General features: G+C 43.3%; 2 protein-coding genes across 2 annotated transcripts in view; both read right to left on the reverse strand.

The window, feature by feature from the left end:
* Positions 1 to 266: 266 nt before the first annotated feature.
* Positions 267 to 55977, reverse strand: LOC311104535 (carnitine O-palmitoyltransferase 1, liver isoform-like). Its single transcript, XM_084146398.1, has 19 exons — positions 55812 to 55977; positions 49353 to 49495; positions 42115 to 42254; positions 40406 to 40580; positions 39746 to 39847; positions 38259 to 38396; positions 38018 to 38095; positions 36993 to 37100; positions 35181 to 35268; positions 34797 to 34992; positions 33505 to 33693; positions 28083 to 28188; positions 27495 to 27611; positions 16641 to 16805; positions 7411 to 7539; positions 3347 to 3502; positions 993 to 1106; positions 769 to 861; positions 267 to 403 (listed from the first exon to the last, which is right to left on the reverse strand). Exons 2-19 carry the CDS (start codon positions 49491 to 49493, stop codon positions 293 to 295), a joined length of 2346 nt encoding a protein of 781 aa, XP_084002524.1. The 5' UTR covers positions 49494 to 49495; positions 55812 to 55977; the 3' UTR covers positions 267 to 292.
* A 4561-nt stretch (positions 55978 to 60538) lies between these two features.
* LOC311103952 (serine/threonine-protein kinase BRSK1-like) overlaps positions 60539 to 72089 on the reverse strand; it is a gene marked incomplete at both ends in the record, with an annotated part of 17706 nt that continues 6155 nt past the window's right edge. Inside the window, 9 exons of the mRNA XM_084145591.1 lie at positions 60539 to 60747; positions 60902 to 60991; positions 61393 to 61603; positions 61899 to 62022; positions 62298 to 62346; positions 64677 to 64959; positions 66044 to 66104; positions 71290 to 71440; positions 71909 to 72006. Coding sequence (XP_084001717.1) covers positions 60539 to 60747; positions 60902 to 60991; positions 61393 to 61603; positions 61899 to 62022; positions 62298 to 62346; positions 64677 to 64959; positions 66044 to 66104; positions 71290 to 71440; positions 71909 to 72006 — 1276 coding nt within the window. The remainder of the gene's footprint in view (positions 60748 to 60901; positions 60992 to 61392; positions 61604 to 61898; positions 62023 to 62297; positions 62347 to 64676; positions 64960 to 66043; positions 66105 to 71289; positions 71441 to 71908; positions 72007 to 72089) is intronic.

Here is a 72089-nt window from a genome sequence, read left to right on the forward strand (position 1 = left end):
AAATTAATTACTTAAAAATCATACAATGTGATTTTCTGGATTTTTGTTTTAGATTCCGTCTCTCACAGTTGAAGTGTACCTATGATAAAAATTACAGACCTCTACATGCTTTGTAAGTAGGAAAACCTGCAAAATCGGCAGTGTATCAAATACTTGTTCTCCCCACTGTATATATGTGTGTGTGTGTGTGTATGTATGTGTATATATATATATATATATATATATATATATATATATGTACAGTTGGGAGAACAAGTATTTGATACACTGCCGATTTTGCAGGTTTTCCTATTCACTGCTGTTTCTTGTCCGGGGCCTGTGGGTTCTCAGTCTTAGCTGGGGTAAGCACAGAGAGGAGGTCCAGTAGAGCCCGACTGATCTGGGCCCCGAACCGGTGTGAGTCCTGAGAGAGAGAAACAGGAGATACAATGATTTGACTTGTTTTTTTAAAATGGATAGTTAAAAAGATGGAGAGAGAGGAAGAGGAAGAGAGAGAGATTTTGATTGGACTTGATTTATATGGGAGGGGGGGGGGGGTTAAAGACTTGTACAGATAGAAGGGAGGAAAGGAGGGAGATAGATGGAGAAAGGGAGATGAGGGGGTGTGGGGGGGGTCTTTATAAGGGCACATTCATAATGTTCAGCTGGCCATGCATGATTTGTGTCCGTGTAAAGAGAGACAAAATGTACCGCTTGTCAACGTTTCCATTTGCTGTATGCACGATAACATCTGTCACCAATACATGCGAGTGTATAATACACACTAACCGTCTCAGAGAAGGAGTGCTTGCAGGATACATGGTAGTTGATCATGTCCTCTCCTACGATAATGTACGACACTCCATAGCCATCGTCTGCCACCTGGAACAGAGGTAAGAAGTGGGAAAAGTAGCAAAAGGATGTGTGTACTCACAGGCCCAAAGCCTCCCCCAGGTAGTTGAAGTCTGGGTAGAGGTGTGTGTGTGCCTGAGTTGAGTTATGTGTTTACTCACAGGGCCGAAGCCTCCCCCCAGGGATATAAAGTCTGGGTGGTTCTTCATGTCAAACAGCTCCAACTGCTGAACCGGAGTCTGACTGGTGGAGAGACGCCAGGGCTCCGACAACACCTAGATGGACAGACACATGGAAGGATCAGTTAGACAACTCAACACTACACCTCTGTATTACTGATATATATAAATATATATAAACTATACACTATCCGTCAAAGGTTTGGACACACCTATTCATTCAAGGGTTTTTCTTTATTTTTACTATTTTCTACCATGAAGAATAAAAGTCATCAAAACTATGATATAACACATATGGAATCATGTAGTAACCCAAAAAGTAAAAAAAACATATCAAAATACATGTTATATTTGAGATTCTTCAAATAGCCACCCTTTGCCTTGATGACAGCTTTGCACACTCTTGGCATTCTCTCAACCAGCTTCACCTGGAATGCTTTTCCAACAGTCTTGAAGGAGTTTCTACATATGCTGAGCACTTGTTGGCTGCTTTTCCTTCACTCTGCGGTCCGACTCATCCCAAACCATCTTAATTTGGTTGAGGTCGGGGGATTGTGGAGGCCAGGTCATCTGATGCAGCACTCCATCACTCTCCTTCTTGGTAAAATAGCCCTTACACAGCCTGGAGGTGTGTTGGGTCATTGTCCTTTTGAAACACAAATGATAGTCCCACTAAGCCCAAACCAGATAGGATGGCGTATCGCTGCAGAATGCTGTGGTAGCCATGCTGGTTAAGTTTCTAAATAAATCACTGACAGTGTCACCAACAAAGCACCCCCATACCATAACACCTCCTCCTCCATGCTTTACGGTGGGAACTACACATGCGGAGATCATCCGTTCACCCACACCGCGTCTCACAAAGACACGGCGGTTGGAACCAGAAATCTCAAATTTGGACTCCAGATCAAAAGACACATTTCCACCGGTCTAATGTCCATTGCTCGTGTTTCTTGGCCCAAGCAAGTCTCTTCTTCTTATTGGTGTCCTTTAGTAGTGGTTTCTTTACAGCAATTCGACCATGAAGGCCTGATTCACAGTCTCCTCTGAACAGTTGATGTTGAGATGTGTCTGTTACTTGAACTCTGTGAAGCATTTATTTGGGCTGCAATTTCTGAGGCTAGTAACTCTAATGAAGTTATCCTCTGCAGCAGAGGTAACTCTGGGTCTTCCATTCCTGTGGCGGTTTTCATGAGAGCCAGTTTCATCATAGCGCTTGATGGATTTTGCGACAGAACTTGAAGAAACTTTCAAAGTTCTTGAAATGTTCCGTATTGACTGACCTTCATGTCTTAAAGTAATGATGGACTGTAGTTCCTCTTTCCTTATTTGAGCTGTTCTTGCCATAAACATTATGCTAATAATGTCTTCTGTCATGTAAATGATGTAGAATTGTATGAAATGATTTTATCATAGGCCAATTTTTTGGGGGCCCTGTGTCGTGGAAATTCTAATCAATAATGAGGAGAGACGAGGTCAATTAGGATATTACTTTATTCACAATGTACTAATAAGGGAGCAGGTCACACCACACACACAAGTGAATAGAGTGAGTGCTCTGCAATAATGAGGCTGGTCGACCCAACACTCTTGAGTGTTGGGCCGAGAGCTCCGACATACAAAGAATACAAAGATCTTTCATAGCAAAGATACACCCTCTTAGTCTACATGACAAACAGCAGATGTGTGGATTGGGTCAAAAGGTGAGGCTTGGTATATGATAAAAATTATATCCCCCAGCCAGATAGCATTTGCTGTGAAGATTGTTCTCCTTGTATGGAAACCAGGGTTTGGCCCCCAAGACGAGGTTCCTCTCATCATTATCCATACCCGAGCCATCTCCTCCCTGGTACCCCATAGTACACAAACACCAACTCATTCTATGGAATGCAGGCTCAGTCAGACCGGAGACATCTCCCTCACATGCACCACTAATCATAGAATGGAATGTGGCTGTTGGTTGTATCACCTTTATCACCAAGCCATCATAAATCAATTGCAAGCCCAAGCTCAACTGAGTTCACACAGACGAGAGAGTTCTAAGAACCCTATTCCATTGCATAAAACAACCATTCAATGCATAAATAGTATTAAACATAATCTTGTAATTTTTCTACCATACCTGCTATAAACATTTCCCCATGTGTGGAAATTCAAAAAATGCCAATTATGGCTTTATAAATAAGGGTATTTTTCTTCAACAGTAAATGTACCCATGCACCGCAACTGAAGTTAACGAATTGCATCTTTGTGAACAGATTTGTTTACAGAAAATGGGGGTGTGCTGGGAAGGGGGATACTGTTCTTGCTAGCATGTTAGCCATGTTAGCACCTACCTCTGTTAGGAATGGTGACTCCACCCCCAGGTATTTAGACACCACGTACAGGCAGAAGAGGTGCCTGTCAATGCCGGACCCTGTCATGGCCAATCGGTAGAGGTTCTGGTGCTTCTCTGCAGCCAATCGGAACAGCCGCCTGCAGTGCTCTGGCCCCTGTAATAAGATAACCTGTCTGTCAGAAGCGAGATAGGATTAATTATGAATACAGTTGATGATAGTAGTGGGGCGAAAGAGGTTACTCAAATAAATAAAATAAAAACGTAATATGAGAGTGAAACCCCCTTAAGAGGTTAATGTAAGTATTTATGGAGTGAAACTCGTTCTGCTAGGCTGGGAGATTATTATAGAGTTGATCCTCATTATTTAAATGTGTTTATGTTAATTTATGTTGGAGACTATTTTCTCTCTTTAGTTGAGAATATTCCGATTAAGGATTTATAGTAGTTTAACTCTGTGAGGTGTAGATAATGGAGTTAAGTGCAGTTATCCATCAGGTATGAACAAATCTGCCATAAACCTGGAGCTATATATTGCAATTCAGATTATGACTAGTGATTTTCAAACACTTGGGTGAAAACTTGATAGCTCCATGCGAAAAGTGTCAAGGTAGAGAACAACACTTCTAAAATGAGCTAATAGGACTTAATAAACTCAGCAAAAAAAGGAACTCATTGCGTTTATTTCCAGTAAACTTAACATGTGTAAATATTTGTATGAACATAAAAAAATTCAACAACTGAGACAAACTGAATAGGTTCCACAGACATGTGACAAACAGAAATGGAATAATGTGTCCCTGAACAAAGGGGGGGGGGGGGGGGGGGGGGGTCAAAGTAACAGTCAGTATCTGGTGTGGCCACCAGCTGCATTAAGTACTGCATATCTCCTCCTCATGGACTGCACCAGATTTGCCAGTTCTTGCTGTGAGATGGTACCCCACTCTTCCACCAAGGCACCTGCAAGTTCCCAGACATTTCGGGGGGAATGGCCCTAGCCCTCACCCTCCGGTCCAACAGGTCCCAGACATGCTCAATGGGATTGAGATCCGGGCTCTTCGCTGGCCATGGCAGAACACTGACATTCCTCTCTTGCAGGAAATCACGCACAGAATGAGCAGTATGGCTGGTGGCATTGTCATGCTGGAGGGTCAGTCAGGATGAGCCTGCAGGATGGGTACCACATGAGGGAGGAGGATGTTTTCCCTGTAACGCACAGCGTTGAGATTGCCTGCAATGACAACAAGCTCAGTCCGATGATGCTGTGACACACCGACCCAGACCATGACGGACACTCCACCTCCAAATCGATCCCGCTCCAGAGTACAGGCCTCGGTGTAACGCTCATTCCTTCGACGATAAACGCGAATCCGACCATCACCCCTGGTGAGACAAAACTGCGACTCGTCAGTGAAGAGCACAACAGGCCTACAACCCCTTAGTCCAGCCTCTCTCAGCCTATTGCAGACAGTCTGAGCACTGATGGAGGGATTGTGCGTTCCTGGTGTAACTCGGGTAGTTGTTGTTGCCATCCTATACCTGTCCCGCAGGTGTGATGTTCGGATGTACCAATCATGTGCAGGCGTTGTTACACGTGGTCTGCCGCTGCGAGGACGATCAGCTGTCCGTCCGGTCTCCCTGTAGCGCTTTCTTAAGCGTCTCACAGTACGGACATTGCAATTTATTGCCCTGGCCACATCTGCAGTCCTCATGCCTCCTTGCAGCATGCCTAAGGCACGTTCACACAGATGAGCAGAGACCCTGGGCATCTTTCTTTTGGTGTTTTTCAGAGTCAGTAGAAAGGCCTCTTTAGTGTCCTACGTTTTCATAACTGTGACCTTAATTGCCTACCGTCTGTAAGCTGTTAGTGTCTTAAAGACCGTTCCACAGGTGCATGTTCTTTAATTGTTTATGGTTCATTGAACAAGCATGGGAAACAGTGTTTAAACCCTTTACAATGAAGATCTGTGAAGTTATTTGGATTTTTACGAATTATCTTTGAAAGACAGGGTCCTGAAAAAGGGACGTTTCTTTTTTTGCTGAGTTTACATGCTGTGCTAACTGGACATTATCTTTAGCCAGATCCCAAATATAAACTTTAGACTAATTAGCATCCTATTGATGAAATGTATGTCCCAAAAAACTTGTGGAAACACAGTGAATATAATGTAGGCCTATCTGTTAGGGTAACCAAAAGAAAGAGGAAAAATGACTTCTCTTGTTAGACTGAAGCAAGTTATTGGTAGAAGTGTTGTATTTAGAGACATGATAGCAGGGATGTTTTCATACATTATTTGTTTTTTTTTCAGAGAACATGCGTATATACTTCATGGATATTTTTTTGTATTAATGCTTGAATATATGCATTTCCAAGATAGAGGTTGAAGAGTGTGTGCGTGTGTGTCCATTTCCCCCGCGAGGCTTTGGCTGGCTTTCCTCATGACTTTACCTGAATATTTTGGGGTAATCTTAGACAAGCTTTTATTTTGAAGGGGTGACTTTTAAGTCATGCATTACTCAGATGTTAAACTTACAATACATTTTAGTACCTTTGTACTAAATCTATGAACTGTGTTTTTAAAAGTCTAGTGACTCCTTAAGCTTAATATGTTTCTGCTTGTCATGCAGTGAAAGTTGATGCCTCCGGTTTCCTTTTTGGTTTCCTTTTATTTTCCTATTGATAGCTTGGCTCTTATTTTTCTGGTGGACCAGTGGTTGGTGTGCTTTATCCCTGGTCCAGATGTTACTACCTGTGTCTTTAGGGCAGCCATGGCCCAAATGTGTTTCTAGGCTGGTCCTTGTAGGTCGTACAGGCTATACTGTTAGTAACCTTAGGACCACTATGCGAATATATTGTATTTTTTTTTTGTGTGTGTGTGAGAGTGATTGGGTTGAGTGTGAATGTGAACAATAGTTACTTAAACACTTGAAGTACACCCCTGCCACGAACTTGACATTCTCCAGGAACTTGACCACAAGTTCAAAGCGGCTCAGTTTGGCCTGAAGTAGTTTTTATTTCTGAGAACATAGTTGTTTATATCTAGGTAAGATAGTGGACTGTGGACATATCTTGCACTTGGAGTATTTGATAAATGTTGTATTCGTAGTCCTAGCTTTTAGAGTTTGGAAAGAACATGTTCCTATCAGCACCAGAACTTGTGTTAGTTTTTTCCCCTCTTGTGATCATATTTGCTGTTATTTTTGTATTATTTTGTTATTACTACAGCAGCACTACTGCATTTTTTGTCTGAAAGAAGTGGGCCGTTCAATGTGGAGCAATCGAGTGCTACAGAATGTATGACTGCTAATCGTGCTTATAGTCATCTGTCTTGCATTTCCAGGCAAGGTTTTATTGCCACGTGTAGCTCAGTTGGTAGAGCATGGCGTTTGCAACGCCAGGGTTGTGGGTTCGATTCCCACGGGGGGCCAGTATGAAAAATGTATGCACTCACTAACTGTAAGTCGCTCTGGATAAGAGTGTCTGCTAAATTACTAAAATGTAAAATGTAACATGGGGTAACCTGCCAAATGGGAATTGGCTGCAATGATTGTGCAGTGCCACAGTTAAATGACTGCAGAGGAAACACTGGCATGAAGCACACCCCTCATGCAAATTCTTTGTGTGACTGTGTGAGAGAAAAGTCTTGCATCGCACTCATGTCAATATCTGCATTGCTGCTCGTGGCAACGTCATATCGCTGAGCACACATTAACATAGTGTCAAAGAAAGGCTAATATTGCAACCTCTTGACATATGGATATTGCACATGGCAATATCACAATTTCAATTTGAATTCAATTAATCTTGCAGCCGAAAGTGTCATTCCTGGTCTGAAGAAAGAATGCAAATCACTTCGAGTGAAACCCGTTTCTTCCTAAATTACCTTATTCATACTGGAGTGAAATCCGTTTCACTATCAAGTGTGAACACATTCATTCCGAAGTGAACGCGACTCAGCATCGATAACACAGTAAAACCTGTGAAACCTATTTTCACTGAGCCACTAGGAAGGTTCTAGAAGAACTTACGAGCACTGTTAAAACAACCCCAGTCATTAAACCTACCTCTCCGCTCTCCACAGCTTTGACAAAGGCACAGCCCTCATTGGAGCAGGATCGTACAGTCTCAGTCCTCCCCTCTCGGAACAGCCGTGTCATGGAGGCCTCGTAAGTGAGGCAGAACGTCTTACGATCCTGGGAGACAAAGGAGAAGGGAACATTATCAGTATAATTAGCTGAAATTATCAGTATTCTTCTCACTGTTCATGGACGGTAATTACAAACTTTGTACAGCTCAGCATACTGCACTATATGACCGTTTTTTTATACAGCAATAGCCAATTTATGTGGTAGCTTACTCCAATTCCATTCCTAGTTGCAAGATAACTAAAAGTGTTCTTGTATTATAACACATTTTATTCAGTCTAGTAATGTTAGCAACCTCTTAAACAAACACCAGTAAGAGTAGGAGAGGAATTATCGTTTCCTTGTCAGAAGGAATTAAAGAGACTTTTACTAGAGGCCACTGACACCAGTGGCATGACTTCAACTAGTCCCTGGTCTTTCCAAAAATTCCTAACAGTTTGACATCATATTTGAATAGTGAGAGGGGATAGGAGTCCCCGAGTGGCGCAGTGGTCTAAGGCACTGCAGCGCAGTGCTAGCTGTGCCACTAGAGATCCTGGTTCGAATCCAGGCTCTGTCGTAACCGGCCGCGACCGGGAGACCCATGGGGCGGCGCACAATTGGCCCAGTGTCGTCCAGGGTAGGGGAGGGAATGGCCGGCAGGGGTGTAGCTCAGTTGGTAGAGCATGGCGTTTGCAACGCCAGGGTTGTGGGTTTGATTCCCACGGGGGGCCAGTATAAAAAAATAATGTATGCACTCACTAACTGTAAGTCGCTCTGGATAAGAGCGTCTGCTAAATGACTAAAATGTAAAATGTAAAATGAGAACTGGGGAAGATATCATGTCAAGTGGTATTAGTAGGAAGCTGGCAGAGAAGGATTCAGAAGGCAAATGTAGCTACTTACCCAAGACAAAGCATGCATGGAATTCAGAGATTAAATTAAAATAGATAAATAAGAATGTAAAGCGGCCAAATAAATCAGCTACAGGTATTTTTGAATGTGCTTGAGAAACAGTATGTGTGATGGAGGAAATCTTTATTCTTGGGTAATATCCACATCTGCATTCTGAATGTGTCTTTCAAAGAGTTGAACATTTGCCAGGGGAATCCAAAACTGTATTAGATTAGATAATATTCATAGGGACCAGCGACTTCACTTTGAGTTCCATTTTGTTAAATTTTGTTGAGTCCGCCATCTTTAGGACCGCACATTCTGGCGCAACTAGTGTGGTCACAAAGACGGCAAGTAACGCCAAGATCTCCCATCTAACTGCACCTGGAAAACCAAGATATCTTGACAAGATTGAAATACTCGGTTGTGCTCCATATCTCGCTCCTAGCGAGCTTTTCACAGCACTTAAATTAGCAAGAAAATCCCTCCCACATACTGTAGATGTAGCTAGCTAACATGAATGTGACATTACTGACATAGCTACTAGCTACTACTAAGCAAGCTAATTCTACCTCTTCTGACAAACTGCCTGCTTAGCTTGTTTCATTTACCCTAAAGTTGTAGACATGCTGCCCCTAAATTAAATGATCAGAAATCAGTCTGTAGATCAGCATGTTTCTCCGCGATTGCTACTTTTGATCAGCTGTGCACAGCAGCAGCTCATGGGAGGCTACTGCATTGACTCATTTGAGTCGCGGCAACAGGCAGCTGCTTCGTGAAAACTCATAATAATGTCAGCTAGATACTAACTTAGCAACAGAAGCTAGCTAGCTTTTGTTTGAAGAATTCAACATTGTGTGTGATGCACTGGGTTAGCTGGTTAGCAGCATCCATTTAGTTTCACATGAAGTATGACTGGCTGGCTCAGCTAGCTAACTTAGCTTAGCTAACGCTAGTTAGCTAATGTTGGACAAATATGCTAGCTTTCGTGACATTGTCAAACTTCTTAAATACTGCTCATTGGTGCACAAAAACTGGTACGACTAAGACTTGCTCATCAAAAAATGTAAACTATTTTAAAAGTCAAAAATACAGTCAAAATACAAAATAAATCAAATCAAATCAAATTTTATTGGTCACATGCGCCGAATACAACAGGTGCAGACATTACAGTGAAATGCTTACTTACAGCCCTTAACCAACAGTGCATTTATTTTAAACAAAAAAGTAAGAATAAAACAACAACAAAAAAGTGTTGAGAAAAAAAGAGCAGAAGTAAAAAATAAAGTGACAGTAGGGAGGCTATATATACAATAGAATAAAGTGACAGTAGGGAGGCTATATATACAGGGGGGTACCGTTGCATAGTCAATGTGCGGGGGCACCGGCTAGTTGAGGTAATATGTACATGTGGGTAGAGTTAAAGTGACTATGCATAAATACTTAACAGAGTAGCAGCGGCGTAAAAGGGATGTAAAAAAATACAGCGGCGTAAAAAAATACAGAAAGTAAGTTTGAATGACACTGAGGGGCAACGTTGTTACATCTAATGCATGTTTGCCTGAGGCTGATGCCGCGCAGGTGTTTGTACGCATGTACACATGCATATATCTTGGGGTTGGAGAATGGAATTATTTCATTTTATTATGAAAAAACTTGGATGATTGAGGGGCAGCTCTCGGGGAACTGTGTGGGGGGGGGGGGGGGATCTTGGAGTGCTGGTGGCCTGGCGGTTGCGAGCTTGGGCCGGTGGCTGATAGGTCGCTGTTTTTCAACTTGTGGGAGATCTGTCGACGTGCCCTTGAGCAGGGCGTTGACCCAGGTTGCATCTGTGGGTCGCTTTGGATGTGAGTCTGTTAGATTACTGAATGTAATGTAAATGTTGAGCGGCTTCACTGCAAGTAGATTGTATGTTTTAATATAAAATAATTATTTAAAAAAGCTACATTATTTTCAGATGTATTGTTTTAGCGTTGATTAATTCAGTGTGTTTTAGACAATGGACCCCAATGGATGACAGAGTCCTAAAGATGGCGCTGCAACGCTGTGTTACGTCACTTGGAATCTATGAATAGGGCAAGCCATAGGATAGAGGGTATTCTCAATGTTGTATATAAACTCAGCAAAAAAAGAAACATCCTCTCACTGTCAACTGCATTTATTTTCAGCAAACCTAACATGTGTAAATATTTGTATGAACATAACAAGATTCAACAACTGAGACATAAACTGAACATGTTCCACAGACATGTGACTAACAGAAATTGAATAATGTGTCCCTGAACAAAGGCGGGGGTCAAAATCAAAAGTAACAGTCAGTATCTGGTGTGGCCTCCAGCTGCATTAAGTACTGCATAGCATCTCCTCCTCATGGACTGCACCAGATTTGCCAGTTCTTGCTGTGAGATGTTACCCCACTCTTCCACCAAGGCACCTTTAAGTTCCCGGACATTTCTGCGGGGAATGGCCATAGCCCTCACCCTCCAATCCAACAGGTCCCAGACGTGCTTCAATGGGATTGAGATCCGGGCTCTTCGCTGGCCATGGCAGAACACTGACATTCCTCTCTTGCAGGAAATCACGCACATAACGAGCAGTATGGCTGGTGGCATTGTCATGCTGGAGGATCATGTCAGGATGAGCCTGCAGGAAGGGTACCACATGAGGGAGGAGGATGTCTTCCCTGTAATGCACAGCGTTGAGATTGCCTGCAATGACAACAAGCTCAGTTCTATGATGCTGTGACACACCGACCCAGACCATGACGGACCCTCCACCTCCAAATCGATCCCGCTCCAGAGTACAGGACTTGGTGTAACGCTCATTCCTTCGACGATAAACGCGAATCCGACCATCACCCCTGGTAAGACAAAACTGCGACTTGTCAATAAAGAGCACTTTTTCCAGTCCTGTCTGGTCCAGCGACGGTGGGTTTGTGCCCCTAGGCAACGTTGTTGCCGGTGATGTCTGGTGAGGACCTGCCTTACAACAGGCCTACAAGCCCTCAGTCCAGCCTCTCTCAGCCTATTGCGGACAGTCTGAGCACTGATGGAGGGATTGTGCGTTCCTGGTGTAACTTGGGCAGTTGTGGACATCCTGTACCTGTCCCGCAGGTGTGATGTTCGGATGTACAGATCCTGTGCAGGTCTTGTTACACGTGGTCTGCCACTGCGAAGACGATCAGCTGTCCGTCCTGTCTCCCTGTAGCGCCGTCTTAGGCGTCTCACAGTACGGACATTGCAATTTATTGCCCTGGCCACATCTTCAGTCCTCATGCCTCCTTGCAGCATGCCTAAGGCACGTTCACACAGATGAGCAGGGACCCTGGGCATCTTTCTCTTTAGTGTCCTCAGTTTTCATAACTGTGACCTTAATTGCCTACCGTCTGTAAGCTGTTAGTGTCTTAACGACTGTTCCACAGGTGCATGTTCATTAATTGTTTATGGTTCATTGAACAAGCATGGGAAACAGTGTTTAAACCCTTTACAATGAAGATCTGTGAAGTTATTTGGATTTTTACTAATTATCTTTCAAAGACAAGGTCCTGAAAAAGGGACGTTTCATTTTTTGCTGAGTTTATGTTCTAGGAATGTTTATTTATTTATTTTTATTTCACATTTATTTAACCAGGTAAGCCAGTTGAGAACAAGTTCTCATTTACAACTGCGACCTGGCCAAGATAAAGCAAAGCAGTGCGATAAAAACAACAACAGAGTTACATATGGGGTAAAACAAAACATAAAGTCAAAAATACAACAGAAAATATATATACAGTGTGTGCAAATGTAGCAAGTTATGGAGGTAAGGCAATAAATAGGCTATAGTGCAAAATAATCACAATTAGTATTAACACTGGAATGATAGATATGCAAGAGATGATGTGCAAATAGAGATGCTGGGGTGCAAATGAGCAAAATAAATAACAATATGGGGATGAGGTAGTTGGGTGGGCTAATTTCAGATGGGCTGTGTACAGGTGCAGTGATCGGTAAGGTGCTCTGACAACTGATGCTTAAAGTTATTGAGGGAGATAAGAGTCTCCAGCTTCAGAGATTTTTGCAGTTCGTTCCAGTCATTGGCAGCAGAGAACTGGAAGGAATGGCGGCCAAAGGAGGTGTTGGCTTTGGGGATGACCAGTGAGATATACATGCTGGAGTGCATACTACTATGGTGACCAATGAGCTAAGATAAGGCAGGGATTTTCCTAGCAGTGATTTATAGATGACCTGGAGCCAGTGGGGTTTGGCGACGAATATGTAGTGAGGACCAGCCAACAAGAGCGTACAGGTCACAGTGGTGGGTAGTATATGGGGCTTTGGTGACAAAACGGATGGCACTGTGATATACTACATCCAATTTGCTGAGTAGAGTGTTGGAGTCTATTTTGTAAATGACATCGCCGAAGTCAAGGATTGGTAGGATAGTCAGTTTAACGAGGGCATGTTTGGCAGCATGAGTGAAGGAGGCTTTGTTGCGAAATAGGAAGCCGGTTCTAGATTTAACTTTCGATTGGAGATGATTAATGTGAGTCTGGAAGGATAGTTTACAGTCTAACCAGACACCTAGGTATTTTTAGTTGTCCACATACTCAAGGTCAGACCCGCCGAGAGTAGTGATTCTAGTCGGGTGGGTTCCAGCAGCGTTCGATTGAAGAGCATGCATTTAGTTTTACTAGTGTTTAAGAGCAGTTGGAGGCTACAGAAGAAGTATTGTATGGCATTGAAGCTCATTTGGAGGTTTGTTAACACATTGTCCAATGAAGGGCCAGATGTATACAAAATGGTGTCGTCTGCGTAGAGGTGGATCTGAGAGTCACCAGCAGCAAGAGCGACATCATTGATATACACAGAGAAAAGAGTTGGCCCGAGAATTGAACCCTGTGGCACCCCCATAGAGAATGCCATAGGTCCAGACAACAGGCCCTCCGATTTGACACATTGAACTCTATCTGAGAAGTAGTTGGTGAACCAGGCGAGGCAGTCATTTGAGAAACCAAGGCTATTTAGTCTGCCAATAAGAATGCGGTGGTTGACAGAGTCGAAAGCCTTGGCCAGGTCGATGAAGACAGCTGCACAATACTGTCTATTATCGCTTGCGGTTATAATATCGTTTAGGACCTTGAGCGTGGCTGAGGTGCACCCATGACCAGCTCGGAAACCGGCTAGTAATAGGGGTTGCGACAATTTTTTGAAAGAAAGGGTCCAGATTGTCTAGCTCAGATGATTTGTAGGGGTCCAGATTTTGCAGCTCTTTCAGAACATCAGCTTTCTGAATTTGTGTGAAGGAGAAGCGGGGGGGGGGCATGGGCAAGTTGCAGCGGAGGGTGCAGAGCTGGTAGCCGGGGTAGTGGTAGCCAGGTGGAAAGCATGGCCAGCCGTAGCAAAATGCTTGTTGAAATTCTCGATTATTGTAGTTTTTCAGTGGTGATAGTGTTTCCTAGCCTCAGTGCAGTTGGCTGCTGGGAGGAGGTGCATGCTTATTTAAGATTGAGAGGAAAGCACTTTTAAAGAACATATAAAGAACAACCAGGCATCCTCTCCTGATGGAATGAGATCGATATCCATCCAGGATACCTGGGCCAGGTCAATTATGAAGGTCTGCTCGCTAAAGTGTTTTAGGGAGCGTTTGACAGTGATGAGGGGTGGTCGTTTGACCGCAGACCCATTACTGACGCAGGCAATAAGGCAGTGATCGCTGAGATCCTGGTTGAAGACAGCGGAGGTGTATTTAGAGGGTAAATTTGTCAGGATGATATCTATGAGGTTGCCCATGTTTACAGATTTAGGGTTGTACCTAGTAGGTTCCTTGATAATTTGTGTGAGATTGAGGGCATCTAGTTTGGATTGTAGGATGGCCGGGGTGTTAAGCATATCCCAGTTTAGGTCACCAAGCAGTACAAACTCTGAGGATAGATGGGGGGCAATCAATTCACATATGGTGTCCAGGGCTCAGCTGGGGGCTGAGGGGGGTCTGTAGCAAGCGGCAACAGTGAGAGACTTATTTCTGGAAAGGTGGATTTTTAGAAGTAGGAGCTCAAACTGTTTGGGCACAGACCTGGATAGTATGATAGAGCTCTGCAGGCTCTCTCTACAGTAGATTGCATCTCCACCCCGTTTGGCAGTTCTACCTAGACGGAAAATGTTGTAGTTGGGGATGGACATTTCTGAATTTTTGGTGGCCTTCCTAAGCCAGGATTCAAACACTGCTCATGGTTAGCGGAGTATGCTAATGCAGTGAATAACTCAAACTTAGGAAGGAGGCTTCTGATGTTAACATGCAAAAAGCCAAGGCTTTTACGGTTACAGAAGTCAACAAATTATAGCGCCTGGGGAGTAGGAATGATACTGGGGGCTGCAGGGCCTGGGTTAACCTCTACATCACCAGAGGAACAGAGGAGGACTAGAATAAGGATACGGCTAAAGGTTTTAAGAACTGGTCTTCTAGTGCGTTGGGTACAGAGAATAAAGGGGGCAGATTTCCAGGCGTTGTAGAATAGATTCAGGGCATTATGTACAGACAAGGATATGAGTACAGTGGAGGTAAACCTAAGCGTTAGGTAACAATGAAAGAGATAGCATCACTGGAGGCACCGATTGAGCCGGTCTCCGCGTGTATGGGGGGTGGAACAAAGGAGCTATTTGAGGCAGTTTGAGAGGGACTTGGGGCTCTACAGTGAAATTGTATAATAAGAACTAACTGGAACAGCAATAGGCAAGGCAAATTGACATGGGAGAGAGGCATAAAGCGATCACAGGTGTTATTCGAGAGAGCTAAGACAACAACTGGTAATGGCAATGAAAGTTTGGGCTGAGGCTAAACAGAATAAACAGGGTACCGTGTAAAGGATCAGTCCAGCAGGCATCAGCTGTGCAGCTGAGTGATCATAAGGTCCAGTGAACAGCAATGAGAGTCCGAGAGCAGTTCGAATTGGTGCTACAGCACAGGTGATCAGGAAGCACGGCTGTTGAATTGCGTGTGCTAGCGGGCCGGGGCTAGCAGATGGATCTTCGTGGTCGTCGCAACGGGAAGCCTGTTGAACCACAGACGATTACGTCGGCAGACCAGTCGTGATGGATCGGCGGAGCTCTGTGTCGACACTAGGAGGTCCCGTCCGGTTGACAGAGAGGTAGCTAGCCGGGAGATGGGCCTGACTCAAGGCTAGCTCAAGCTGATTAGCCAACCACAACATCCATTCGGTTGCAGTTAGCTAGTTGTGATGATCCGGTGTTAAAAGGTCCAGTGATTCAGTGATTCCGGCAGAGAATCCGATATGTTCTGAGTCGATAACACGCTGTGCAGACTGGCCGATAATAATCCAGGCTAAAGCTGGTTGGTAGGTAGTGCAGGCCAAGGACAATGGTGAAAAAACCCTGCTAACGGTGGCTAATAGCAAGTAGCTAGTTAGCTGGCTACTCCCGTCCGGTAGACAGAGAGGTAGATAGCCGGGATATGGGCCTGGCTCGAGGCTAACTCAAGGCTAACTGGTGCTTGCTTCGGGGTGCAGTGGTGATTAGCCAACAGCAACATCCATTCGGTTGCGGCTAGCTGGTTGCGATCCGGTGTTAAGGTCCAGTGATTCAGTTATTCTGGCAGAAAATCTGATGTTCTGGGTGAAAACCGCTAATGGTGGCTAATAGCAAGCATCTAGTTAGCTGGCTAGCTAGTTTCAACTGGATATTCTAGATAAAAGGTAAGTAAATAACAGAATCCGTTCCACATTGAGTGAGGCGGGTTGCAGGAAGTATATTTAGTAGAAGGATGAAAAGTGTGATAGGGGAATATATACAACAAAAGACAAAAAAAAGAAAAAACAGGCTATTTACAGGACACACAACAGAGTACACGACCGCACTGCTACGCCATCTTGGATCTTGAATGTCCTGCTTACCCTGTCGTAAACTAGCTGCAGAGCCAGCTGAATGAAGGACATCCCCTTTAACTCACCCTGTAGTAAGCTATTCAGGCACGTGCACAGATAGAGCTCAATCAGTGTCTGGGCACCTGCCCTTTTGCCCTCCGATGAAAAAGTGCCCTCGTAGCCTGGTGGATTTGACAATTTAATGAAATACTTTGTAATGTTATTTTAAGTCTCATAAAATGTTTTGTTTTAATTTTAAATGTAACGAATTGCACATCAAACTAGCTAATTTCATATGCTCTTGAATCTCAGAAACTACCCCCTCCCCCAAGAGCACCAGCGTCCCCACCAGCGTCTGTGCACGGCACTGAAGCTAGCTTCAGAGCCAACTGAGTGAAGGACATTCCCTTTAACTCACCCTGTAGTAAGCTAGCTGCAGAGCCAACTGAATGAAGGCGTCTGGGCTGATCTTCAGCTTCTTGATGCGTCCCTTCCCAAAGTCCCTGAAGGGGAAGACATGACAGTCCACATCGTCAGCTAGGGCCTGTGCCACAGACAGAGAGATGGACACCTGCTCCTGAACCTGAGGAGAGAGAGATGGAGAGAGGAAAGACATGGAGAGAGAGAGAGAGAGAGAGAGAGAGAGAGAGAGAGAGAGAGAGAGAGAGAGAGAGAGAGAGAGAGAGAGAGAGAGAGAGAGAGAATGAGAGAGAGAATGAGAGCGAGAATGAGAGCGAGAATGAGAGCGAGAATGAGAGCGAGAATGAGAGCGAGCGAGAGAGAGAAAATGAGAGAGAAACACTTTCAAGATTGTTCATTTTTAGTTATTTTTCATCTTGGTCACTGGCCAGACAATCCTTTCAGATCTTGTGCCTAGTTAATCTCTCCCTGTCGAACCGTCTGGTTTCCAAGCGCCTCAGAACTGGACTTGACTGGAAGCCTATGGCAGGAGCGGACGAAACAACGGCTGGTTTTAATTGGCTGATCTCTGTCCATCCCCATCTAGCATAACCCTTAGAACCTCCCCGTAAGTGTGCTGTATCCGGGGGCCAGTATTGTTTTTGTTTTTGTTAAACCCCTACAACTTATCCAGAACGCTGCAGCCCGTCTGGTGTTCAACCTTCCCAAGTTCTCTCATGTCACCCCGCTCCTCCGCACACTCCACTGGCTTCCAGTTGAAGCTCGCATCTACTAGAAAACCATGGTGCTGGCATACGGAGCTGTGAGGGGAACGGCACCTCCTTACCTTCAGGCTCAGATCAGACCCTACACCCAAACGAGGGCACTACGTTCATCCACCTCTGGCCTGCTAGCCCCCCTACCTCTACGGAAGCACGGTTCCCGCTCAGCCCAGTCAAAGCTATTCGCTGCTCTGGCACCCCAATGGTGGAACAAGCTCCCCCACGACGCCAGGACAGCGGAGTCACTGACCACCTTCCGGAGACACTTGAAACCCTACCTCTTTAAGGAATAACTGGAATAGTATTACAGTAATCCTTCTTACCCCCTCCCCCAACCCCCCATAAAAAAGAAGGGGAAAAAAGGGTGGTTGTCCCACTGGCTATCCTAAATTCAATGCACCAATTTGTAAGTCGCTCTGGATAAGAGCGTCTGCTAAATGACTTAAAAGTAAATGTAAATGTGTTCGTGTGAAACAAAGAGAACTGGGTTAGCTTGTGCAACACAGATATTTTCTTTCTCAAAATAAACAGCCTATTCTTGCCAATTCACAGCTGCTTTTGTAGTATCTTCTAAGAAGAGTTCGACACTTTTCTCAAACTGCCAGTGGCAAGCCATCTCCCACAGAGATGGGTCCAACAATCTCCTCCAGTGCTTTACAATAGTCGTAGCGTTCTGCATCATTGCCATTGGTACAGAAAATACTGTGCTTGTACTTTTTAATGGGATAGCGTTCTGTACAACCACGCCTTTGATGGCGTGTCCTTACTTTTTCTATTTAAAGACAGTGCACATCATATTTACATTTTAGTCATTTAGCAGACGCTCTTATCCAGAGCGACTTAAAGTTAGTGCATACATTATTTTATCGAACCCACAACCCTGGCGTTGCAAACGCCATGCTCTACCATATGTTACAGGACAGCTAGCAGAGTTATGCTGGCTAGCTATTAGAATGAAAGTCGATATGTTCCTACTACCTCGGGTTATGGGGAATTATTTCCATGGTGCACCATAGCAAACACTTTTCCACCTCGATTTGGACCCATGCCTCAGTCGTGTGATTCGCTCAGAATGTCACTCAGTAAATCAACCCCCCCCCCCCCCCCCCCCAAAGTCCCAAACAGTCCCACACTGTTACCAGGCTCTACGCGCCAGCAATTCGAGCCAGGCCACAAGGTTAGTGCCTAATAATTCAGAGGGGTTGGGTTAAATGCGGAAGACACATTTCGGTTGAATGCATTCAGTTGTGCAACTGACTAGGTATCACCTTTCACTAGTAGGCTGTAAGGGTTGCTCATGGACGGGGGTGACACAACAGATGTGAAAGTGCCACTAAAAGTTTGCTTCCCAGTCTCTCCCCGTCTGACAACATCTGGTTGAGATCATGGGAAGTCATGGGAGCGAGAGAGATTTTCATATTGATGTAAGAGTACTTCTCCCTTTATCTAATCTTCTACCTCCATCTCAGCTCTTCAATAATAAGGCCACAGAGGACCGAGAGAGAGAGGAAGAGAGAGAAAGAAAGACAGCAAGAGATAAAGAAAGATAGAAAGAGGATGGAGAAGATGCAGAAAAGCTAATCCATGCTTTTGTAAATGTAAATGTAAAGATGCAGAAAAGCTAATCCATGCTAGATTAGATTAGACTACTGCAATGCTCTAAATAAACGTCAGTTAGTGCTAAATACGGCTGCTAGAATCTTGGATTGACCGACCGGTTCGATCTTATGTAGCAAAATTTGAAGAGACTCAGAGCTAGAAAATGGTATATCATACACTACAGTTGAGGAACAATGGGAAAGTAATTCTGCTTTCAAACTTGGTAAACTTGTAACCCCACTTTTGAGAAAATGGCCCTTGAATGTTTTGGTACACCTACTGGAGAGCTCTTCTTTGTCTACACCCATTCAGCATCGTTCACACCCTCTTAAGCCTTAGTCCCACCCATCTCTTTAAGGATTCACGTGAGGCCATGTGCTAAACATAGTGAGTAGGGTAGTGTACTAAACAACCAAAGATTTCAAGACTAAAGACTGGTTTATACTATGCCTATCGACACGTCTGTATACAGTTGTCGTCTGACATCAAACTTGTCGTTGTCGTTATGAAAAAGTATAAACACAAAAACGACAGGTTGCATGAAATCAGCAGCCTGGTGGTCCAAAATAGCATAACTGGTGTATTTTAACACCAATAAACCCATCAGTTTATTGGAGCGACTTACAGTCGTGAGTGCATACATTTCATACTTTTTTCTCCGTACTGGTCCTAATCTTCTGCCCTTGTCTCAGTTCTTCAATAATAAGGCCAAAGAGGCCCGAGATAGAGGAAGAGAGAGAAAGACAGAGAAATAGAGAGAGGTGGATAGAGGTAAAAAGACAGCGAGAGATAAAGAAAGATAGAGAGGATGCAGAAAAGCTAATCCATGCTTTTGTCACTTCTAGATTAGATTAGACTACTGCAATGCCCTACTCTCCGGCTACCCGCAAAAAGTACTAAATAAACTTCAGTTAGTGCTAAATATGGCTGCTAGAATCTTGACTAGAACCCCAAAAAAGTATCATATTACTCCAGTGCCATCCTCTCTACACTGGCTTCCTGTTAAGGGCTGATTTCAAGGTTTTAGTGCTAACCTACAAAGCATTACATGGAATTGCTCCTACCTATCTCTATGATTTGGTCCTGCCATACATACCTACACGTACGCTATGGTCACAAGATGCAGGCCTCCTTATTGTCCCTAGAATTTCTACGCAAACAGCTGGTGGCAGGGCCTTCTCCTATAGAGCTCAATCTTTATGGAATAGTCTGCCTATCCATGTCCTATGATTGAGTGTAGTCTGGCCCAGGGGTGCGAAGATGAACGGCAAGGCACTGGAGTGATGAACCGCCCTTCCTGTCTCTGCCTGGATGGCTCCCCTCTTTCCACTGGGATTCTCTGCCTCTGACACTTTTACAGGTGGCTGAGTCACTGGCTTACTATAGAATGAAACATTTCTTTGAAGGATTTGAATGACCTCTGACCTCTGTTCTGACTTTCCCGTGGGGCCTGATCACCCTCACTAGAAAGCCTACAAACATTGGGTGACATTTAAATGTAATCGGTGAACACTAATGATTAGGAAGAAGTTTATTATTTAGCAATAGTCGTATATGAGATTTGGACCATGACAAGGACAGGGCGAGAGCGCTAGCCCTGAATGAGGGACACCTGTTGCTAGTCAATTTTACTATTCCTTGAATTACATTTTAGTCATTTAGCAGACGCTCTTATCCAGAGCGAATTACAGGAGCAATTAGGGTTAAGTGCCTTGCTCATGGGCACAGACAGATTTTTCACCTAGTCGGCTCGGGGATTAGAACCAGCGACCTTTCGGTTACTGGCACTACGCTCTTAACCACTAAGCTACCTGCCGCCCCATTATGAGATACAATTAAGTTAAGATGTTATCAAGGGGTGTCATTCTAATTTGATTTGTTATTTTGATTTAACAGGCAGTGTTGTTAATTTATTTATTTTTTGACTGCATGAATCATGTTGTGAGCTGTGTCCAAAGGGGGAATTTCCGGTCCCCTAGTGCCTTTTGGCAAATATGCAAATTGTATTAAGAATATGAGCAGTAGTAATTAATGTGTTATGGGTTAGATGGAATATGTTATGTGCAAATGTATTAGTGGCCAGAGACAAAGTACAAAGGGGGCCTGTTTCTGAAACTACTGTGTCTCACTTAACAATGTTCTTAAGACTCTCTTCCCGGGTGAAGGCTTCTATGCGCAACCTAGCAGGAGAATCTGGGCATTGTCTGCGCCCTGGAGACTTTGTGGCGGTAAAAGGTTCCGGATCCTGTGACTCTGAGGTGTAATCGACAGTGTGATAAGGGGAGTATATTAGAACATGGTATTAAGAATAATTGGTGAAAAATAATAATTTGTCATTTAATCAATACTTTTATTTACATTTACATTTTAGTCATTTAGCAGACGCTCTTATCCAGAGCGACTTACAGTTAGTGAGTGCATACATTTTCATACTGGCCCCCCGTGGGAAACGAACCCACAACCCTGGCGTTGCAAGCACCATGCTCTACCAACTGAGCTACAAGGGACTGTATGGATTTCTTGGATCAGATATGAACTCAACTAAACTGTTATGATCTGTCCTCTCTCTCGCTCTCTCTCTAACTAACTACAGATGGTGTCTTGATGCATAGCAGGGATAATTCGGTCAAGAACGGTGTAAACCTCAAAACCCCTCTAAACCGGCTGAAGATAAGCAACAAAGGCGTTGAATACGGTCCTGGCCAGCACCACTTCTACCTGCAACCGGTGTACAGCATCCAATCGAAGCTATCAACTGCTATTTTCTCATGCATGTCTCTCGGGAGTGGGGCAGGAGTCCACGTGGAGTGGGCATGGAGAGATATCCGTTCAAATACAACATTTCTCATGTTGCTGGTTGGCAAATGGACGAGACAGAATGGGGGGTAGAGATGGTAGCTGCTCGGGTGAGACATTGAAATTGGGACATTGTCATGGGCAATCCAAGTTGAACTATGAAGATGTCTGAAGAACATAATGAAGAGACGCCAGAAGATTTGAGTGCCGGGGAAGGACGGGGTTGGTCAGCTGTGTACATAATTAATTTGGAGGTTGATGTAGGAGGTATATACACTACTAAATGTATAGTAATTTGGACTAAGAATGCATTGTGATAATGATCTGCAGTTATTCTCATGATGAGGAAGGTAATACTACATTTACATTTACGTCATTTAGCAGACGCTCTTATCCAGAGCGACTTACAAATTGGTGCATTCACCTTATAGCCAGTGGGATAACCACTTTACTAGAATTCTGGATAGTTATACTGTATGTTAATATACGTGTACATTCTGACAGTGGTAATGTGTGCTAAGTTGAGGGTTTTTCATTTTGTGTGGTAGGACCAATATGAATCACTATGAATTGTCATTCTAACTTTAGTTGGAATAATTAATTTGGTTTTGGTTTATAAGATGACTGAGTAATTTAAGTAAATCATTAGTATATATTAGTAACTAAAGATGTTGAAACTATTTTCAGCATGCCCTGTTAATGCTTATACAATCGCTACCAGGAGACAGGCCAGTACATCAGGAGACGTGGAGGAGGCCGTAGGAGGGCAACAACCCAGCAGCAGGACCGCTACCTCCGCCTTTGTGCAAGGAGGAGCAGGAGGAGCACTGCCAGAGCCCTGCAAAATGACCTCCAGCAGGCCACAAATGTGCAGGTGTCTGCTCAAACGGTCAGAAACAGACTCCATGAGGGTGGTATGAGGGCCCGACATCCACAGGTGGGGGTTGTGCTTACAGCCCAACACCGTGCAGGACGTTTGGCATTTGCCAGAGAACACCAAGATTGGCAAATTTGCCACTGGCGCCCTGTGCTCTTCACAGATGAAAGCAGGTTCACACTGAGCACGTGACAGACGTGACAGAGTCTGGAGACGCCGTGGAGAACGTTCTGCTGCCTGCAACATCCTCCAGCATGACCGGTTGAACTTGGAGTTTATTAAAGTTACCTCACTAACTCCTTAAACCTGATTTGTAGGATACCCCTCTGTTCTTTCCTTGGGTTGCAAACTGGAAGCTACTCTTGCAGAGCAATGGAACTCAATCAAAGTGGAGAGTAGACTTGAGCATGGACAACAACATTCAGTAAAGCCAATGCTTTGGTCTGTAGTATCGTCGACATTACTATCGAGAGTAGTTTGCTTTGCAGTGGCATGACACACAAGTACTTAAGAGTTCGATCCAACCAGCCAGGGCAGAGTAGACCACATGTGCTTTTTATTTTCAGTTCAGAGACAGAGGCCACTTCCAAAAACAAGAGAGAGAGAAGGAGATGGGGAAATGAAGGGGAGAAGAGGAAAGCGTAGGGAGAGGAGGAAGGGGTAAGAGGAAGGAATAAGAGGGTTACTAATAAGGGGAATTTGAGAAACGGAAGCCCTCATGAAGCAGACAGATAGAGAGTTGAGACAACTGGAGATGGCATGAAGGGGAAATGAAAGAACAGACAGAGAGAGAGAGAGAGAGAGAGAGAGAGAGAGAGAGAGAGAGAGAGAGAGAGAGAGAGAGAGAGAGAGAGAGAGAGAGAGAGAGAGAGGAACAGATAAAGAAGACAACGTGTTGGTAGTGGCACACTGTCCAGGTGTGTGAGCAAGTAAGCATTTCACTGTAAGGTCTACACCTGTCGTATTCGGCGCATGTGGCAAATAACATTTGATTTGATTTGAGTGAGTGATTGAGTTAAAGAGAGAATGTCTCGTCTCAGTGGGGGGATGCAATGCGACTCGACTTGACCTTTGATCCTATGTGATGTTCAGATGCACCTGTGTGTGTGTGTTTAACCTATTTAACATACCAGCATAACGTCTGACTGTAACAAGATGCAATGCTACACATCCTTAAGGGTACTGTCACAGAGCGTGAGTAAAGCAGAGTGTGAGTGAGGCAGGTTGATACACCCTGACGAAGGCCTATGCTGAAACGCGTCATCGAACACGCCATAACAATAAAGGCATTTTAATTATATGAAGATTTTCTTCGTCCTCCTTGTTTTGTTATATTTTCTTTGGCAAACACTTTCCATAAAAATAAAGACTTTTTAATTTAAGAGAGACAGAGGCAAAGAGAGAGACAGAGAAAGTGGGAGTACAGGAATGGTTGAGAGGGAGAGTGGGCAGTGGCAGTTAGTTTTGTTTGCGTTTGAGTCAAGCCTCAAGGTAAACACTGGAAAGTAATTAATTCCACACAATACTGTTATCAATGTGATGGCGTCACTATTCTAATAAGCATAGGAATGCTGATAGTATGTTTGAGCATCTAATAATTAACAGGGGGCAAAGTCCCCCAAAACTCCCCGGTCACTAGGCGACCAGGCAGTGTGTGTGTATATTATGTAGGCAAAATTCTGAGCTCTGTAACTGTCAACCAGCCAGTCAGTCATTGCTGCACATTGAGGTAATTTCCAGGAGTGAAACTCCCCAGTGTTCCCACAGACAGGCAGTTAACACAGTAGAGGCCAGGGTAGGAGAGCACTGCACTGCTGGGGTAGAAGTAGGTAGAGAAATTGGAGATATAGGTAGAAGGTGGAGGAGGTAGAGCAGGGGGGGGGGGGTTTCCCTGACTCTCTGAATGTTGGTAGAAGCAGAGGAGGAAACGGAAAACTCCAACCGCAACAAACAGAAAGAGAGAGAGAGCGAGAGAAATGCCACTTCTCTCAGATGAAAGACAAGAAGCAGATGAAAGACAAAAAGAGAAGGCCTTTATTCTAGGGCTGTGGTGGTCATGACATCTTGTCAGCCGGTTATTGTCATGCAATCATCACCTTAGAAAGCATTTTCCATTTTGTTGTGTTAGGCTTTGAAACAATATCCACAACGACCATGTTTCCCACTCAGTTTCAACCTGTTGTTGAACTTCTTTCTTCAAATTGATCAATCACAGTGAGGGGAGTTTTAAAAGCACATACTGTTTTGATGATAAGTGTTTGATGTGATTTTAGATTGCATTTGAATTGATGTCAGTGTAGTTAAAGGGACAAGAGTCCTGAGTACCAGGCCATTAGTGACTTGATGATCATTAGCGAGTTGGGTACTACCAATGCATGTCCAGAGGGCATAAGAGGAGATTACCGGTCACATAGAATTTTACTGTGGTCATGACTGCTGGTTTGGCGGTAATACAGTCACCGCAACAGCCCTACTTTCACCCAATTGTGGCTCACGGAGGTCATGCTAACACTTTGCATCATACTTTGACTAAAAGATTCAACTTAAGCCACTGAATTGGTTCCTCAACATGTATTAATTGTGGTTCAGAACTTTCAATGGACATGAAGTCTTGGAATGAAACAGAGAGAGGAACTGATCCAAGCCCTAAAGGAAGAGGAGAGAGGGAGCTGGACAATGTTGTCAGGGTGTTTCAAGTGACACTAGACAGACATGCTCCCCTCCCAAAGGATGTCGGCGGCAGGGTTTCCGTTAGTTAGATAAAAAAAGTATATCAATAAAGCTGTTGCCGGCAAAAATGGCGTGGAGAAAAGAAATCCCAATGCAAATGTATGCTTTTTATTAATTGATGGAAAAAGCAGTCGATGGAAATACATTTGACCGGTAAAGCTGATTAGTCTATAGGTTAATTTGCCTAATTTAGTGGAATTAAATTGGCCTGTGTGTATTTTCATTAGTCAGCATACAGAGCATATTTTGAGTGAGATTTCTCCTGCACCTCCTCAGCTGGTACACAATTAAAAAGAGCTACTATTTTTATTTCTCAACTAGTAATTGAAGCGCGCCTACCATTCACCATTCAAGTGCAGGCAACAGGCTATCAGCGCGTCACCCACCACTTTACAATGTGAGCTGGAGGCAGTATGCATTTAGAAAACATACTTAATTGTTTGAAACCTGAATGTTTTATTTCATATTATGAGGCATCTCTTACCTTGCTTCAAATTAGCCTATAGGCAAAATCCAACCATGAAAATGTGGATGCAATTGAATAGGCAGCGTGTGAGTTTAAAGTTTGGGCAAGCTTACAATTTATCCTACCACTTTTACCGTTCTGAGTTCCAGTTCTGATTTTCATATGCAGATTTTCATGGAACAGCTTCATTTCATTAATGTTTTCGTTTCTTAAAAACATGACAAAAATCAAAAAAGTCAACTAACGAAAGATCACTAGCTTCTGCCATATGGACACATTGATACACCGTGATCCATTGGCGGCTATAGAAATGAGCACATGGAACTCATAGCCAATACATCAGTAGGCCTATAACTTTCATTTCTCTTTCACACCGAGGATTGGTGATTATCAAGGGGGAGATTGGAAGATATTTCAAATAGCTTACTGTGAGGAGCTATAGTTTTAATATAGTATAATTCGCAATGATGTTAAAAAAGAACTTCCCTACAATTCCATGCAGCAGGCCAGGTACTGCGCACGCCCTCCCTCAACATGATCAGGACAGAGATATACTCATGGAGCATTCCAAACAAAAGACAATGAAAACATTTACAAATCTCAGAAATGATGAAATAAACCAAAACTTGTTTCTCACAAGTCTAGCAGGTTGTGAACTCCGCAAACAATGTTTCCACTCCGAGAATTACAACGGTAAATGACTGTAATTGATACATGCACTAAGAGAAATGTATGTAACCAAATTACAGGGATTAATGGTACATTTACTACTGGTGACATATGTAATGGGGAATTGATTTGGCGGGTGATTTGTCTATATCTTCACCACACACCCCTCCCTTCTTCTTGTCTCAACATTTTTAATGATATTCAAGACACATTATCTTCACACACAATAATCAGCTAGGCCTATTGCCACGCGCGCTGCCCAAATTGCGGGCTTCCCAAATAGTCATAGGCCTACGAGCTATTTTTTTTAAAGAAGCTAATAATCCTCGATTCCTCTGTGGCCAAGTCACGCTTTCTGGTGAACTATTTTGAATGATTTTAATTATTTATATATAGACAGGAGTAATTATATAATTTTGGCTAATGTATTTCCATTGACTTCCCTATTGGACCCACCGCTATGCCATTACTCTCCTGTTCTATTGGTTTTCATATCAATGTTATTTTGTTGTCCAGAAGCCAAAGGCACAATCCTAGTCATATTAGTAGCACATCCTAGTTGTTGCATCTTTAGAGTCCCCCTCTTTCTACATTTCTAACAGAGATTTTCATCTCTGTCCCATATGGAACAGCTATCAGGTGCGCTGTTTAGAATGGTGTTTTCCCAGGTGCGCTGTTTAGAATGGTGTTTTCCCGCTAATTGCATTTTGGCAAATGTTTGAAAATTACGTTTTATTGGCTGCTTCATTAAATGAGTTACATGTTCTGTTAAGGAGCATTACCATAATCTAAATGTGATTTCTGTCATTCTGTGTACACCCTAATGGGTTATGCCTGTACATTTCTCAAATGAACGGTAAATTTGAATCTTCCGGCGCCACATTTTCCTAACGGAAACCCTGGTCTGAGGATGTGTTAGGGAACGATGCACACACACACACACAGCACTCTCACCTCCACAGGGATGTCCCAGGTGAGTCTCTGAGGAGGCAGTAAGGAGAGCTCCACCTCTCCCTTACAGTGGCCGTCCTCTGTGTAACCCAGTTGGAAGGCATCTGTGGCCAGGGTAAACTGAGGACAGACAGAGAGCTGCCGTTACACACACTTAAAAGCCGACTCGCAAAGTTCAGAGTTTAGAACACACAGAAACTTTATCTGCCAAGAACGAATAACAAATATGTTTATCACTTCCCATATGGATAATAACTGGAACATCCTGAACTTGGCTAACCTCTTTTTAACCACAGGCACTTTTAGCCACATATCTGGCCATATGTAGTCTACCTCACACGTACACTAACATCTGCAAGATCAGATTATTCTAAATAAAACCAAGCGCTTTATCTCCATTGAGGACAGGTTATTTGGGCTGTCATGGGGAATTCCCCCATCCTTTTAACCTCTTATCTCCAGCACCATACTAGTGTCTACACAATGTGAAAACGGCACATTTCTATGTTCTGTAGCTAAAAATATCAGAAGAAAAGGTCCTAAAAAAGTGCCATTTGATTATGCCTATGTTTGACAGATAGACACACACACCTCCCACAGGTGTGCCACTGTTGGGGCGTCGGCCCAGGAGTGCTCTGCATTCAGCCCACTCTTCCCATTCTTGTACACCACCACAGAAAAGGACTTATCAAACCACCTGAGAGAGAGAGAGAGAGAGAGAGAGAGAGAGAGAGAGAGAGAGAGAGAGAGAGAGAGAGAGAGAGAGAGAGAGAGAGAGAGAGAGAGAGAGAGAGAGAGAGAGAGAGAGAGAGAGAGAGAGAGAGAGAGAACTAGATAAATTAGCTTAGTGCTTTTAGTTTTGAGAGTTGACCACACACTATCAAAGCAGAAATATATATCCTGTGGCGTACAGCAGGTCAGCCACCAGGGGGAGACTCGATGGAGTATACATCACGAGGCGGTGGCTCCATCTGCTGGACGTGCCAGGTCTCGAACGGGCTCTCCGGACAGGACTAATTGGGGCTGATTGGGAGCTGGTGAGTAATTAAGGGCGGATTGTTCACCAGCTGTGCAAGGCCCATAAAGCTGCCAGAAGGGCAGCACATGGGAGAGGACTGGGGGAAGTAAGGTAACGTCTGTGTAGTTGGAGACGGTATCCTGGAGAGGATCTCATGGGGGAGACCTAACCTTTTCTTTTGATTATTTTATTCATAAACACCCTTGAAACCGAGCTAATCATACTCTGTTCGTGTCTGATCTGTGTAAACGTCTTGACCCAACACCCTGATCTGCCACAAGTGGTGGAGAATGTAGGCATTTTGATAACGTGGTCAGATCAGGGTTGACGTTTACACAGCATCAGCATGGACGTGTTGATAGCTCAGTTCATCCGGGCCCAACAAGCACAACGGGCGGTTCAGGAACGAACGCTGGAGGAACAGTGACTACAAAACGTCCGCCTCGTGAAGGAAGTCAGGAAGCTGCAAGGAGGAGCGTCTCCTGAATCCCATCCCAACCAGTTTTTAATCAAGCTAACGGAAGACGATCACATTTGTACGTTTGAACGTCCGAAGTGGGCAAGTCTGCTGGCCCCGTTCCTCTCTGGAGGCATATTGGGACCTGAACAATGAACAGGCGGCTAACTACGACATACTCAAACGGGAGATACTCAGCCGCTACGGGTACAGCCTGGCCCATCGGGCTCAACGGTTCCAGGGCTGGAGGTTCGTACCCGACGCCTCCCACCGAGCTCAGATGAGTGACCTTCTGCGCGTCACCAGGGCATGGCTCCTAACCGACATATCCACCCTCTCCCTCCTCGACAAAGTGGTCCTGGATCGCTTCGTACGGGCGCTACCCCATGACATGAAGAGGGCAGAGAGCCTATGCGCGCCCCAGACCTTGGAGGGCCTCCTGGAAGCAGTGGAGATGCATCAGAACACTCAGACCCCACTGAGGGGGAGCCGGGACGAGAGTCGGCGACCTGTGCGAGGGAACGGAAGGACAACCCCACAGCGGTTTACCCCGAACCGACAGTCGGCAGGGCCAAGGGACCGCAAACCCATGGAGAGATGGCTGGGGAAGGGCCGACCTGCCACCGACGACCCCAGGTAGATGGAGACCAACGGAGGTGTTTTGAGTGTGGCGCCCAGGGGCACATTGCCTGGAATTGCCCTGCTCGAGAGGAGTCGATGTCATCAGCTAGCACCGGAGGCCAGGTTGGTCATGCCGTGAACTATGTCACCTCCTGTTGGGCGCACCGTGAATCAACGGCACCCATGGTCCCGGTGAAGGTTGATGGACATGACACGGAAGCCCTATTAGACTCCGGAAGCATGGTTACGCTCGTAACCACGAGCCTGCTGAACCAGGAGACCGAACGGGATAGGGAGATGTCCATTTCCTGTGTTCACAGTGACACAAAGCGGTATCCCGCTGTATGGACCAACATCGTGACACCACAAGGGAGCTGCCAGCTGATGGTGGGTGCAGTACCAGAGCTGCCGGTACCTATCCTAGTGGGATGGGATTGTCCGCTGTTCGCAGCCCTATGGGGGCATGAGTTGAAAAAAAGATACGAGCCGGCCGAAGAAGAGAGCGGGGATGACCCCTCGCCTGTGCGGCCAGGACGCAACCGGTTAACCCACCTGACTCTACGGGTCCGGAGTCGGAGGGGGAGCCGGAACCCGAACCCCCTGGGGAACCACTGGAGGAGGAGCCCAGCCTCCCCCTTCTTGATTTCGAGGGGCCAGTCGAGACCCCCGTTGGGGGCCAACTGAGGGGACAATTCGGGACGGCCCACTGGGAGGTTCCGAATTTGAAAGCTACCGCAGCCCAAGTGATAGCGGTGGATGGACAGCTACTTCCGGGGGTGAGTGACTGGCGGGCGATACCCCCATTTCCAAATTAATTTGTATCAGGTGTCGCGCCAACAGGGGGAACTTTGAGAGGTATTGTTGCTGCCACAACGGTACGTAGGAACCGTTCTTCAGCTGGCCCACACCCACCTGTTGGGGGCACACCTGGGAATGGAGAAGACCCGGAAACGGGTCGCCGCCCGGTTCCACTGGCCCGGGATGAGGAGGGCCGTGGAAGACTACTGTCGCAGCTGCCCGGAGTGTCAACTCACTGCCCCAAAAGCACACTTCCGAAAGCCTCTGGTCCCCCTGCCGATCATCGGGGTGCCCTTTGAACGCGTCGCCATGGACATAGTGTGACCCCTGGTAAAGACTGCACGAGGACACAGGTACATCTTGGTAATAGTAGACTAGTAGCCAGGGGAAAAGACACAAATGATCGGGTCACCAGGTGGTTCTTGTCCCTTCAATGCTTCTCTTTTTCTGTTGTGCACAGGTCAGGGGCGAAGCATGGAAACGCGGATGCCCTATCGAGAAGGGAAACAGACTTTGCACTGAGGGCGGATTGCTCACGAGCTGTGCAAGGCCCATAAAGCTGCCAGAAAGGCAGCACAGGAGAGAGGACTGGGGGCAGTAAGGTAACTTCCGTGTAGTTGGAGACTGTATCCTGGAGAGGATCTCATGGTGGAGACCTAACCTTTTCTTTTGATTATTTTATTAATAAACACCCTTGAAACCGAGCTAATCATACTCTGTCCGTGTCTGATCTGTGTAAACGTCTTGACCCAACACCCTGATCTGTCACAATCCCCAGACCACCCACCACTGTCCTGGTCCAGCCAAAACATCAGACTAATACAGTGGGGAAAAAAAGTATTTAGTCAGCCACCAATTGTGCAAGTTCTCCCACTTAAAAAGATGAGAGGCCTGTAATTTTCATCATAGGTACACGTCAACTATGACAGACAAAATGAGAGAAAAAAATCCAGAAAATCACATTGTAGGATTTTTAATGAATTTATTTGCAAATTATGGTGGAAAATAAGTATTTGGTCAATAACAAAAGTTTCTCAATACTTTATTATATACCCTTTGTTGGCAATGACACAGGTCAAACGTTTTCTGTAAGTCTTCACAAGGTTTTCACACACTGTTGCTGGTATTTTGGCCCATTCCTCCATGCAGATCTCCTCTAGAGCAGTGATGTTTTGGGGCTGTCGCTGGGCAACACGGACTTTGTTTGGGATCATTGTCATGCTGAAAGACCCAGCCACGTTTCATCATCAATGCCCTTGCTGATGGAAGGAGGTTTTCACTCAAAATCTCACGATACATGGCCCCATTCTTTCCTTTACACGGATCAGTCGTCCTGGTCCCTTTGCAGAAAAACAGCCCCAAAGCATGATGTTTCCACCCCCATGCTTCACAGTAGGTATGGTGTTCTTTGGATGCAACTCAGCATTCTTTGTCCTCCAAACACGACGAGTTGAGTTTTTACCAAAAAGTTATATTTTGGTTACATCTGACCATATGACATTCTCCCAACCCTCTTCTGGATCATCCAAATGCACTCTAGCAAACTTCAGACGGGCCTGGACATGTACTGGCTTAAGCAGGGGGACACATCTGGCACTGCAGGATTTGAGTCCCTGGCGGCGTAGTGTGTTACTGATGGTAGGCTTTGTTACTTTGGTCCCAGCTCTCTGCAGGTCATTCACTAGGTCCCCCCGTGTGGTTCTGGGATTTTTGCTCACCGTTCTTGTGATCATTTTGACCCCACGGGGTGAGATCTTGCGTGGAGCCCCAGATCGAGGGAGATTATCAGTGGTCTTGTATGTCTTCCATTTCCTAATAATTGCTCCCACAGTTGATTTCTTCCAACCAAGCTGCTTACCTATTGCAGATTCAGTCTTCCCAGCCTGGTGCAGGTCTACAATTTTGTTTCTGGGACAAACCCCATCCAAATCACATGGTCTTGGCCATAGTGGAGTTTGGAGTGTGACTGTTTGAGGTTGTGGACAGGTGTCTTTTATACTGATAAGTTCAAACAGGTGCCATTAATACAGGTAAAGAGTGGAGGACAGAGGAGCCTCTTAAAGAAGAAGTTAAAGGTCTGTGAGAGCCAGAAATCTTGCTTGTTTGTAGGTGACCAAATACTTATTTTCCACCATAATTTGCAAATAAATTCATTAAAAATCCTACAATGTGATTTTCTGGAAAAAAAATTCTCAATTTGTCTGTCATAGTTGACGTGTACCTATGATGAAAATTACAGGCCTCTCATCTTTTTAAGTGGGAGAACTTGCACAATTGGTGGCTGACTAAATACCTTTTTCCCCCACTGTATTTACTCATTATTCATCAATCTAATTGAGAGTTCAATACTGTATTGTATTGTTTGAGAGTGCCATACAGACAGGAAACCACTGGAACTTAGACACAGATGTGAAGCACTTGATTTGGAGGGGGAGAAGAGGGTGTACAAGAGGAACTTGGGCCTGATGTTGATGATTCTAAACAACCAGAACCATGTCCCTGGATAGGATATATCCGTCAATTACTTCACTTAAGCAACTGGTGCTATTGGACATTTGCTGCTAATTCAATCAGGTTGTCATACCATGTTTGTGTGTGTGTGCAGGCCTACAGTACAGCACGTGTGAAAGGAAGAGAGGATTAAATGGACCAGATGAAGACTCCATCTGTTCACAATTCAACTCAATCTAGATACCGGTAGACTACGATAGAGCTGAAGAGCAGATGTCCTTCACTAACAGCTAAGCCGCATCCCAAATGGCACCCTATTCCCTATATGGTGCACTACTTTTGACCAGAGCCCTATGGGCCCAGGCCCTGGTCAAAAGTAGCGCACTACAGTATATAAGGAATAGGGTGCCATTTGGTACGCAGCCCTAGTACCAGACCCCCCTGTAGAAGTGAGATGGATTGAATGTTCTCTTGTTGCGTGGAAACTGGGAAAGGCAGAGTTGGACACTCTATTAACTGGTTCTAATTCACTCCCTAGCCCTTCCCGTTGGCCCTATCCTGTCAATGTTCACAGATCTGTAAGGTGTTAGGTAGAAGCTCGACCACGATTATACATTTCTACAAAATAAAAGCTTATTTTAATGCGCCTGCACCACACAGTCACACACCTGTCGTAACATTTTCCGTGGAGGAGGGACTTGGCGTAGCGGTCCAGGTTTCCCACTGGGTCTTCTCCCATCATGCCTTGCTCCTCATCGTCCAGGGTGACAAAGAAGGCGGCCCTCTCGATGCAGTCCAGCGAGTGCTTGTTCACCCCTGAGCTGAAGTACTGCTTTCTTACGGTCCACCACGGCACCCTGGGACAAACCCCATCCAAATCACACCAAACTTTATTTAAAAAGGTAGACTCAACAAAGTCTACTGTACTTTTTACTTACAGAAATACATTAATATCAACAGCAACCAAATCTGGCAAGAATCTGCCATTGTTACTAAACATATGGGAATATGTTCCCCTTCTCTAACCCACTCACTGCAGAACAGTATGTATAGTGATAATGTAACTGTAGAATACTTGACAGTAGTGTGAAAGTGATCCCATGGGACATGCCAGGACAAAACACTCCATGACCAGACTAATTCAACCTTGTGGTTGCAAATGTTTCTTGCTCAACAGCTGAACCCTATTAGCTGTCATCATGACGAGCTGAGGATTGACTAGAGACACAATGGTGAGGACAAGGGTGTGCTGCTAACACAACCACGTCCCCAGGAAAGAATGTGTTTATTTACTGTGTGTAAAGTTCTACAAAAACAGACAGGAGTACCAGGGTGTACCAATAATTGTGATATGAACAGAGTCGTTTTATGTGTCTGCGAGTGTGAGAGAGAGAGAGTGTCCTACTCATGATTATTATTCCTACTTACCACAACCAAAGCCCGGAAAAGCACTGTTGGTATACATAGACCATAACTGATCGATGGAAGCTCTACTTGTCTGTGGTATCCTGCAGACCTGGGTTCAAATACTATTAGAAATAATTTCAAATACTTTAGTTGTGCTTGATTGAGCGTGCTTGGCTCAATGGACCAATACAATAGTCCCGAAAACGAAAACGCTGTCCACCTGGCACTCCAGGCTGGCTAGAGTGAACGGTCAAAGTATTTGAAAGATTTCAAATCATATTTGAACCCATGTCTGTTATCCTGCAGTGCTATCCTTGTCTGATCTCTCAAGCCAAAGTCTGCAAATCTACAGCTGTCTCAGGCATAATGAACATCAGCTCCGTAGGGCCATCTATTAGCCATACATCAGATCATGCAAAACTCTACACTTTCATATTTAGGGGGAAGTCCGGGTTGTAAAAATGCAGAGAACTGTATTTGCAGTGGGTACATACACCTATGTGTACAGGCGCTCACGCACACACACACCCCTCTTCCCCCCACCACTAGACACCTGTCTCCAGCAGTCAGTGCTCCCAGCCTGTCCTCTCCAGGTCCGGGGAGTGAGGGGTCATCTAGGATCCTCTGGATCTGGTACTCTATCTCTCTAGGGGAGAGGAGACGCCCCGCCTTGTAGACCCACAGCCTGAAGTAGCGCCCCCGGTGGTAGACTGCCACAAATTCACTGTCCTGCCAGTGCTGCAGCACGTCTGGAGAGGAGACACACGTCGAGAGAGAGACCGAGACAGAGTGAGCGCGCGAGTTGGTTAGTGGCTGATGCAGAACTCTACTTATACCGTTGTCTCATTTCCTTGTCAATGCTATCAAATAAAGATTCCAAAACAGACTTTCTTGCCACTCAGTCTCTTTTGTTTGTGTGTGTGTGTGTGTTTATTACCCGTCTCCTCTCCTGGAGTGCGAGTAGTGTTGAACATCCTTTCACACTGAGCTGCACACAGAGGGATGACTGTACCTGGAACACGACTCTGAGTGAGAGAGAGAGAGAGAGAAAAGAGAGAAAAACGGTTTGGTAGTTACAGTATCTTCACATTGTTTAACCTCAAATGCCATTAATTTCATCCATGACAATTTGGAATTTAAGAATGAGAGAGAGAGATAGAGCAAGAGAGAGAAAGAGAGAGAGAAAGAGAGAGGAAGTGGAATATTCATTGACGACAGTCAGAGGCAGAGTTCCGCAAAAAAAGACCATATCAGCAGAAAAATTCTACAGAACTCGGTTAAAGATCCTTCAAATGACACTTTCACACAGCTGCTTCGATGAAATAGCCAGCTAATATGAGTAGATACACGAAAACAACCCATGTTCAACTTCAGTATCCTTCATGAAGTAGGAATTGAGGAAAGGAGGACAATGAGGAATTAGAAGAAAAGAGTGTTTAACAAAGTTGGCTGGCTATTATTAATTTATTTATTTGACATTTTGCAGGATGAACTCTTGAGATTTATGATCTATTATTATTTATATATATATATATTTGTTTTAATTATTATCTAACTAATAACTTAGTGCTCCAGTTTGGTAAGATACTGTAGAATTCATGTCACAGATGTCAACAACACATAAGATTATGGATATACTGACAAGATACATGTTTCTCAGCCCAATGGGAGTCGTTTTCCACAAAGCGGCACGCCGGGCTTTCTAGCTCCTTTCTTTAGATTGGTGGATACATCTCATTATTGTAATACTTTTTTGAATATTCGATGAGGTTGTTGATGTCAACCAACTGTATTCAATGGAGAGAGATGTTATGTTCATGCTATGAATATGCATAGCCATCGAGACAAGTCTGGTATAAAGTGTTTTTTCTCAAAAGTTGCCGGGATGTCACGTGTCCTACTTATATCAGTACACTTGTAACAACTTAAGCATTACGAAACTTCTATTAGATCAAATAAACCTAATGTAGCAAATATGTCATACATTTTTCCTTTGACCAAATTTGAAACTCTCATTGACCTCCATACAAAAACTCCTTGCTTGGTGGGCGAAACAATGAAAGAGCGCCACCTGCTGGAGGGAGACCGATTTTGCACCAAGTTGGGCCTCGCTCTTCCTCTCTGACAACACCCACCCACACCCACATCTACAAACTGACAAAATGTTGTAAATGACAGTAAGACAGAATCTGGTTTGAAGAGCCACAGGCTTGAAGAACCACACCTGGAATGGGGAGATTCCTTTTCCATAAACCTCTTCACTGGCCTATATTCTCTGTGACCTTTACCCCACTGACTCACCCAAGACGGTTGCCTAATATGAATTTGATTCATACAATAACAATATACGTCCCAAATGGCACCCTATTCCCTATTAGGTGCACTACTACTATAGGTCACTACAGGGCCCATAAGGCTCTGGTCAAAAGTAGCGGACTATATAGAGAACAGGGTGGCATTTTGGACAAACCCTTTATGAATGACTATTATTTCCCATAGTGACGTCAGTTCTATTCATATAAACTATGTCTGCAGCAACAGCAGTCCAATACAGACAGTTAGGGGAATCTCACTACTATTCCAGTGGGTTCCTTGGATCGTTAACTTGATCAATTACTCATTGAATAATAGCGTGCATAACCAGGTCAGCTCAGTACAGCTTGGCTCGGATTAGTAGTGAGAAAAGGGTGTAGCTCTGTACTGGTGGTGGTGTAGTGCAGTGTGTCCTAGTACTAGTAGCAGCACTCACAGGTTTGAGCTGCTCAGTGTTGACCTTGCGTCGGTAGAGCAGCAGAGCAGTGATGGTGTTGCCGGCCCTCGCTGCCTGGATGGGCGTGGGAGTCACATACAGAAAGTCCTAGTGGACAAGAGGGGAGGGGTCAGAGATGGAGGTGAGAGAGAGAAAAATAATTAGAAAGAGAGTGAGAGACAGAGGGCGAGACAGAAACAAACAGAGACAGGTAAGGACATGTGGCACTAGAGAAGGTTTCCGGGGGCAACATTCCCAGCATTTCTGGTAGTCGAGGAAATTCCTGCCCCAGCACCGTCTCTGGAATGTCACAATAAGCCAATAGAGAGGGACAGGGGAGGGAGAGGGCGCTATAGGGTTTTGGGAGGGTTGGAAGGAGAAAGGTAAGAGTGAAGGTCTGATAACTGAAGGCATGAAGGAGGGAAGGAGATTGGTATATGTTGCGGGAGAGAGTAGAGAGTGTATCACATAGACAGTATAACAGTACATTTAAAGTGTACACAGAGTACACCAAACATTAGGAACACCTTCCTAATATTGAGTTGCATGCGCACCCCTCCCCCCTTTTGCCCTCAGAACAGGGATTCTGGCCCATGTTGACTCCAATGCTTCCCACAGTTGTCAAGTTAGATGGATGTCCTTTGGGTGGTGGACCATACTTGATACACATGGGAAACCGCTTTGCATGAAAAACCCAGCAGTGTTGCAGTTCTTGACAAAACCGGTGTGCCTGGCACCTACTACCATACCTCTTTCAAAGGCACTTGCCATTTTTGTCTTGCCCATTCACCCTCTGAATGGCACACATACAGGTCTCATTTGTCTCAAGGCTTAAAAATCCTTCTTTAACCTGTCTCCTCCCCTTCAACTACACTGATTGAAGTGGATTTAACAAGTGACATCAATAAGGGATCATAGCTTTCACCTGGATTCACCTGGTTAGTCTATATCATGGAAAGAGCAGGTGTTCTTAATGTTTTGTATACCCAGTGTATATCTATAGTGTATCGTGGGAAGAGCAGTACCATGCCATAGTAGTTGCTGTTGACCATGATGGGGCCTCGTCCTCTCAGGTAGATGTACTCCTCCCACCAGTCACTCACCTGACAGACAGAGAGAGAGAGAGAGTGCGAGAGAGAGAGCGAGAGATTAGAAGTGAAATCTTTACACGACAACAACTATGAGCCTAAGTGAGTGAGCGAACTGTGTGCGTGTGCGTGTGTGTGAACAAACAAACAGTGTGTGTGCAGCAGTGAGTCTACTCACATAGTTGGTAGCCCACAGAGCTTTGAGCTTGAGATAGCGCTGCAGCCTGTTCCCCAGACTGTTCTCAAACTGAGCCGCCAACACAGTCATCCGCTCGAACTCTGGACTGCTCAGCAATGGACGCACAGACTCCAGGTACTACGTGAGAGAGACACACACCTCGGTTCAAAGCAGTGTCTTAACAAAACGTATAGCACCTTAGCAAAACGTTCTGCAACGGAAACCGTTAAAATAAACAAGAGTTTATTGGAAAACTTCCGCTAGGTCCCGAAAAAATAAATGTCTAGAAACAAGATTCTCTGGTCTGATGAAACCAAGATTGAACTCTTTGGCCTGAATGCCAAGCGTCACATCTGGAGGAAACCTGGCACCATCCCTACGGTGAAGCATGGTGTTGGCAGCATCTTGCTGTGGGGATGTTTTTCAGCGGCAGGGACTGGGAGACTAGTCAGGATCGAGGCAAAGATGAACGGAGCAAAGTACAGAGAGATCCTTGATGAAAACCTGCTCCAGAGCGCTCAGGACCTCAGACTGGGGTGAAGGTTCACCTTCCAACAGGACAACGACCCTAAGCACACAGCCAAGACAATGCAGGAGTGGCTTCGGGACAAGTCTCTGAATGTCCTTGAGTGGCCCAGCCAGGGCCCGGACTTGAACCCGATCGAATATCTCTGAGAGACCTGAAAATAGCTGTGCAGCAACGCTCCCCATCCAACCTGACAAAGCTTGAGAGGATCTGCAGAGAAGAATGGGAGAAACTCCCCAAATACAGGTGTGCCAAGCTTGTAGCGTCATACCCAAGAAGACTTGATGCTGTAATCGCTGCCAAAGGTGCTTCAGCAAAGTACTGAGTAAAGGGTCTGAATACTTATGTAAATTGATATTTCCATTATTTTGGAAAAATAAATGTGGAAAAAATTCTAAAAACCTCTTTTTGCTTTGTCATTATGTGATATTGTGTGTAGACTGATGGATTTTTTTTTACATCCATTTTAGAATAAGGCTGTAACATAACAAAATGTGGAAAAGGTCAAGGGGTCTGAATACTTTCCGAAGGCACTGTATGTGTAGGGTACAGAGATGAGGTAGTCATTCAAAAATCATGTTAACCACTATTATTGCACACAGAGAGTCGATGCAACTTATTATGTGACTTGTTAAGCACATTTTTCTCCTGAACTTATTTAGGCATGCCATAACAAATGGTTTAAATACTTATTGACTCAAGGCATTTTAGCTTTTCATTTTTAATGAATATATATATTTTTTAATCACCTTTGACATTATGGGGTATTGTGTGTAGATCAGTGACAAAATCTCAATTTAGTCCATTTTAAATTCAGGCTGTAACACAACAAAATTAGGAAAAAGTCAAGGGGTGTGAATACTTTCTGAAGGCACTGCATCTCCGCCACTAGGGTGAACTGGACACTCTTAGATTGGTTATGCATTTGGGGGAAGCTGATCCTGGATCGGTGCACACTCACCCTCTCCAGTGTGTCTTTGATGGGCGGGACGGGCAGGCAAGGTAGAGAGGTCTGATAGCTGTACAGGAGAGGCTTCCTGCCAGACAGCAGACGCACCAGGGTCTGAGAGAGAGGGAACATAAATTAATCTACTAACACTTCAATCACAGTACAACCAAATATTTGTATAACTAAACCAAGATAGACCACAGCCTGTCGTTTCCAATGGGAACAAATAAGTCATAGTGGGCAGAACAAGCAAGGAGGTGGGCAGAGCCAAGCACGACCTAGCGAGATCCTATTTGCCCGTTCTAGCACGTATCTGCATATTTCCATTAGGGAACGCCTACTCTGAAGTGTGTGTGTGCAATAACTCAATTAGCCTTTGCACTACCATATTTGGTAGTGAGTGGAAACACAAACCAGATGCTTAACATTTATACCTCCAGTGAAATATTTGTCTCATTGTTCTATCTGTGGTCCAACTGCAGCTACCTCTCCTGTTAATGCTTTTGCCACTGCCTGTACTATTGCCACAACAAATACCATTACCAGCAATTACAATACCACTATTAATCCATCCATCCATTTACTACAGAAAAACGAACAAGTGCTAGAGTGAGAAGTACAAAGAGTGTTTCCTCATTAAGGTTTCCACCGTCTCTGGCATAGCATACATACCACCCAGACTTTGGTGGTGGTGGAGATGCGTCCGTGCTGCTCGAACATCCAGCGGTGGTAGGAGAGCAGCAGTTTGAGACAGAACCTCAGGGTCAGGATGAGAGATAGCCACAGCAGGGTACTGAACACCAGCACTGACAGCATGGTCTGGCCCTGGGCACTCAGAGACAGACTACTGGTAGGTGGGGGGGGGGGGGGGAGAGAGAGAGAGAGAGAATACATCAAATTAACACATGATAGTAGTAGACTGGTTGTCAGTATGGTTGTAGGTCTGTGAGAGGCTAAGAAATCATCACTGGATAAAAGAAAAAGTAATATGGGGACCTCTATTGGTCAAATGTAGAAGATTAGAGCCCTGTACTGGCAGGAATTTTAAGAACGAGCCCTACCCATGTCAGCCAGTTATTGTCATGAAAAAGACTGCCAGTGTCACGGTAATTGACCGTTAATTAACATAATCACATTTAGCATCTCCAAGCCTCCATGCATACAAGCCACTGATGCACGCCTTTGGAACATCTACATTTAAAAAAAAGTATAATAAATCAATTTAATATACCCCATCACAATAAATCCATTATTTATTTTAGTCAGGTCTAAAGAAACATGATATTAAGAAAATGTATTTCAGAAGAAAATAATATTTGTTGGCCTTCTGTATGTTATCTGGCTATGCTCCATGCCATAGGCTGTAGGCTTGTTCATTTAGCTGACAAGATATGCTTAGAAGTCCCATGCCATTCTTTTATATTATATGATGCTATATGCTAGATTTAGAGTTATTTGGAAACTTTAATTATGAATGATACAAACCTTAGAATGTCTTAGAAATCAAAAGATATATGGGCTGCATGATGCGACTATAGGCTATTTTTGATTTGAGAAAGTCGCAAAAATGCTTGCTCTCAGTTCCTTGCTTCAGGCTGCACAGTGTTTCTCTCATCAAGTGATCATATTTCACCCATCAGACTATTCTCAATTGAATCTTGTCTTTACAAATATATAAAATGTGTTTCTATTTAGAATGGCCCATTATTAAATGGCAGGAACAGGGGCAGGGGAAGAAATACTTCACACACACACTTCACATTTACTCATTGAACGCAATGAATGTTATCATGGGAGGAGAAAGGGAGGAGTGCGCAGGAATGTGAGTATACATAAATGGTAAAGTGAGTCAGCCATGACTATAGTCAGCTAAGCCCAGGATGTAGCTTTAATAAGAGGATAGGTCATGTGTAGTATAACACTAATTATAAACTGGGTGGTTTGAGTCCTGAATGCTGATTGTCTGAAAGCCATGGTATATCAGACCTTACACCACAGGTATGACAAAACATGTATTTTTACTGTTCTAATTATGTTGGTAACCAGTTTATAATAGCAATAAGGCGATTGCGTCATGCCTAAGAACAGCCCTTAGCCGTGGTATATTGGCCATATACCAAACCCCCTCGTGCCTTATTGCTTAATTGTCTTCCTCTTTTATTTGACTCTCTGACTTGCTAGTTAACATTATCTGTAGTTGGTCAGTCAGTCAGTCAGTCAGTCAACGTGTATAGCATCTACTACACAAAGTAACTATCCCCCCTCCCTCTCACACGCTCTCCCTCCCCCTACTTGCCTCTCTCTTCCTCCTCTTCCTCCCTAGGACAGTGTATGATGTAGTTACCTCACAGGGAGAGGTAATGAGTGATGTAGCTAGTTACCTGACGGGCAGGTGCTCCTGGATTTTGGCAATGAGGCCCATGGAGGGGTCAGAGCGCGTGTACATGGTGGCCAGGATCGCTATGACAACAAACAGCCAGGAGGAAGGGCTGGCAGGGTACACCCCTTTGATCACCCTGTTCTGTCATCACAGAAGAAGAGCACAGTATGAATATACTGTACATAGAATATGAAATGGTAGGACTGGTAGAAAATATACAGGTAAAGGTCAGTGTACAGGATCCTTAAAGACCAGTAGAAAAACATAGTGTCAGTATATAGGATGAATTGGATATTGTTACCTGAGGAAGAGTAAAGAAAGTAGTAAATATGAATAAGGGTGAAATAGCGAAGAACCCATAGAGAAGGTGTTATACTATATATTGATATGAATATACCAGACAGACATACATAATTACTGGCACCCCTGACTGGCATTACACAAACAATAATTAAAAAAATATAAAACAATATGATTATAGAGATAAACTCAAAATACCAACATGTGAGAAATACTGTCCTTTATCAATGTTTCAATGGAACCAACCAAAATCATACAATTATTTAATACAAAATAAATGTCACCAAAATCAAGGTTTCATAATTATTGGCACTCCTCATTTAGTACTAAGTGCAACCACCTCTGGCAAGGATAACAGCATGGAGTCTTTTCCTGTAATGTTTGGAGGGATTTTGGACCATTCCTCTGTGCAGATCCTTTCAAGATCCTTCACATTCTTGGGTTTGCGCTTATCAACTGCCCTCCTCAACTCAGCCCACATATTTTCGAATGGGTTGAGGTCTGGCGACTGAGATGGCAGAACATTGATTTTGTTGTCACACAACCATTTCTGTGTGGATCTTGAGGTATGTTTTGGGTCATTGTTTTGTTGGAAAGTCCACCTACGGCCAAGTCCCAGCCTTCAGGCAGAGGCAACCAGATTGTCAGCCAAAATTGCCTGATACTTGGTGGAATTCATTATGCCATCAATCTTAACCAGTGCCCCTGGACCTCTGGAATTCTCTCCTTGTATGCATCTCTGTTTCGACGGCAAACATGCCGATGCTGTATCTGACCAAAACATTCAATTTTGGTCTCATCTGACCAGAGCACCTTCTTCCAGTCATAATTTAAATGACGTTTGGCAAACTCCAAGCGCTTGCGTCTGTGTCTTGGGGTCAGAAAGGGCTTTCTTCTGGCAACCCTTCCAAAGAGCCTGTGGTTGTGGAGGTGGCGTCTGATGGTGCTTTTTGAAACCGAGACGCCACCAAGGCCTGCAATTCTTTCACAGTGATTCTTGGAGATTTTGTTGCTTCTCTCACCATCCTCCTCCCTATCCTGGGAGGCAAAATGCATTTGCATCCTCTACCCGTGAGGTTTTCAACTGTTCCATATCTTTTTAATTATTGCCTTGACAGTGCTCAGTGGTATATTCAATCATTTGTGGATCTTCTTGTAGCCATTACCAGATTTATGAAGGTCTATAACCATCTGTCTCTTTTGAACTGCCAGTTCTTTTGTTTTCTTCATGGTGTTGGTGACAAAGGGATATTGCATGCGTGTTACCTCGTTTTTATACCCTAGTGAAACAGGAAGTGATGAAATGGCTCAATATAGTTCCTTAAGACTTTGATAAACTTCAATAAGTGGAATTTAATGCCTGGTTTAATTTTGGTAGATGTTATTTACATTAATCTTTAAGGGTGCCATTAATTGTGAAACCTTGATTTGGAGGACTTTGATTTTTTATTAAATCAATTAATGATTTTGCTGGGTTCCATTGGAACATTAATATAGTACAGTATTTCTCACATGTTGGTACTTTGAGTTTCTCTCCATAATTATATTGTTTATAAATTTTTAAGTATTGTTTGTGCATTGCCAGTCAGGGGTCCCAGTCAATTTGGAGCCCACTATCAATCGATCGATAGATAGACTGGTGTAGAGGAAGATGTGGTACATACTGTACATAGAGAACCCTTAATCTCAACATCCCCCAATTCAAACTCTTAAACATGCCTGGGATTAGTTCAGCAGGAGTTTGAAGAAGGAACTGTTGCACACAAAAGTAAACAATCCAACGTTGGAATTGAAACAAAAACTTTAAGAACGGGTGCGGCTTTGCTTCAAGTCAACATCCCATAACAATGTCTGAGCGTGCACAGGGACCCCATAGAAATCAGGTTGTCGGCTTGAACACTAGTTCAATACTTTAACGTACATGTAGGCCTAGCCATTATTGAGCCTTCTTCCTTGTAAATATCCTTTGATATCTGTCATTGTTGTTTTAAAATGTGATTTTGTCTGTATGTAACGATTGCTGCAAAATGAATTGCCTCATAGAGGACATTAAAGTTTTCTAAACTAGTTGAGAACTACAGCATAGACAACATGACGGAAGTGACATTGCATGAAAAAACCGATGTGACACAAGCTCACAAAAAAACAGGAACACTTATCTGCAGAGCTGTATCATGAGCAGGGCAAAATAAGTAATGTGCTAACAAAAAGGTATTTGTTGACATATTATACACATCAGTGCAGCTCGTTTACCTCTGCATCAGGCTCTGTAGCACCTACATATTGCATTTCACAGAACATGAGCACACACATGCATACATTCTCTCATACACACACATTCTCAGTGCATTCAGAAAGTATTCAGACCCCTTGACTTTTTCTACATTTTGTTACGTTACAGCCTTATTCTAAAATGGATTAAATAAAACAATTTCCTCATTAAATCTACACACAATACCCCATAATGAAAACGTGAAAAGAGTTGTTTTTTAGCAAATGTATTTAAAATAAAACTGAAATACCTTATTTAGATAAGTATTCAGACCCTTTGCTATGAGAATCGAAATTGAGCTCGTTTCCATTGATCATCCTTGAGATGTTTCTACAACTTCATTGGAGTCCACCTGTGGTAAATTCAATTGATTGGACATGATTAGGAAAAGCACACACCTGTCTACGTAAGGTCCCACAGTTGACAGTGCATGTCAGAGCAAAAACCAAGCCATGAGGTCGAAGGAATTGTGCGTAGAGCTCTGAGACAGGATTGTGTCGAGGCACAGATCTGGGGAAGGGTACCCAACAAAATTCTGCAGCATTGAAGGTCCCCAAGAACACAGTGGCCTCCATCACTCTTAAATGGAAGAAGTTTGGAACCACCAAGACTCTTCCTAGAGATGGCCGCATGGCCAAACTGAGCAATCGGGGTCAGAGTGGTGACCAAGAACCCAATGGTCACTCTGATACAGCTCCAGAGTTCCTCTGTGGAAATGGAAGAACCTTCAAGAAGGACAACCATCTCAGCAGCACTCCACCAAATCAGGCCTTTATGGTAGAGTGGACAGACGGACGCCACACCTCAGTAAAAGGCACATGACAGCCCACTTGGAGTTTGCCAAAAGGCACCTAAAGACTCTCAGACCATGAGAAACAAGATTCTCTGGTCTGATGAAACCAAGAAACCAAGATTGAATGCCAAGCGTCACGTCTGGAGGAAACCTGGCACCCTCTCTACGGTGAAGCATGGTGGTGTCAGCATCATGTTGTGGGGATGTTTTTCAGCAGCAGGGACTGGGAGACTAGTCAGGATCAAGGGAAAGATTAACAGTGCAAAGTACAGAGAGATCCTTGATGAAAACCTGCTACAGAGCGCTCAGGACCTCAGACTGGGGCGAAGGTTCACCTTCCAACAGGACAAAGACCCTAAGCATCTAAGCACGTAGCCGAGACAATGCAGGAGGGGCTTCAAGGCAAGTCACTGAATGTCCTTGAGTGGCCCAGCCAGAGCCCAGACTTGAACCCGATCGAACATCTCTGGAGAGACCTGAAAATAGCTGTGCAGCTAACCTGACAGAGCTTGAGAGGATCTGCAGAGAAGAATGGGAGAAACTCCCCAAATACAGGTATGCCAAGCTTGTAGCGTCATACCCAAGAAGACTTGAGGCTGTAATCGCTGCCAAATTTGCTTCAAAGTACTGAGTAAATGGTCTGAATACTTATGTAAATGTGATAGTTTTTTTTTTAAAGAAGTTTGCAAACAATTCTAAAAATCTGTTTTTGCTTTGTCATTATGGGGTAGTGTGTAGATTGATGAGGGAAAAAACTATGTAATCCATTTCAGAATAAGGCTGTAACGTCACAAAATGTGGAAAAAGTCAAGGGGTCTGAATACTTTTTGAATGCACTGTATCTCTCACACACACGCACACCCAAATGAAATAAAATTGTATTGGTCACGTACACATATTAAAGCTGTTAATGCAGGTGCAGTGAAATGCTTATATTTCTAGAGCCTTCATTTCACAGAACAAGAATAGACTGACGAGTTTCAGAAGAAAGTTAATTGTTTCTGGCCATTTTGATCCTGTAATCGAACCCACAATTGCTGATGCTCCAAATACTCAACTAGTCTCAAGAAGGCCAGTTTTATTGCTTCTTTAAATCAGCACAACAGTTTTCAGCTGTGATAACATAATTGCAAAAGGGTTTTTTAATGTTCAATTAGCCTTTTAAAATGATCAACTTGGATTAGCAAACACAACGTGCCATTGGAACACAGGACTGATGGTATTTGATAATGGGGCTCTGTACGCCTTTGTAGATATTCCATTTTTAAAAATCAGCCGTTTCCAGCTACAATAGCTATTTACAACATTAAATGTCTACACTGTATTTCTAATTAATTTGATGTTATTTTAATGGACAAAAAAATTGCTTTTCTTTCGAAAACAAGGACATTTATAAGTGACCCCAAACTTTTTAACGGTAGTGTATCTCAATTCTTATTAGCCAATGCCTGTCAAGTGATCGGATCCTTCTCACAGGCATCTCAGATCCAATGCGGAGACAGACACATCTGGGACGTAACTGCGTGTGTCCTTCTTATCGAGTTCCGAGGCGCATATTGAAGATGTTAGAAGAACTGTCCACATTTACTTTTTGTCAGCCAACAAGATGAGTAGGCCTAATGAAGAGCAAAAGCACTAGCCTATGTCAATCTACTATCCCCAATAGTACAAAAGTTTACCTATTCTATTGGTCAACTTGTCCTTTTGTGCGAGAAAGAAATCTGATTATGCATGTAATGCTTTACTATAAAGGTGCATTTTTATGGTGAAAATGATCTTCCCCAAACTTGAAACTCACTTGACACCTATAGACAGTGAGGGAAAAAAGTATTTGATCCCCTGCTGATTTTGTACATTTGCCCACTGACAAAGAAATGATCAGTCTATAATTTTAATGGTAGGTTGATTTGAACAGTGAGAGACAGAATAACAACAACAAAAATCCAGAAAAACGCATGTCAAAAAGGTTATAAATTGATTTCCATTTTAATGAGGGAAATAAGTATTTGACCCCCTCTCAATTAGGAAGATTTCTGGCTCCCAGGTGTCTTTTATACAGGTAACGAGCTGAGATTAGGAGCACACTCTTAAAGGGAGTGCTCCTAATCTCAGCTTGTTACCTGTATAAAAGACACCTGTCCACAGAAGCAATCAATCAATCAAGATTCCAAACTCTCCACCATGGCCAAGACCAAAGCTCTCTCCAAGGATGTCAGGGACAAGATTGTAGACCTACACAAGGCTGGAATGGGCTACAAGACCATCGCCAAGCAGCTTGGTGAGAAGGTGACAACAGTTGGTGTGATTATTCGCAAATGGAAGAAACACAAAATAACTGTCAATCTCCCTCGGCCTGGGGCTCCATGCAAGATCTCACCTCGTGGAGTTGCAATGATCATGAGAACGGTGAGGAATCAGCCCAGAACTACACGGGAGGATCTTGTCAATGATCTCAAGGCAGCTGGGACCATAGTCACCAAGAAAACAATTGGTAACACACTACGCCGTGAAGGACTGAAATCCTGCAGCGCCCGCAAGGTCCCCCTGCTCAAGAAAGCACATACAGGCCCGTCTGAAGTTTGCCAATGAACATCTGAATGATTCAGAGGAGAACTGGGTGAAAGTGTTGTGGTCAGATGAGATCAAAATCGAGCTCTTTGGCATCAACTCAACTCGCCGTGTTTGGAGGAGGAGGAATGCTGCCTATGACCCCAAGAACACCATCCCCACTGTCAAACATGGAGTTGGCTAGGCCAAGGCAACAAAGGAGTGGCTCAAGAAGAAGCACATTAAAGGTCCTGGAGTGGCCTAGCCAGTCTCCAGACCTTAATCCCATAGAAAATCTGTGGAGGGAACTGAAGATTCGAGTTCCCAAACGTTAGCCTCGAAACCTTAATGACTTGGAGAAGATCTGCAAAGAGGAGTGGAACAAAATCCTTCCTGAGATGTGTGCAAACCTGGTGGCCAACTACAAGAAACGTCTGACCTCTGATTGCCAACAAGGGCTTTGCCACCATGTACTAAGTAATGTTTTGCAGAGGGGTCAAATACTTATTTCCCTCATTAAAATGCAAATCAATTTATAACATTTTTGACATGCGTTTTTCTGGATTTTGTTGTTGTTATTCTGTCTCTCACTGTTCAAATAAACCTACCATTAAAATTATAGACTGATCATGTCTGTCTGTGGGCAAATGTACAAAATCAGCAGGGGATCAAATACTTTTTTCCCCTCACTGTATGCCAGTTAGGCTCTACACCGGTTGAAAGCGGATTAATGTGCTTCATTTTAAGAAGTTATTTGGCCACTTTAGTTGTGATACAAACCTTATCAAAACATATAGGCCTATGGGCTAGGCTACATGAGGCGTGCAACTATGTTTTGAAAATGTTGCAAAAAAAGGCATGCGTTGTTTCTTGCCTTACTGCACACGCTGGGCATTATTCACAAGTGATAATATATCATTCACAAGTTATAGACTAATATTGTCACCCATCAGTTCTTGATTTAATCTTTGTCTTTACATATACTAAATAATATGTGTGAAATTTATTTTGATTTAGAATGAATCATTATCATGCACCTGTCTCTGCACAGGGCAGGGGGGAAAAATACATGTCATCTATGGACTTAAATAGCAAATGGAGGACGCTTTTTCCGTGGTTCATTTTCATGCCAGCCAGGCAGGCTATACTCCTGTTGTACAGTGGCTGTAGGTAATAATGCAAGAAACGTTCTGAGCAAATAAATGTAAGAAATAACACACACAAAAGAATACTGCAAAGTTGTCTCGGAGCTAAAAAATAGGGCAACCACGTCTTTCGGCATCATCTTGTTATCACACCCACAACCACCCTCACCCCCCTTCCTTACCCTCATGCGGCTGATCCTCTTCTTCCAGGAGCGCAGGCCAGAGAGGCAGATCTGGGACAGGGCCTGGTATGAAAGGCGCAGGTCGATCCCCTCTGGGGTGATGGTGAACTGGAACGCCACTGCCTGGTGGGCCTCTGCCATCGCTACGGAAACAGGACCAGAGTTACATACAATAATCTGCTCTATTTAGTCACTTTCACATATTTCACTCTTCTGGTGGTCTGGAGTCGCAGACTAGTCACACATGCCACCACCTGGTGGGCGTCTGCCATCGCTATGGAAACAGGACCACAGAGTCACATACAAACATCTATTAACCAGGAAATCACAGTTACAGCTACAGTACCCTCACTATAGTAACAGGACCACACAGCTGCATAAAATATTCTACTGATGGTCTACCTCAGGGCTCTCCAACCCTGTTCCTGGAGATCTACAGTCCTCTAGGTTTTCACTCCAACACTAATCTAGCGCACCTGATTCTGATAATTAGCTGGTTGATAAGTTGAATCAGGTTAATTACAACTGGGGTTGGAGCGAAAAACCTACAGGAGGGTAGCTTTCCAGGAACAGGGTTGGAGAGCTCTGGTCTACATCTTCCAGTTCAAGGCTGACCAGGGTACTGCAGGGAATGTTTTCAGAAAGCAGGATTCCCAATTATAGTAAATGGGAGTATGGCGATCTCCGTGGTCAATATTCGTGGATATATAAAAACATCACACCACCACCACCATGCTTGACCTTTGCTATGATGTTCTTACTGCAGAATGCAGTGTTTGGTTTTCGCCAGGCATAATGGGACCCATCTCGTCATAAAGTTGACTCAAGTTTGCCAAAAAACACCTGGATGATCATCAAGACTCTTGGAAGAAAGTTCTATGGACAGATGATTCAAAAGTATAACTTTTTGGACGACATGGTTCCAGTAATGCCTGGCGAAAACCAAACTCTGCATTCCACAGTAAGAACATCATACCAAAGGTCAAGCATGGTGGTGGTGGTTTGGGGATGCTTTGCTGCCTCAGGACCTGGACGACTTGCCTTAATAGAAGGAACCATGAATTCTGCTCTGTATCAGAGAATTCTACAGGAGAGTGTCAGACCATATGTCTGTGAGCTGAAGCGCAGCTGGGTCATGCAGCAAGACAATGATCCAAAACACACAATCAAGTCTACATGAAAATTGCTAAAAAGCAACAAATTGGACGTTTTGGAATGGCCTAGTCAAAGTCCAGACCTAATCCCAATTGAGATGTTGTGGCAGGACTTGAAACGAGCAGTTCATGCTTGAAAACCCACACGTCACTGAGTTAAAGCAGTTCTGCATGGAAGAGTGGGCCAAAATTCCTCCACAGCGACGTGAGAGACCCATCAACAACTACAGGAAGCATTTGGTTGGAGTCATTGCAGCTAAAGGTGGCACAACAAGTTATTGAGTGTAAGGGGGCAATTACTTTTTCACACAGGGGAATTGGGTGTTGCATAACTTTGTTTATGAAATAAATATGTAATTGTTGTGTTATTTGTTCACTTATGTTCCCTTTATCTAATATTAGGTTTTGGTTGAAGATCTGATTACTTTTGCATATTTGTGATACTGAATGTTGAGAAAATTAGAAAGGGGGCAAATACACTGCTCAAAAAAATAAAGGGAACACTAAAATAACACATCCTAGATCTGAATGAATGAAATAATCTTATTAAATACTTTTTTTTTTTACATCGTTGAATGTGCTGACAACAAAATCACACAAAAATTATCAATGGAAATCAAATTTATCAACCCATGGAGGTCTGGATTTGGAGTCACCCTCAAAAAGTGGAAAACCACACTACAGGCTGATCCAACTTTGATGTAATGTCCTTAAAACAAGTCAAAATGAGGCTCAGTAGTGTGTGTGGCCTCCACGTGCCTGTATGACCTCCCTACAACGCCTGGGCATGCTCCTGATGAGGTGGCGGATGGTCTCCTGAGGGATCTCCTCCCAGACCTGGACTAAAGCATCCGCCAACTCCTGGACAGTCTGTGGTGCAACGTGGCGTTGGTGGATGGAGCGAGACAGGATGTCCCAGATGTGCTCAATTGGATTCAGGTCTGGGGAACGGGCGGGCCAGTCCATAGCATCAATGCCTTCCTCTTGCAGGAACTGCTGACACACTCCAGCCACATGAGGTCTAGCATTGTCTTGCATTAGGAGGAACCCAGGGCCAACCGCACCAGCATATGGTCTCACAAGGGGTCTGAAAATCTCATCTCGGTACCTAATGGCAGTCAGGCTACCTCTGGCGAGCACATGGAGGGCTGTGCGGCCCCCCAAAGAAATGCCACCCCACACCATGACTGACCCACCGCCAAACCGGTCATGCTGGAGGATGTTGCAGGCAGCAGAACGTTCTCCACGGCGTCTCCAGACTCTGTCACATGTGCTCAGTGTGAACCTGCTTTCATCTGTGAAGAGCACAGGGCGCCAGTGGCGAATTTGCCAATCTTGGTGTTCTCTGGCAAATGCCAAACATCCTGCACGGTGTTGGGCTGTAAGCACAACCCCCACCTGTGGACGTCGGGCCCTCATACCACCCTCATGGAGTCTGTTTCTGACCGTTTGAGCAGACATGCACATTTGTGGCCTGCTGGAGGTCATTTTGCAGGGCTCTGCCAGTGCTCCTCCTGCTCCTCCTTGCACAAAGGCGGAGGTAGCAGTCCTGCTGCTGGGTTGTTGCCCTCCTACGGCCTCCTCCACGTCTCCTGATGTACTGGCCTGTCTCCTGGTAGCGCCTCCATGCTCTGGACACTACGCTGACAGACACAGCAAAACTTCTTGCCACAGCTCGCATTGATGTACCATCCTGGATGAGCTGCACTACCTGAGCCACTTGTGTGGGTTGTAGACTCCATCTCATGCTACCACTAGAGTGAAAGCACCGCCAGCATTCAAAAGTGACCAAAACATCAGCCAGGAAGCATAGGAACTGAGAAGTGGTCTGTGGTCACCACCTGCAAAACCAGTCCTTTATTGGGGGTGTCTTGCTAATTGCCTATAATTTCCACCTGTTGTCTATTCCATTTGCACAACAGCATGTGACATTTATTGTCAATCAGTGTTGCTTCCTAAGTGGACAGTTTGATTTCACAGAAGTGTGATTGACTTGGAGTTACATTGTGTTGTTTAAGTGTTCCCTTTATTTTTTTGAGCAGTGTACTTTTTCATAGCACTGTATGTCACTCCCTTTGGTTCCTTTCCTAGGCATTATTGATTCTGTTCCTGTGTTTCATGGTTGTACGCTACTCATGTTTCTTATTTGTTCCATGTATTATTTATTATTCAATTCACTCCCTGTACCTGCTTCCTGACGTTACAAAAGAGATTGAGAGGAATGAGGGAGTGGGTGTTCAATCTAGGTGACACAGTAAATTACAAAGAATCCATGCGCACACACCAAATGTGGAGGTGTGCACACACTGATGAAATACACAAAGAATGTGCATGTGACACACACAGAGCATAACAACAATTGAGGTATTGAGAGAATGAAGGAGAGGATTGTTGTTTAGCATAAGAATCTTCCATGCTCAGGGGAAGGCAGCTGCCATGCCTCCCGCTCCTCTCCTCTGCAAGTGAAAGACTACATGCCTGCTCTGCATCCACAAAGCCTGAATAGGTTCAAACATTGAATTCTATAGTCTACAAACAAACCAGATGAGTTACTGAGTTATCTACAGTCGCAAAGTCATTGGGAATAGTTTCACAGAACACTGGTTTAATACTGTGTGTATAGCCCCCCAGATATAGCTCTCTAGGTGGGGTCTTGGAAGCTTTACATTGTAAACAGCACTGAATACAATTATGGAAATACAACTATAAAGTAGGCTACTTTTCCTGGCAAGGTGGTGAAACAAGTTTCATGTCTACAAATAACCTTTGTACCCAGTAACCTGCAAACGGGAGTCTTGAAAATGAAATACTATGTGGTAAAGCAGGTTTGGCGTGATCATTGGGTGAAAATAAAGAACTCGCTCCGGGAGTTCACTTGCACGTGAACGCGATGTTACAAATACTCTATTCACAATGCGCAGACTCCAAAACTGTGGGAACATGTGGTGTGCATACAGTTGTTTATACTACATGTTAATTGATAAACAATTAACTAATTAACTGTATGTGTAGGTCTGCATATACAGAATATAAAAGAGAGGCCTACTTCCTCCACCCATCTCTGATTGCAGTGACATGAAGTGTGCATGAAATTCAAGTGAAGGGACGATTTCTTTTAACATTTAGGGCTAAACAGTTGCCCATCCACTTCCTACCTGTGTGTAGGCCTAACAGCAAACACCTTTCAGTTATGTTATGACTTTTCTATAGGAAAACTACAGACCTACTGCGGCCCTAGCCTACTTGTAGCCAGTAGTCTAATCTTATGCAACATTCCTACAAACTAGGGAATTATTATATGTTTTAGCCAAAAAACAACTTGTTGCAAGCAGTGGTGGAAAAAGTATCCAACTGTCATACTTGAGTAAAAGTAAAGATACCTTAATAGAAAATGACTCAAGTAAAAGTGAAAGTCACCCAGTAAAATATTACTTGAGTAAAAGTATTTGGTTTTAAATATACTTAAGTAGCCTATCAAAAGTAAAAATCATTTCATATTCCTTATAATTAAGCAAATCAGATGGCACGAATTTAAAATATATATATTATTTTACCGATAGCCAGGGGCACACTCCAGCGCTCAGACATAATTTAGAAACAAAGCATTTGTGTTCAGTGATGCCAACTTAGCAATTTTGTTGCTAGATTTAGCAACCTTTCAGACTACCCTGGCAACTTTCTTTTGAAACAGCACCTAGCAACAAATGTAGCTACTTTTAAAAATGTATTTGGAACTTTTAGCAACTTTTGAAAAGTGACTCAAACGCTAAACTGCACACATTTTCCCTCTAAATGACACACAAAACGATTTTCTCTGTCACACACTCAGTCACAACACACGTGCCTGGCTGCAAAAGTGCATTGTGAGTGATGTCAGCAGCAGGCGCTCAGCTCGTGCACAGGCAGCAGCAGGCCAGCCAAGCAGCACAACAACCTGGAGAGAGCTGGAGAGAGATGCCTAGCGCACACATCATTTGATTTAAGTTGCTTGTTCAATAAGATAGCATATATACACCTTGTTATTAGCTTGTACCTATAATTGTTGATCAGTTAGGTAGCATGTTAACTAACTACTATAAACTATAACTGATCAGAATGTGTAGGTTTACTAGTTTATAAGAAAATTAAACTATAATTGTTCAATCATGTGTAATGTGTAATTGTTCAATAATTCAATGTGTTGTGTTTAAAAATAAAAATATCTGATCATATAAAATGTGTTGTGTTTATATTACTTTTACAAATAAAACGATGTGATAACAAACAAATCTAAACTAACAAATGTCAAATCATATTTGTTGCAGAGATGGCCAGTCAATTTGAGTAACATTATTGTGCATTCTACGTAATGACGCAGTTTTTCGTTGTTACGTAATGACGTCATCGCGCAATGACATTACAACGTCTTTTAGCAACTAATCGACCTGCCTCTAGCAACTTCCCCTGGAAATTAGTTGGCAACACTGTGTTTAGTGAGTCCGCCAGATCAGAGGCAGTAGGGATGACCAGGGATGTTCTCTTGATAAGTGCGTGAATTGGACAATTTTCCTGTACTGCTAAGCACTCAAAATGTAACGACTACTTTTGGGTGTCAGGGAAAATGTATGGAGTAAAAAGTACATTATTTTCTTCAGGAATGTAGTGGAGTAAAAGTAAAAGTATTCAAAAATATAAATAGTAAAGTAAAGTACTGATAAACCAAAAAACGACTTAAGTAGTACTTCAAAGTACTGTATATGTACTTAAGTAGCCTACTTTACACCACTTGTTGCAAGGTGTTGCCAGTTATTGAAGGGGCAACAGCAATTAATCGTATCGGCTTTTATAGTTTCCATTAGCGACAGGTTGTCATATCCATCTCAATTTCCTCCAAGAAGCATGAAAAAATAAGTTTTCTTAATTAATTACAGGCATAATGTGTATGACTATGATTATATTATAGACCCACTTAGACAAATGAAAAATAGGCCTATAACAAATTAATTAAAAGTAATGTTTTTAACTAACGACTCTATAGTTCTTTCACCTGTCTGTTAGAGGTCCAAAAGCATGCTACACTCATGAAGCACTGACAAAGTAGCCTACTGTTCCATTGGAATACAATATATTATTTAATTACTGGATCGTATATTCGTCAGAAACTGTTATGTTCCGCGTCCCTCGAACGAATGGAGGGTTCATTCAATATCGCACATCCATCGCTCTCTACAAACAAAAGCCAACACTGTGGGCGCGGCAATTAAATGTGCGTTTGGGAGAACATGTATCCAAGTACACTGAATAGACAAACATTTGCTAGAAATACCTGTATTAGTCTTGAAATGCCTTGCCGGAAAAGCACACCAATGACGGAGTTATTCAAACACCGAATCTCTTTCTTTCATCCAACAACTCCTCTCACTCCCAGTGAAAACAGACTGGAGTAGGTGGGCAGCCGCGCCAGAGCCACATACATGGATGACATCACTCTCACAACACCGCCTCTTTTTTTGTCATATGGCCCGCGGTGAACACCCTTTGCGAGCGCATTTACCAATAGAGTCAATACAGTAAATTATCAATACATTTACACATCCAAAAAACAGACCCGGGAGCTGTCGTGTAGGCTACATTTGGCAATATATATATTTTTAAATACTATTTTTGCTAAAGAAAATTATTCTGTTCAACCATAACAAAATGCAGATGATGTTGAACAATTTATGGTCAGTAATCCTAATTAAAGAACAGTAGGAATTGAGGCACAGTTTCTTAATTTCTGATGTAGTTTATTGTTGTTTATTTATAACAGGCAATAATAATAATAATAATAATAATAGTGCACTTTCATTTTTTTAAATAATACAGACATTTCTTATTTAATCATCCTCATCATGTTGTTCCCCCCCCAAATTTCTGTTTTAAATGTTTAACAATTGTTTTGTTCAACTGTGTATGAAGGGGGGGGGGGGGCTTTACAATCTTGGAAAGATCAATAATGATGACAACAATAATCATATTGTGAGTACAGTGTGAATAAAGAATCAAGATATGGTTTCATACTTACTGTATACAATGGACAGAGACATGGGGAGGGGTGTGATTATATAAGGATGGGGTGGGGTTGAGGTATTTTCATCTGGATGAGAGGGTGGGGGGGTTCAAGAAGAGATACAAAGAGATAATGAGGGTGTAGGAGGGGGCAAGGAGGGAGTTGGGGTGGTTGGAGAGAGAGGGGACCTTTTCGTTGTAAGATTCACCCACAATGGGGGTGAAACATCTCCCCCTCATCCCATTGTTTACTTTGAACGGTTATTTACACAGAATGTCTAAGAAGGGTTTCGCTCTAGTTGTGTCTCCAGCCAGTATTTCCCCTAGTTTTTGTTTTCAGGCGAGGCAAGGCCGGGCGTAAAAGCTCTCAGTAACAGCAACGTCCAGGCCCTCTGGCCTCAACAACGCCAATTGAAACCATTAGAAGCCAAACTCTTTTAGACGTGGAGCAACAGAGCTAGGCAGGGAGAGGCCTACCCCACCTATACAATGTTAGGGGTAACACTGTCTCCCACTATCCCTCTCTTGTTTTTAGCACGGGCTAATGGAGAATGAAAGACTGTGAGGTCGTGGGTAAAACTTGTGTCACATCTCACTCCCATTCAAATGACCCCTGACCTCTGACCTAGCATTAGAATGTGGCGGGTGGGAGGATGAGGGCTCGGAGAAGTCATGCACATACACACTCACACAGACATGGGACACACACACGGACAGGTCAAGCAAATATAACAGGCATGTACCTCCCTCCGTACGCATCATCTTAAGGCGCCCAAACTCATTCCTGGCTATGCAAACTCTTACTACTACTATTCTGTGCAGGACGGTGCTGGATTCATATGCCACCTATATTAATGCAGTAAAAAAACATTCACTGTCATCATCACCTATGGGGCCACATTGCTTTCCAGTAGGGTCATGCAGCATTTCATTGGCGACTAGCTCGGCTAGCCTGGTTACACATTCACAATAGTTCCTGGAACCATGCTGGAAAGGACAATGTGAAAGGAAAATATCTAAGACAGCACAGTACGGTCCAGGTCGGCACGATAGTAGGAAAATGGGTACATGATTCCTGCCAAAAGTCCTTGAGTGAAGGGTGAGCTACAATGAGAGGTGAGCTACTCAAGTCAACAACCTATAATCATGTTCTTTGCTGTGTGGAAGGGGAGCGAGACAAGCCCCAGGTAAGGAAATAGAGGAAGACTTCCTCCCACTCTTTTCGTTATCATGGTAAATAGCTGTTTCACACCAATGAAGTGTACAGTACAGCCGATATAGACAGAGATTATGCTAAGTAAAGAGTTACAATAACCTACTGTTCTACGTCTCCTAGCTACAGAATCGCCTTGTTTGCTGTACGAGCAGCTGTGTGCTATGGTAGCAGTGTGTTGACTCTGACTGATATGAAGTGTGATGATGGCTGATGGGGACGTGGTATACCGTGCGGCGATGAGTCTTAGTTACTGTGTCGTGGTCACAGCCAAGGAATGGTGAGGCAGGGTGAGATTGATAATAGGGGCGGCAGGGTGAGATTGATAATAGGGGCTTAAAGGCAGTGGCATGAAACAACAAGGTGTCGACTGACGACGAGGGACTAGGGAGTGACTAGAACGAAACCTGCCTTTTCTTTTGGTGCTCTGTGCAAGGGGAAGGGGTGTGAGGGGGGTCGTAATGAAGGGGGTGGGGGGGTTATGTCAGTGGCCAAGGGCGAAGGGATGGTAGGGGGAAACTACTTTATTTGTTTTGTGTCTTTTAGGACAGTGCATTCCAATTTTAAGGTCCAGTTTTTAATAGTTTTTTTTCTCTGAAAGAACAGGAGGGTTTCTGTTTTCGGAGGGTCCGTGTGTGTGTGAATACTGCTTGTGTTCTGCACGTGGGGTTGGGCCCTCAGTCAGTGTTTTTATGTGGTGTGTCCATATCTTTGTACCCTTAAGTAACAACATTCTAGCAGAATATGACAGGGAAGGAATTGGAGATTACTACCCCCACCCTTCCTGCTCTCCTCTGCTTTTTCAAGTGTCTATGAGATTATATTTTATTTACTTCATGGAAGATTTTCATATTTTTTGCCATCCCAGAAATTCCCTAAGCATCAAATCTATCCTTGGTTCATTTCTTAAAATGTGTTTTGTTGCTTTAAATGTGAAATCATCTTCATTATACCAAACAAAGACAGAAAAAAAAAAAATACAACAAAAGGTGGAAAAGACGGTTCAATCTGGTTTCAACTACAGCAGCCATTTTGTCAGTTTCAATGCTGTTCCAATATTCCAACAGAACTTTAACCTCTATTCTTTAGCATCTTCCCTTTCCACTATCTTTCCTCTTTACAATACATAAATCAACAAATAAATATTAAATAAATCTATGACATAAATAAAATAAATAATTACTTTTACAATAGTGTTTTTTGTTTTTGACATTCACTTGGTTAGCGTTATCCTCCATTTTGTTTGGCGGCAAACATCAAACTCATTTGCGCTCAAATCACATAAACAAAAGGAAAAAGGAAACAAAAAACTAAATGGATTTCATTCTTTTTTGTGTGTGGTCTGTTTCTTTCCTCTCCTGGGAATGAGTATGCAGCGGTTTCAATGTTTTTCTCTCTGTCATCCTTAAGTCAAAGTCTCTCTTTTTGTTTCTTGAAATTAGCTTTTCTACCTCCTCACCTCCCTCTTTCTGCTCTCTGGACAGAACAAGTCATTTTAGATGTGTAGGCCTTTTCAAAAGCCGCATCATTCAGTGCCCCATGTCGGCCATATTGGAAATGGAAGGGAGTAGGGAGGGTTGGTTGGTTTCTGTAGAAGACAATAATGGATGTGGAGGGCTTGGTTCAGTCCTCTTGGAATGAACACAACTGATGAAGGTAACTTGCTGTGAACTACAACATCTTCATCTTCCATTGGGCTGAAGTGCTCATCATTCAAAGGATCTGCTGAGGGTTCCATTCATAGTATTAGAATTACTCTAATGATTCTAATTATATCGTTCCATTATCTGTTTGAAATCTCTCCATGTTCCAGATGTCAGTTGTAGTGGGGGCGTTGAGACTTTCTTCCATGCCTTGTCTGTTCTTTTTCTTCAACTTGGGTGATATCTGTAGAGATATCCGTTGCTTAATCCTAATTTAAAGGCAAGATGGTTTGTTTGAATTGTATTTTAGGAATCATACAAGTGTGGTGCTTAGTTATAGAGAAAACAGATATTTGTCTTTATTTTGTTCAAATAGCTGTATTGACATCTTTGGAGCTACTTGGTTGCAAAGATGCATTTGGACGCTTCATTCTGATTTTGATGCAGTCTTCCTCATCATTATCTTAAATTCTACCATGTTTCTGTTCTCGTAACTTATCGTTACTGAGAATCCAGTTAAAGGACCCAACCTGTCTGTTTTCTTGATATCCACTAAATTGACTTGACCCATAATATTTCACTCTCACTGACTCAAAAAGCGATGTTAGGTAAAACTTAAAAGTGGATCCGCGTCAACTGGGAAACACTGTTATAATTGTTGATATTATTTCTGAATTTCCACAAAGAGCTTTGATTTTATTGGTTGTAGACCGGATAACTTAAAAAAAAAAATCTATTTAGCTTTTAACCATTCAGAGCCTGCCATTCCCCATATAAGTCTGCCTGATTATTTTACTGGCTACATATTGTTGTTGACAGTTGCATGATGCACTGTACTTCAAATGCACAATTAGACATTCTTCTGAGCTTGGCTTCTCTTCTGAAGCGAATCTATGAGCGACACTGCGTTTTCCTCTCGTCTTTTCTTTCTTCTATCTTGGTGGCCAACTATCTTCTTGGGCCCGTTTCAGGTTGAAGCAGTGGTTTGTAATGATGATTGCTGGGTCAGATGGTTCGGTAGATGTGACGGTGGTAGTGGTGATGGTGGTAGTCTGAGGGGGTTTGTCTGTGTTGTTTTCTAGGGTCATCTCTCTTTATCTTTCTGCCCTATCGTGTCCTGTTGATGTCTGTTTCCACAATGTTCCCTCAGGGCTGGGACTGTGTCCCGTTGGAGGAAAGGAGTCTGGTCTTGTCTTTGCCCGAGCCCCTCCTTTGAAGTACGCTCCCGCTGCCCCCTATCCCTGCGTCACCACGCTCACACCTCTCCCCCCGGTCCCCACCTCCTTCCGAACGTCGGGAGTTTTGCCGGGTCGGGGTGCCGGGCGGACGCGAGGTCAGTTGCCCATTCTTCTCATCTGGGGAGAAAAAGATAGAAAGACATGAGTTTGATGAAGACAGAGATATAAATAGTGTGTGTTAGTGTGTGTGTGTGTATGTGTGTGTGTGTGTGTGTGTGTGTGTGTGTGTGTGTGTGTGTGTGTGTGTGTGTGTGTGTGTGAGGGGACCCACCAGCAAGTGCCTGCACAGATGGCTGATCATGAGTACTAAGTAGCTGGGCTTGAATCGTTTCCACCACTCTCTTGAACCTGCGACTTGGACCTAAGGAGACAGACAAACACTCAGTCAAGGTATACACTGCCCCGCATCACTTTAAGATGAATTACCTACATGTATAATGAGTTCTGTTAACTGTCTCCTGACAGTTTCATGGTATATGTTGGGGATATATTATAGGATAAAATATAGGATAAAATCATGCCAAACACTGATTACACATTTTTGCCAACAAAAGTCTCATAGACTAATTAAACTGTAACTTCAAGAGAATCCTAACTTCCGCTTAAGTCAAATTTTCACTTGAAAATCCTATTCCCATTGACATCAATTCATAACTAAGTGACAATTCACCTTAAGTGAAAGTTAGGATTTGCCCCTTGGTGGGTCGCAAGAACACTTTAAAAAAGTCTTACTGTATCACAAACAAGTTTGGGAACCACTACCTGATATAAGGGTGAAAGTCACACTGTAGATGCCATTCTCTCTCTTCCCTTCCCTCTCGGCTCGTTCCCTCTCTCTCTCCCTCTCTCCCTCAGAGAAGGCGATGTCCACCTGGAACTTAACGGGCTTCTGGAAGACGGAGGGGCCGCCAGAGGACTTATACTCTGCTCTGAAGCTGGTCTGGGAAACGACGCTGTGACTCAGGGACGGGATCTGGACAGATGTCATGTAAAAACACAGCATTGGAAACAGAGGTGGAAACAGCTTTACAAGCCTTACAAGATGTTCATCAATGTTTATTTGTTCATGTTTTATGAATGTGGTTGTGTATCTTTGCATCATGGCTGTACAGGCCTTTCACGGAAACTGAGTGACGGGAAGGTGCAGATACAGAATTAAAGAGAAGGAGATAGAGGGAGCGAGAGCGAGAGAGAAAAAGAAAGAGAGAGTTGTCAGAGAGAGAGAGATAGAGAGGAAGAATGAATGAGGATAGAGGAGAGATACTTACAGACAAGAAGGCATGGACTATATCAGCTTTGATGGAACTAAGTGGTTTGTCTCTAATGACAACAAATATCTGTTCCTCCTTTTCAAGGCTGATGAAGTTCCCAAACCACGACTTCTTGGCCAGCCTGCAATTCAGAAGCATTCTTAATAGTTATATATTCATATTTTTATATTTTTAAGAGTCTACATTTAAAATGCATGTTAGATATAGATGCTTATGAACATTTATAAGTATTTATAATGGCTTATTCAAGGAAGTTGATATGAAGTGTTACCGAAACATGCAGCATAGAAACGTGTTACAGGCTAGCAGATAGATAGCATTTTACATGACAGGCAGGACAGTCATACTGATGGATATAGATAGACTAACTGTGTATGTCTATGATTATCTACTTACTCTGGACTTGATTCTGGAGTTAGACTGGACATGTCCTCCGGTGTTGGAACTACAGGAGAGCAAAAGGAGAGAGATGGAGAGAGAAAGAAAGAGAGAGAGGGGGCGGGAAGAAAGAGAGAGAGAAAGAAGAGAGAGTCAGAGAGAGAGAGATGGGGGAGTTATATATAGAGGGAAAGTTAGAAAAAGAAGGAGAAAGAGAGAGAGAGGGTGGAGAGGGAGAGAGGGAAGTAGAACTTGATGACATCACTTGATGAGATTCAGTTTCATTGATTTAATTACCAATCTGTCTAATTAATTTGAGCACCGTATAGTACACTACGGTCCTTCTGCAATGGTAGAAGAGACTGTGGCTACTTTGAGAAGAGAATATGCACATACTGGTCACTTTAATCATGTCTACATACTGTTTTACCCACTTCATATGTATATACTGTATTCTAGTTATGTGCCTTCAGAAAGTATTCACAACCCTTCACTTTTTCCACATTTTGTTGTGTTACAGCCTGAATTTAAAATGGATTAAATTGAGGTTTTTTTCTTCCACTGGCCTACACACAATAACCCATATTGTCAAAGTGGAATGATGTTTTTAGAAATGTTTACAAATTAATTAAAAATTAAAAGCTGAAATGTCTTGAGTCAATAAGTATTCAACCCCTTTGTTATGGCAAGCCTAAATAAGTTCAGGAGAAAAAATGTGGTTAACAAGTCACATAATAAGTTGCATGGACTCACTCTCTCTGTGCAATAATAGTGTTTAACATGATTTTTGAATGACTACCTCATCTCTGTACCCTACACATACAATTATCTGTAAGATCCCTCAGTCGAGCAGTGAATTTCAAACACAGATTCAACCACAAAGACCAGGGAGGTTTTCTAATGGCACCTATTGGTAGATGGGGGGAAAAAAGCAGACATTGACTATCCCTTTGAGCATGGTGAAGTTATTAATTACACTTTGGATGGTGTATCAATACACCCATTGACTACAAAGTTACAGGCATCCTTCCTAACTCAGTTGCCGGAGAGGAAGGAAATCGCTTAGGGGATTTCACCATGAGGCCAATGGTGACTTTAAAACAGTTACAGAGTTTAATGGCTGTGATAGGAGAAAACTGGGGATGGATCAACAACGTTGTAGTTACTCCACAATACTAACCTAATTGAAGCCTGTACAGAATAAAAAATATTCCAAAACATGCATCCTGTTTGCAACAAGGAACCAAAGTAATACTACAAAAATTGTGGCAAAGCAATTCACTTTTTGTCCTGAATACAAAGTGTTATGTTTGGGGCAAATCCAATATATCACATTACTGAGTACCACTCTCCATATTTTCAAGCATAGTGGTGGCTGCATCATGTTATGGGTATGCTTGTAATCGTTAAAGACTGGGTAGTTTTTCAGGATTAAAAAAAGAAACAGATTGGAGCTAAGCACATGCAAAATCCTAGAAGAAAACCTGGTTCAGTCTGCTTTCCATCAGACACTGGGAGATTAATTCACCTTTCAGCAGGACAATAACATAAAACACAAGGCCAAATCTACACTGGAGTTGCTTACCAAGAAGAAGGTGAATGTTCTTGAGTGGCTGAGTTACAGTTTTGACTTAAATCTGCTTGAAAATCTATGGCAAGACTTGAAAATGGTTGTCTAGCGATGATCAACCAACAATTTGACAGAGCTTGAAGAATTTATAAAATAATAATAGGCAAATATTGTACAATCCAGGTGTGCAAAGCTCTTAGAGACTTACCCAGAAAGACGCACAGCTGTAATCGCTGCCAAAGGTGATTCTAACATGTGAATACTTATGTAAATTAGATATTTCTGTATTTCATTTTCAATAAATTTACAAAAACATGTTTTCACTTTGTCATGATGTGTTATTGGGGGTAGACGGGTGAGAACAAATATATATTTAATCCATTTTGAATTCAGGCTGTAACACACCTTTCCTATTCATATACTGTCCATACTGTCTATACACACCATTATATCCATATATATTTATATTCCGGACTCTGACATTGCTTGTTCTGATATTTCTTAATTTCTTTATTTTTAGTTTGGGGATTTGTGTTTATTGTTTTGTATTGTTAGGTATACTGCACTGTAATCAATTGATTTGATTTGATTTAAAATATGAATCACAATGCATATAATTGTTTATATCATATAATCTAGTTTAGATATCCAAACATCAAGGTTTGGCCCAATTCCGTTTTGACTCCATCAAATGAAATGAAATACATCGAATTGCCAAATTCCTAAATTGAAATAGAATTCACCTCTCTCCCCCTGCAGTTTGCCCATACCCCCCCCCCCCTCCCCTCTCACACTGCAGCTTGCCCACACTCCCCCCTCTCTCTCACCCTGCAGTTTGCGTCTGTGGAAGCGTGGCGATCCCAGCAGATTGTTCTTGAAGGAGTTGAGGCGTGTCCTCCAGTGGGCGGAGCTACTGGCGGCCATCCCCCCGCTGCCTCCGGGGCTTGAGGGTGGGGTAAGGGAGAGGGATCCACCCCCGCCCCCGCCGCCTCCCTCCGCCCGCGAGGAGGAAGAGGAAGAGGAGGAAGAGGGAGGAGTGGGCGGAGGGTGCTGGGGGTGGTGGACGGGGGTGCCCAGGGGGGTGGGGAGTGGAGACCCCTGAGGGGTGACCTGTGGCACAGGGGCAGAGTTAGGATAGGTGCTCTTAGTGACCGACTTAAAGACGGAGGGGGCGGGGAAAAAGAAGAAGCGAGGGATGGGGGAGAGGATGGGTGAGGGGGACGGAGAGGGGGGAGCTTGGAGAGGTAGTGACTTCATGGACTGAAAGTGGGGGCGATCAGAGAGCCCTTTGGAGGGTAGGGTCTGGGTTTTGGGGTCGGGCACGGTCGTCCGTTGTGTCGGCCGGGGAGTGGTTGCACTTCCTGGTTTGGGGTCTTTGGAGTGGGTGGTGGAGGCGGAGGTGACTTCTGATTGGCTGAAAGTGAAAACTGGGCTCTGATGGGTGGGAAGAGAAAGGACAGAGGGATGGAGAGGAGGGAAGGAGGGAAGGAAAGATGGAAAGATGAAGAGAGCAATGGTCATGAGTTATGATTTATGAATAAACTGTAGACTTCTGATTGTAATTACATTTCTAATTGTAGAGATTTATCAAATTATGAATATTCTGTTATTTATCTTATTATGTAAATTGAATAGAGTCCATTTTGAATATAGGTCCAGAGGCCCTTTCAATTTGAGGGCTAATATGTGATCTTATCTGTGTGTGTCTCTTGTGTGACTCCCTTACTATTGCTGTGTGTGTGTGTGTGTGTGTGCACGCGTCCGTTCGTGCATTTGTGTGTGTGTGTATGTGATGGTGTCCATGGTATGGGTAATGGCTCAGAATGGGACAGTATGAGGGTGATGGACAGTCAGGACAAGTGACAGTCTCAGAAGAACAGGTACAATTACAATTCAGTTCAGTACAGAGAAACGCAATCAAATCACAGTAGTGTAGCTGTGCAGTAAGCACATTTCACCATGAACAAAAGGTAGTCTCATCTGAATGTGAGTTCATCAAATCCAAAATATACTTATGTACAAAAATATACTGATATTACAGGTATGGTATTTTATCAATTCTACAGTAGAACTACCTTTATAATTATAATCAGGTAGTGTAAATGTGTGTCCATTTGTAAAAGAGTTGGCCAAGCATGATAAGATAAGAGTTGGCCAAGCATGATAAGATAAGAGTTGGCCAATCGTGACTTACCCTGGGACTGCTGAGGGGACTTGACGAGAGCCCTGTTGAAGCTCCACTGACAGAACGAGACCTGGAGGACAAAATACCACTATCAGACAACACTGGTACAGAAACACATAGCATGGTCCCCCTTATGGAAAAACCACATAAATTTCACGTGATCACATGTGATCTTACGTTAAGTTAATGTGATAACGTGAAAACATGTCAAAGCAACATGTGATAACATGAAACTACACGTGTCACAACATTTCAACGTTTTTCACATGTGAAAGTGCAAATCCGATATTCACGTGAAAGTTTTTCACATGTGAAAATGCAAATCCACATGTGAGAACTGTTCACATATGTCACTCACTTCAGGAATCTAGGCATATGTCGCGCGTCACTACTTCACAGGAGAACGTAAACTTTTTTAAAAATCAAAATGCGTTTTTTGGCAGAAATGCCTTCTGGAACATGTGAACTTTCATGTGCCTTAATAACAAACTTGTATGCCATCTGTAAATACAAATACAATTGTTAAATTACGAGCCTAGTTGGTTTAGCCACGGAAAAACACAGCAACCTTTCGCTAGCCATGATTGGCTGAGATAATGAGTGGGCTGGACATGCCGAGAGACGAGTTCAGATTGGTCTGCCATGTAGCACGCTTCTGTCTATAACATGAGCTGGTCAGTATGTATTGGTAATCCTTTCTAACGCAACTTTTTTTAAAGATGTCACGTAGCAGAACTGCATAAGTGTTGCTTTCCACTTTCTGGAGGACCGAGTTTTGAAATCAGTGGAATTAGAGTATGATAGCTAAGGAGATGGAGAAAATTCTGGCGTTTGATTGCAAATATGCAGACGGAGTCAAAAGGAGAACACACCTGTCTCCGGATTACATCTTCAAACTAAGGGAAACCAAAGGCATCCGTGACGGATGGGGAGAAGCATCCATCCATGTATACGGGTAAGATAGTCTAGCTAGCTACATTTTCAGATATTACACATTTCTAATTTTATCAGAAAGTTGTTTTCATTTAAAGTTAACGTGTACTGTTAGCTAGCAAGCAAACATTAGCTGGCTGGCTCGCTAGCTAACGTTACGTGTATGATCTGTGTACTAATATTATTCGTATCTCAGAGCCATTTGCATTGCTAGTTATAGCCTAATGTTAGCTAGCTAACATTGAACCTGGTTGGTTAGCTACAGTGCCAGTATTCATCCCCCTTGGCATTTTTCCTATTTTGTTGCATTACAACCTGTAATTTAAATGGATTTTTATTTGGATTTCATGTAATGGACATACACAAAATAGTCCAAATCGGTGAAGTGAAATAACTTGTTAAAAAAAATTATAAAAAATAAATAATGGAAAAGTGGTGCGTGCATATGTATTCACCCCCTTTGCTATGAAGCCCCTAAATAAGATCTGGTGCAACCAATTACCTTCAGAAGTCACATAATTAGTTAAATAAAGTCCACCTGTGTGCAATCTTAAGTGTCACATGATCTGTCACATGATCTCAGTATATATAGACCTGTCTGAAAGGCCCCAGAGTCTGCAACACCACACCAAGCAAGGGGCATCACATTTTACATTTACATTTACATTTTAGTCATTTAGCAGACGCTCTTATCCAGAGCGACTTACAGGAGCAATTAGGGTTAAGTGCCTTGCTCAAGGGCACATTTACGTCATTTAGCAGACGCTCTTATCCAGAGCGACTCACAAATTGGTGCATTCACCCTATAGCCAGTGGGATAACCACTTTACAATTTTTTTTTTTGGGGGGGGGGGGGGGGTAGAAGGATTACTTTATCCTATCCCAGGTATTCCAAGCAAGCAGCACCTTGAAGACCAAGGACCTCTCCAAACAGGTCAGGGACCAAGTTGTGGAGAAGTACAGATCAGGGTTGGGTTATAATAAAATATCAGAAACTTTGAACATCCTACGGAACACCATTAAATCCATTATTAAAAAATGGAAAGAATATGGCACCACAACAAACCTGCCAAGAGAGGGCCGCCCACCAAAACTCACAGACCAGGCGCAAGGAGGGCATTAATCAGAGAGGCAACAAAGAGACCAAAGATAACCCTGAAGGAACTGCAAAGCTCCACAGCGGAGATTGGAGTATCTGTCCATAGGACCACTTTAAGCTGTACACTCCACAGAGCTGGGCTTTACGGAAGAGTGGCCAGAAAAAAGCTATTGCTTAATGAAAAAAATAAGCAAACACGTTTGGTGTTCGCCAAAAGGCATGTGGGAGACTCCCCAAACATATGGAAGAAGGTACTCTGGTCAGATGAGACTAAAATTGAGCTTTTTGGCCATCAAGGAAAACGCTATGTCTGGCGCAAACCCAACACCTCTCATCACCCCGAGAACATCATCCCCACAGTGAAGCATGGTGGTGGCAGCATCATGCTGTGGGGATGTTTTTCATCGGCAGGAATGATGGATGGCGCTAAATACAGGGAAATTCTTGAGGGAAACCTGTTTCAGTCTTCCAGAGATTTGAGACCTTCCAGCAGGACAATGACCCTAAGCATACTGCTAAAGCAACACTTGAGTGGTTTAAGGGGAAACATTTAAATGTGTTGGAATGGCCTAGTCAAAGCCCAGACCTCAATCCAATTGAGAATCTGTGGTATGACTTAAAGATTGCTGTACACCAGCGGAACCCATCCAACTTGAAGGAGCTGGAGCAGTTTTGCCTTGAAGAATGGGCAAAGGTCCCAGTGGCTAGATGTGCCAAGCTTATAGAGACATAACCCAAGAGACTTGCAGCTGTACTTGCTGCAAAGGGTGGCTCTACAAAGTATTGACTTTGACGCTCAAGGTTTGTTTCACAATAAATAATATTTTGCATCTTCAAAGTGGTAGGCATGTTGTGTAAATCAAATGATACAAACCCCCCAAAAAATCGATTTTAATTCCAGGTTGTAAGGCAACCTGGAATACTTTCGCAAGCCACTGTACCTGCAGATTCATGCAGGGTAGTAACGTTATGAGTTGGGATTATGGTTAATTGTTTAGCTAGCTAGCTATATGTCTAAACAAAAGACTCCACTATGCAAGTAACCATTTTAATAGAATGTTCATGATGTCACTGCGACAACTGTCGATAGACATAGCTTGTAAATTCACTTTGGCTATCTACTCCGATTTCAGAGCACTCTCGTCTGAGTGTGCCAGAGCGCACAATAATTGACACATTTACGAACGCTCAACACCCGTTGAATATGGCCGGTGTCAGTAAACGTTGGCAAAAAAGCGTAATTACATTGTTGCCAGCAGCACAGTTGCAGTCACCAACGCTCTGGATAACATAAAAACAGCCTAACCAGCTCTGCTAGGGCGAGTAAAATGGTCAGAGTGAGCTGTACTCTCATTTGTGTCTGGAAGTAGCTAGAAAGCTAGCCAATGTTAGCCAGTTAGCTTGGGTGCTTGACGACTGTTGTTAGGACAGAACGCTCGGATCAACCCTAATTCTTCGGCCAGAGCGTCTAGTGTGCGCTCTGAACACTCCGAGAGCGAAAGGCTCTGAATTTACGAACGGACAATCTGACAACGCTCTGAGTTTACGAACGCCCAGAGCACACTCTGGCACTCCAGATGAAATTTACGAACACACCCGTAGTATAAACCAGCCTTTAGTCTTGAAATCTTTGGTTGTTTAGTACATGGCCTCACATGTGAATCCTTAAAGAGATGGGTGGGAAAGAGGGTGTGAACGATGCTGAATGGGTGTAGACAAAGAAGAGCTCTCCAGTAGGTGTACCAAAACATTCAAAGGCCATTTTCTCAAAAGTGAGGTAACAAGTTGATCAACTTTCAAAGCTGATTTACTTTCCCATTGTTCCTCAACTGTAGTGTATGATATACAATTTTCTATCTCTAGTCTCTACTTTTATCCAATGTAAAAAACACCATTTCAAATGTTGCTACATAAGACCGAATCGAGCCGGTCGGTCACATATGAAAGTGCAAATTCAATTTACACGTCTGAAAGTTTTTCACATGTGAAAGTGCAAAATCCACATGTGAATCTGCAATTCACATGTGAGGTGAAAACATTTTATACTCCTCACATGTGAAAAGGTGTTAACATGTGAACTCTATATTGAATACATGTGCTTCTTATTTTCTCATGTGAAGATTTCAGCTCAATTTCAGCTTCATAATGTGAAACTGCAAATTTCACGTGTTTTTGTAAGGGAAGTAATGAAATGGCATGGGGGTTTTAAGCTAAATGGTATGCTGTTGAGCTAAAATGTGTACTAAAAAGGTGTACAAATCTTTCATCAATGACTACATTTGACATAATCACTTAGTACTGACTTTCCAATATGACCCCACCTGGGATTTGAACTCACAACCTCTGGATTTGGGTTACGCTGATCTTTCTGCTGCATCACAAAGTCTGTAGCATTCTAAGAAGTCACATACACATTCATTACCTATAATACATCTCTGCACATAGAAAAAGTGTGCCATCTGCACTGCTATTTTAGTTAACAGTTAATCTGACTATTGTCTCATCATTGATTTCATTTTACTTATCTCAGCAATTTGAGGGTTTTCTGTATAGTTGTCTTATGTTAGTGGGGCATATTATTCTGTTTTAAGGTTACTCCTGAATATCAATATAATCGTTTTTCTTGAGTGTATTATACAAAGCTGAGATTTACTTTGAAGTCCAAAGTGTAGGAATACGTGAAATCAGTCATTGACACAGACATGGTGGCGTAACAGGAAGATCGTAATGCTATGAACTAAAAGGTTGTGAGTTCAAATCCCAGGTGAGGACATGTTGAATAATAATTACTGTACAAATACACAATGTAATCATGTGTGTCAAATATCTAAGTGGAAAACACTGTAGCAATTTAGTGACGTTCTGGGGACATTCTATGAACTTTTTGTTTGCAGGGCATCATGTGAATATTTGAATCCACATGTGAAAGGTTATGTAATCACGTGAAAATCACATGTGAAACTTCACGTGAATTATCATCACATGTGAAGTGTTCCAAAACCACATGGTTTCACATGTGAAATAGAATTTGCTTGTACAAAACGTGGAACTTTCACCTGTGAAATCATGTGATTATCCACATGTGAAATCATGTGTTTTTTCCGTAACAACACTGTGTGCATATGTGTGTGCATATTCGGTGTGCATGTGTGTGTGTTTATGTGCGAGCTGTGTGTGTGTGTATGTGTGTGTGTGTGTGTGTGTGTGTGTATATCTGTCTAACCTCTGGCTGTGTGCAGAGGTGTCCAGCGCCCTGCGCGTGGGTGTGGGGGAGCCCTGCTCCGTCACACTCAGCACCTCCAGACTCTTCCTCTCCGGCCGGCACCGGCCATGACGGGTCAGCATGGGAGAGTCCACCCGCTTCCTAGGGGGATCTGCTGGGAGACCTTAGAAAGGTTAGAATCCAGGTCTCAGAGATACACAGAAAGGCTAAAGCACCTCTAACCTATGTTATTTAAAGCACTGGTGCATCAAAACACAAATTTGGCGGGAGGTTTTGACATGCTGACATGTTGGACATGTTTCCAAAACAAACTACAGACCAACATTAATTTGTTGCAAAGTTTTGTCACAGGACATTTATTTTGAAACAGAATCACCAGATGTTGCTTATTGTCGCTAGCTTCACAGATACCTATCAGTAAGTCAGAGTTGGCTAGAAAAAGAATGTTCCAAATTACTTCTGAGAATGTTATGTTGGAATAGAATATAAATAGAATGTTTCTGGGAGTGCTCAGAGTGCACTGTGGACACTCCGGAGTATCAGAGTGTCCAATAAGTGTAGGTTAGGTGAGAATGTTGTTTCTTTCTAACATATGTTGTCTAAAGGTTTTCTTTCCAACCTATATCGTTCCTGGGCGGCAGGTCTTCATCCTCACAGCTGGGGTAACGCTCTTTCCTGTCCAAGAGGAGGTAGTAGATCATCTTCTCCTGGTTATCTCTGAGAAAACGAGAGAGAGAGAGAGAGAGAGAGAGAGAGAGAGAGAGAGAGAGAGAGAGAGAGAGAGAGAGAGAGAGAGAGAG

The sequence above is a fragment of the Coregonus lavaretus genome (assembly GCF_964263955.1).
Source record: "Coregonus lavaretus genome assembly, chromosome: 28".
In the NCBI taxonomy this organism is placed as follows: Eukaryota; Metazoa; Chordata; class Actinopteri; order Salmoniformes; family Salmonidae; genus Coregonus; species Coregonus lavaretus.

Excerpts from the sequence above, each read along its gene's own strand:
- LOC311104535 (XM_084146398.1), bottom strand. The coding sequence starts at position 49,493 with ATGGCAGAGGCCCACCAGGCAGTGGCGTTCCAGTTCACCATCACCCCA. Across the intron at positions 28,189-33,504 it reads CACGGAAAATGTTACGACAG|GTGGTTTGATAAGTCCTTTT; the intron begins GTGTGTGACTGT and ends TCTCTCTCTCAG. Across the intron at positions 16,806-27,494 it reads CCTGGGACATCCCTGTGGAG|GTTCAGGAGCAGGTGTCCAT; the intron begins GTGAGAGTGCTG and ends CTCTCTCCTCAG.